This window comes from Clytia hemisphaerica, unplaced genomic scaffold (genome assembly GCF_902728285.1).
Source record: "Clytia hemisphaerica strain Z4C2 unplaced genomic scaffold, Clytia hemisphaerica genome assembly, whole genome shotgun sequence".
In the NCBI taxonomy this organism is placed as follows: Eukaryota; Metazoa; Cnidaria; class Hydrozoa; order Leptothecata; family Clytiidae; genus Clytia; species Clytia hemisphaerica.
This window is the reverse complement of record NW_027103247.1, coordinates 1,491,883-1,562,825: the sequence shown is the minus strand read 5'-3', so window position 1 is coordinate 1,562,825 and position 70,943 is coordinate 1,491,883. Positions and strand designations below refer to the sequence as shown.

Below are 70,943 nucleotides of genomic sequence, written 5' to 3'. Positions count from 1 at the left end.
CAATATCAACTTTGAACAACCTTGTCAAAATGTTGCCATTCCCAAAAGTGTTCAGCAACTTCAAAATCAAGACTCGTTACCAGACTCCGGATGTAGTTCGTGGCAATCACCTCAAACAAACATACTGTGTCAACAGATCACAACGTTTCAAGATGTTCATTCACCTCCGGATGATGTTTTCGCGGAACTACTTAATATTGCCAGTGGGGTAACTCCACATTTAACCGATATATCGAGTAGTGGTATCCAAACCACAAACTTCCTCTCACAAACTGCAACCAGTCCGAAAGAGGTCCACAGATTCTGCACAGAATGTAGTGCAGAATTAGCTGGTGAAAATCCAAAATTCTGTCAAAGATGTGGTACAGAGGTGCCAAGAAAATCAATAGCTTCCATATCAAGTGAGCAAAACTGTTCCAGTTCCCCTGTAAATGTTACCACAAGGAAAAGAACATTTGCTGAATCTGAAAGTAGTAGTTTCAAATCCTCATTTGAGCAACAAAATATCCAGTCATCATCATTCAACGCCTGCAATGAATGGACTGGAGATGTTTCGATGCCTCCAGATGCAACGCCACCCAATTCTGCTAATGGGTCTTTTACTGGAACCACATACCTTGGTTTTTTGGGCTTTCCTGACAATGCTTTCAGTGAAAATTCTTCGCCGACCAACCCTCAATGTCAAATAAACGATCATAGAGAAGGAAAGAATCTCAGACAGCTCCTTCAAGAACCACATTGCAGTCAACAACAATCTACAGCAATGCAACAGTCAGTCTTACCACAAATAGCAGAAATTCAAGACCTCAATTTTACTTTAGACAATGAAGAAATGAACAATAACAAAATTGACACTGGCTTGACCATCAATGTCAATACTCTTGAAGTAGCGAGTTCAAGTCAGCCAAAAAATCCATTCACTCCTGATTACGAAGTTGACGATTCCGGATATACGTGAGTCATTTTCAATTGTATTTTTGACAGAAAACATGAAATGAAATGCTTTCCCTGTTATTTGGAAATTGTGTGCCTTCGCCAGCTCTCAGCTAAAATGGCATTACATACAGAGGTAGACAAACATTGTCAATAGAATTAAACCCTAGACTTTTTAACTTTTCTTGTATTTTAGGCAATTCCATCGATTGGTGAAAGAAGAGAAATTGCAAGAAGCTTTGGATGTTCTTAGCAAAATCCCACTACTTCAGAAGTACAAATACGTGAATCACCGTAACCGCCGAGGATACGTATGTTCTAGCTTATTTTCACTCTTAAAAAAACGCCAGGGAGAATGGGTTTTGGGTGCAATTTCTTCCATTCAATTTCAGTAGCGTAGCCAAGAGGGGCGTAGAATTTGTGTAGGAGAGCAGATTTTTATGACACTCTAATTATCTATTCAAGTTATTAAAAGATCATTATAATGGCATAGAAATCTGCTCTCCTACACAAATTTTGCGCCCCTCTTGGCTACGCTACTGTAATTTCAAGGAAATATTTGTTTGACCAATTTTTCTACCACCGGGTCTGTGACATAGAGGTGTTTCAATGATCGTTCCTATTATACAGTGACGAAAACAACTGTCTATTTTATATATACACTTCTGAGTATAAGCATACACTGTTGATGGTCCTGAGAGCGTTTCTAGACAGTCGGTTTTAAAATTCTTGAAAATGTATGTACCACATCCAAAACAACTTGAATTTAGCGGTATTTCAATTTCTCTCGTCTTTTTTATGTGCTTTTCAAAGCAACGACAGATATCTAGCTTTCACGCAAAATTCTACGAAATTAAATATCTTTCTTGATTAACATGCCATACAGTAGTCCTTCCTTCTTTCTCTCTAAAAATAACAATCCTATGCAAATACAGTTTCTCTCTTTCTTTTGTGTCTTGTAATGAAGTTAATTAAAAAAGCAGTTATCTACGTTAATGATCTCGTCTATCAGCATTAGCATTGCTAGCAGCAATCTCGTTTCTAAATATAAGAAAATTTTAGATAAAAAATAGAAAATACCGTTAAGAATTATAGCATTTGAGATATGAAATGTGATGATTGAACTTGGTCTTGGTTCTTAAACCTTATATAAACTCTTATTAGATCCTTAGGAACAGACCACTTGCAACAAAATACTAAATTTGAGCACTAGATTGAATACTCACTGGTTCTAAAGTTTTTGTAAATCAAGAATTTTTTTAATAGCCACTCTATATATCATTTTTAGGTTGCTTTGCACACGGCTTTACAAGATTTCAACAAAGAATTTATAATGGCCCTCCTCCGCCATGGCGCAGATGTCTATATTACAGACCGGAATGGAAACAACATTATCCATCAAATCATCAAAAACCCTGACTTTGACGAAAGCCATGTCTTGGCATTGATACAAATCATTTTCAAGGAATTGGACGAGTTGAGAATTCAGGCCTTGATAAATGACGAGTCAACTTCTTTTAATGCTGACGGCTATTCGATAATCCATGAAGTCGTTCGAAAAAATTATTTAGAAGTCCTGAAGTATCTTCGTCAATCTGCAAAACTCAACCTTAACGCTATTGTGAGTTGCTAGTTACTAAATCTTTCAATTCAATTGTTTATACGTTCATCAACTCACTCCATCCACTCCACTCCACTCCACTCATGTTCTTTCTCTCTTTTTCAAGGATCGCAAGGAAAAGCAAACCGGCTTAGTAATGGCGTGTAAAGCACGCGACTGGGAGACAGCTTATCTACTGATAGAAATGGAAGCCTGTGTCAACATTCCAACTTCCTCGGAATGGTATCCAGTCCATGCAGCTCTGGAGGACCACAACGAGGAAATGTTGGATGTATTTATGAATAATGGAGTTGATATATATGGGTATAAAGAGTGCGGCAATGGAAGTGTATGTAAAACTTTAAGTATTAGTTACAAGTATGAATCTATTTTCCATTTATTTTATGCAATCCAAGCTTCTAAAACTTTTAGCAATGTATATACAGTAAGTTGAGTGAGCCGAATCGATGGATGCTTTAGAGGTCAATGGATTGAGAGCCCGGGGAGGTACTTAGGCAAATGGAGGGTACGGTATTGTGCTGCCCTTAAGGGTACCTTTTTTGGATTTCCAAAGTCCCGCTAAGGGTCGGAAAATCAGAAAATCAAATTTCAGTCCCACTAAGGGTCGGTAAAATAGGTAAAATTTTAACTTTTTACCCCCTGAAAGATCGAAATTTGGTCAAAATTGGTCAAATTTGTCCCGGTAAGACTGTCTCCAAAAGTCAGTGAACTAGACCAATTTCATTATATTTTTAGATAATGAAGAAGTGCGAAAAATATATGCGTAGCAGACGAAGAAGAAACCCAGGCGGAGATAGAGGGTCAAAGAAACGCCGAAGATGCAAATGCGGCGATACCAAAAGTTCTGTGATAGAGTGAGCCTGATAGACGACTTTACGAATATCCACGTCAAAACTATTGGCGCGTTGCCGTTGCCACAACATTTTATGAGATGCATTTGTTTTATGATGGATTTTGGGAATGACTAATGGGATGATGTTCTAAGTGTTATGGCAATAATGGCTCCTTACGTCGACCAGGTTTAAGGACAAATTTATATGTTGACAAAGGAGTAACAGTAGACGTTATTAAATATATACTCTCGGGTACCTAATAGCCGGGGGGTTTGGAATAAGCGGGTGGGTTGGAAAAAATCTCAAAACTTAATAAGCGGGGGGGTTGGAATAAAAATGTCCTGGGTTGAAAATTTTTGAAAAGGAGGCTAATACAGCAGAATTAGGACAAAAGAGGGAACTTTCAAAAATATTTTTCCAAAAATTAATAAGCGGGGGGGTTGGAATAAGAATGTCCTGGGTGGAAAATTTTCGAAAAAAATTATATAATATTCATATATAATAAAATTCATATATTTTTTACTATCAACCACTCTTCATAGACGACCTTTCGGTTATTAGGTCTTACAAAGCAAACAGCACACAATGTGAGCATATTTTATTTTTATAAGCTTCTACTTTATAATTTCTATAAGTTCTTACAAAGTGTAATGCACCTTTTTATCAGCCAATCAGGTAATCAGAGAGAAGAAAAACATTCGATTTTTGTGTTTCTTTTTTCGTGTATAAGATATAATCGATATTGTGCTGCGCACCACTTTTCGATGGTTTCAAAATGAAATGAGAAAAGCATTAATGCGGCCTTCAAACATTCATTCGCGATTATCAATGCGTTGGCGGGGCATTCGTAGCGACTTGTTTACATGTTTGTATATCAAGTGCGGCAATACAATTTGTAGTAATTCCGCGAAATTAAGTCTTTAATTTAATTGTTTATATAATGATGTATTTTTAATTATGTAACATATGCGTGTATTAATGTTTATAGATAAATATATAATTTTTTTTACAGAATTCTGTTTGCCCCTTTTGGGGATTTCGTCGAGAGTAGATAAAAATGCCCGGGCGGGGCGGGGCACTTAGAAAAAACTACGTACGAGTACGGGGAGACGTGCCGCTGATCAGGGTAACTTTTTTTAGGCTCTAAAGATATCTGACAGGGTTCCAAATTTACTAATTTCAAAGATGTGTATCTAATAGGGTCAACTTTTTGGTTATTTTGGATAATTTTCAGGGTGGAAATTAGAAAATCTTTCAATTTTTCAACTACTTTTAGTCATTTTTGCTAACCCAGGGTTGGGGGGACTCGATTTCTAAACAAGCAGTGAATTTGAATTGAAGGTACATTTTCAGTGCATTTTACCGAACGTTTCTGATCCTTGCGGTGTGGTTTGATTTCATACCTTATTTTGCTGAAGCTAAATTAAAATGAGCCTGAGATGTCGACACAATGTGCAAAACAAATCGAAACGGGTGCAAGTCAAAACTAATAAGATACATCAGATTTTTACTGTCGGACTGTCTGTAATTTAGCAATTTACATTGTTTCCAGCTAAAAGAAAACCCTTCTTTCAAAAGTACACCGTTACAGTACACCATTTTGGTATACTATATAATATGAGTGCCCCCCACAGATATCTGTAAAGCCCGAAGGGCTAGATTTGCAGCTTTGTTCAAAAAGTGAAGCTCATCTTTGGAAGGATTTCCTACCAGAGTCACGTGACTAAAATATGCAATTTCACCGGTTTGTGAAATAGCGTTTGCCACCTAATTTTTTTGATATCGCGCTCCGAAAACAATCAAAATGCTAGATCCTATCCATCGGCACGAAATTTAAAAAGTCAAATTTTAGCTTCACTTTTTTTTGCTGGAGAAAGCTTAAAGCTGCAAATCTAGCCCTTCGGGCTTAGATATCTGTAGTGCCCCCACCTTCCACCTTCTGACAGGTTCCTAAATCTACCAACATTCATATCTGACAGGGTCCACTTTTCAAACTCAAGTCAAGTAGTACGTCCCACCAGCTGTCAAGTCAAGGTCAGTGCACCGGGGTCCTGAGGTAGGGTCCCAGCGGTTTGCGTGAATGGGCTTTTTTACTTGATGAATGCGTGAAAATTTTTAAAAAACTGCTTGAATTCCGCGCATGAATTGGAAAATGTTGAGTGAACAGAAATTGCGTGAATTACGAAAAAAATTGCGTGATTGGTGCCTCCAAAAAGTTGGCTTGCAAAATCGGACACAATGCATTTATCTTGTACCAGATGTGCGATGTGGAAATATGCTACGCCACGCTTATTGCTCTGAAGGTCGGGTATATTGTTACGATGGCCCAAAAGACTCAAAATACGCACTTCTAGTTTCCACGCACTTCCAGTTCTTATAAAATTTGTGAACTAGAACTGTCCAAGGTCAATGGCCCAGAAGGCTCAAGTGACACTGCGCACTTCTGACTTTTTGTCACGGCGGGAAATTTCCAAGCGAGCGGCCCGCGCAATGAAAATTTGTTTGGTCTTTAAAATGAATGTCGAGTTGCGCAAAATGAGTTACAATTTTCGAGTTGTTCATATCAAGAGTTACAGGTTAAAATTTCCGAGTTAAGGGCTCCGACCATAGTCCAAAAATTGATTTTAGTATTTGAACATAAAAGTTATATTTCAGGTTCCTTAACACTTTTAACAAAGAATTGCCTTTATAATTTGCTTTTTAATCGAATCCCTTAAGAGTAATTAAAAATTTAATTGCAAAAATGACGTTATGAACTTTAAAAAGATGTTAATAATATGTTGCATCACCCTCTTTTACAAAAAGTGCTTAGTTTTATTGATTTAAAAACTATTTTAAATTTTGCGGAAAATTTTTCTAAAAAGATGTGTCAAAAGTTATGACTGTTTTTTTAAAGCAAAATCCAGAAGAAAAATTGATGAAAAACCACTATTTAGAACTCAAATCTCCTCAGGCATTTCCTTCTGTTAATGACTTTTCTAAAATGCTTCCCTTGTCGTATCATAACGATTTCCCAGTCGTTTTCTATGGGGCGCCGTTGCGGAAAAAAATAAAAAAAAATTTTTATGTAAAAAAAAAAAAAATTATCCAAAAAAAAAAAAAGATGTAAAAAAAAAAAAAGATGTAAAAAAAAAAATGTAAAAAAAAAAGATGTAAAAAAAAATGATGTAAAAAAAAAAATGTTGCAAAAAAAATCTACTTTGTTTTCGGAGAGCGAATATATCGACTATGAATATCACCTAACTATTTTACAGAACATAAACATAAAAGCTCGCCTAGTATCGTAAGCTAGCGAAGGAATGACATCCCTGAGAAGCTTTGACAGAGTACGTCTTGAATTTGGCCCAGTGGTATAGGGCGACCGGTTCACACACTAGCGATCCCTAGTTCGAATCGGGTAAGGGACACTATTGAAATCTTTATCCAGGTTTTGATATTTCATGTTTTTTTAGGTGTAGATTCAGAAAAAATAGGTCCGAAGTCCTGAAAAGTTGACAGAAGGGCGCTACGGGGACCGTAAAGGACCAAAGGACTCGTACGGGACCGTAAATGACCCCCTCCAATAGCACCGGACTGGGTGGGTCTCACGACTTGAAACTTTCTGGAGACGTCAAGCATATCGAAGGAGGAAAGCATCCCAAATTTCATCACTCCACCGTCACCGGTCACCGGGCCGCGAAAGGTACGCTGCAGGCAGGACGTCCCCGTAAGGACGATTTCCGGGCCGTACGGCGTTTTTAGCCGGTCAAACTTTCTGTGAGGCATCTCTACCGGATGGAAAACAAGCCTGCAAAATATCTAAGACGTAGCATCAAAATTGAAGACACAGCGCCTGATTAGATTTTGCCTTAAATCGGTCTGGACTTTTTTAACAATTAGTACAGCGCAAGACCTTCCCGTAAGGGTGATTGCCGGGCCGCACGGGTCTATAATAAATTTCGTAATTTTCCCCTTATATGGACGATCGACTCTTACTCGCTTTTTTAAAAACTGCTTATTCAGCAAAATCAGCAAGCCAAAAAGTGGGCCATATAGTAGGCCAAATGGCCCGGGCCAACTAGGCGGAGGCGAGCCAGCCACCAAGCTGAAAGCATAGTCGATATTGTATGTTTACTTTTTTTCCGTTTTTAAGCATGGTAGATTTTTTTCCAGCTGTTTTTTTATTATTCTTATAAAACTTTTATTTTTCTGACATTAAAGTTTTTTTTACATAAAAAAGTTTTTTTTTACATAAAAAAGTTTTTTTTTACATAAAAAAGTTTTTTTTACATCAAAAAGTTTTTTTTTTACATCAAAAAATTCTTTTTTTCAAAAAAATATTTTTTTTATTTTTTTCCGCAACGGCGCCCCATAGTTTTCTATTTTCAATAATTATTTTCGATGTGCTTTATTTCAAGGAAATAATTTTTGTCCACCGTGTGACAATGCTCGGCCATGTCAATTTTTTTTCATTTATTTCCCGTTGACTTTTTTTTTTTTTTTTTTTTTGCTAAAAAAAGTTTTTTTTACAAAATAAAAAAAATTTCAAGCGATGTTTTTTTTTCTTTTTTGCTTATTTCTAGCGTGACACAACGCCCGGCCACCATACACGTGACTGAAGTGCCTATTTAGAAGTGCGCAGTGTCTTGTGAGCCTTCTGGGCCATGACCCTAGACAGTTCTAGTTCACAAATTTTATAAGAACTGGAAGTGCGTGGTGAGCCTTAGGGATTGTTGGTCCGCTCATCCTTTAGAGCTTTAGGTGGGCGGCCGCCAAAACGCCATCGGAATATCAGATAAACACCGCGCGACCGCGGACGTTCTGACAAACCTAAAAGAAAAGTGCAGCTGATATGCTAGATCATAATGGTAGTCAAAGATGTGAGAGACACAAGGACAATTTTTTTCGTTTTTTTCGTGGTTGCCAAGATCATCTCAGCAGTTTTGGTTACAATTCAAAGATTTCTGATTCATAATTCATGACACGTTTAATCCAGTTTCATAGTGAAGGTTAATACATTTTTATTTTTTCCTTTGATGTGAAAAGTTTATGTTTAATTTAAATTTCATGGGATGGCATAGACTAGCTAGATTTCAATTTTTCAATTCAAACACTCTGATGAATATATAGACCAAAGTTTAGAACCTATAATGTAATAATATCGGAGAAATAGTATTCTGGTATCTGGTATTTTCTACCTTCTCTTTTGTCTTGCATTTGGATTTGCATTTTTGGATCAAAAGTTACCGTTAACTGCTCTCTAACTTGAGACTATCAGACAAAAAGTCAAAACACATGGAATGGTTGGGAGGTCGAACCACAGATATCTGTAAAGCCCAAAGGGCTAGATTTGTGGCTTATATCGAAAAGTGAAGCCTAGGTTTGGAAGGATTTCCTACCAAAGTCACGTGACTAAAATATGCAATTTCACCGGTTTGAGAGATGTGAAATAGCGTTTGCCGCCTACTTTTTTTGATCTCGCGCTCCGAAAACAATAAAAATGCTAGATCCTATCCATCGGCACGAAATTTAAAAAGTCAAATTTTTGCTTCACATTTTTTTGCTGGAGAAAGCTTATATGTTGCCTATCATCTAGCCCTTCGGCACAAGTGTTTCAACCGGTATTCCAACGAAGCCATATTTTGGTTTGCTCAAATCTAAACAACAAAATGGTCAATCTCACTAAAGCAAAACATTGCGACCACGGCATTGCCCTGGATAAAAATTCTGGTCACGTGTGACTATCCGTGATTTTAGACCAATGAAAACGCTTCATTTCCCCGGATTAAAGTTGTGTCTACACTAACGCGCGGGAATTTGTTAGAAAAAGAGAGAAAAAACCGGGGGTCAAATTAAATGTTTCTCCCTTCTTGCGGCAAACATAAAAGACTTTAAGAGGCCATTATTTAAGAAAGGGGTGTTATATCATATATAAATTATGTAAGTAAGTGATATTTTAAGTAACACGCTCATTAACAATTTTATCTTGAAGTTTGTTTTTAAAAACAGAACCCCCGTGCTATAAGATAATCTCATTTTCTTAACTTATTGACCCAATTGGAAGTCTTTGTAATACAGATCATTTGGCAGTGTAGTTGCAGCCTATACAAGAATTGGAATCTAAAGTCTGAAGTCGTAACTCCTTGTCAGGGACCCCGCAGAGAAGTTTTTAGTTGGCAGACTCTGACTTTAGGTTGGTTTGGAAATCGTTTTATTTTGAAATGTAATCTTCACTTTAGATGAATACTTTTATTTATTTATTTGGATTCATGAAAGGTTCAAGGTTTGTTTACTTTTTATTTCAAATTATTTCATTGATTTATTGAGCTGCAATAGCAGATTTTTGATAGTTATCATCATGGGCTTGGCCGCCATTTTGAATTTCGATTTTTTTTCTCCTGTACTCGGCAATTTAGAGGTTGTTCGTAATACGCGATTTGGCTTACGCGTAACACTTGTGTCGGGCTTTACAGATATCTGTTAGGGTGCGCACTCGTCGGGATTTTTTGCGCGGAACGAGGAAGAATTTACAAAAATGAACTTCAAGGCATTAGTACTTACCTTTAAATCATCCAAATGTGTTCATTCTTTTTTTAAAATCAATCAGGAATTATCAGGGAAACAAGTAAAAAAAACTGCATCAAGGTATCAATTTTAGTATTTTCTTTCCAAAGATATTCATGTTTTTCGACGTCAAGGTAAAAACGCGATTTAGCGCTGACCACGGCACCGGAAAATTCTCGACCCACATTGAAACAAATGGCTGTCGCTATTGAGCTGGTTCATCTTTTCAATCGCGGTTTTTTTAGTAAACCCAGGGTAAGATTAGGCTACAATCTATCACAACCTGCTTTATTTGAAAATCTACAGGCCGTCTGGAATTTCGAATAAAATTTTCCCCTCAACTTTTAGAAACCAAACTAATTTTATTTGAAAGTCCTTACCTTTGTGATAAAAATGAGGGTCATTTATTAAAATTGGTTACTGTAACTTGGTCTAATGTCGACATCCCTCTTCTAATTCCGACACCCTTTTTAACAGCTGAAATTGATAGAAAGGCTGAAACTGTTTTCCTTTGTCACAGGTCACAGAGAAATAATCCTTTTTCAATCAGTGATTCATGCTTTTATATTATTCCTGTCTCTAAAGAAGGGTGTCGGAATTAGACGAGGGGTGTCGATATTACACCAACTTACGGTAAGTATTACCAAAGTTATTCCATTTTCAATTCAAAACACAAAAAAATCACCTTTTCAAAGAATCGCCTCCTTACACCACGCCAGCAAGATATAATTTTCAGAGGCACCAAAATTGCGTGGGCGGGGTGTGGGGAGTTTTGCCGATGTGGTCTGAAAATCGGCCCGATGACTGTTAAACTTTAGCTTATTTATTGCTAATGAGCTGGAAATGATAGCCAAAAACAAATCTCACCACTACTGTAGAAAGCTGAAATCCTCAGCTTTCAGATGGTGTATGGTACTTAAATGAAAAAATCTGCAATCTTGTTGAAAAATTACAATTTCTTCTATTTTTCGAAATTCCAGACGGCCTGTAGATTGTTAAATAAAGCGCAATGTGATAGATTGTAGCCTAATCTTACCCTGGGTTTATAAAAATAACCGCGATTGAAAAGATGAACCAGCTCAATAGCAACAGCCATTTGTTTCCATGTGGGTCAAGAATTTTCTGGTGTCGTGTATCACATGCTGCTTTATTTGAAAATCTACAGGCCATCTGGAATTTTGAAAAATACACATTTTTTTATTTTAAGAAACTAGTTTTACCAAGCAGCCTTAAGAAATCGGCCTTTTGAGCCTTAAATGTATCTTAAAATGTATCTTACATGTTTCTAAACTTCGTCAAGCTTAAAGGACGCACGCCGATAATACAATAGTCTAATAGACCAAAACTCAAGATTACGGGATTTGGAGTGTGGGCCAATTTTACTTTCGTTTTCAGTGATTTCACTTTCGATTTCAAGCCAACATCTTAGCAACAAGGTGCTTACCCATAGTTACAGTGCAAAAAACCAAACATAGAAAGTTTTCCAAATCTCCTATTTCAATTTTTTAAACCAATAAAAAATAAAACTTTTCCATGTTTCACTTTTTTGCACCAATTCTTCAAAATGAAAATATTTAAGATTTAAAGTTCTTCTTTTATTCAATGATTTTTTTATGGCACTTTGTTGACAATCTAACTCTTGCATCAAATTCCCGCTTTCTCTGGCTTTCTTCCAGAAATTGAAAATGAGAAAAAACCTAAGCCTTAGGAGATTTTACAGCTACCCATTGTGCAAGGCACTGAGAGGCCACAGGTGCCAAAAATAAGGGCTGTGTGAAATGCAGCAATTTCATAGGTGGAATTTGATAAACAGCTGCAAAGGAGCGCTGGTATTTTCTCATTCTCAGCCTCAGTATGTTTCTTAGATGTTTCTTAATTTTTAGGAATTCTAAGCCTCACTTTTTTTAAAAGTGTGTTTCTTACGAAAAACGTGTAGAAGAAAATTATAATCGTCTGCTTTTATGTCTTAAAAAAGGTAAAATAGTAAGGTATTTTTCAAAATTTGACTTTGAGTGAGTTACTTTTCCAAGATTTGGTCTGTCATCTATGACTCAATTTTGAGACTGAAGTATACAAAGTGTACTCAAGGTATACAAAAGTAATAAAAATAAATTCCTAGTAAAAATTTCAAGGTAATTATTTTCCAATTTTTCCCATCATGTCTTCCAGATATTTGCATACTCCTTTCTCAAGAGGTTGCTGAATGTGAGACTTTATATCGCCTGCAACCCCGGCCACAAACTTGTAGAACCAATCAGCTCCACCTAATGATTTTAATATAAGTATAATGATCTCATCAAATGTTTTATATAACTATTTTTAGTTACTATTTATTAAACTAGGGAAAAAATTTTCCAAAAATTAAACCATTTGATCAGCTGAAAGTTGACTCGAAGTTTTGGGAGACCTTTATTTGGGGGATGTTTCTCTTATTTCTGCCTAAATACCACCAAATTGGAAAAAGGTAATATAAAATGATACTCTTTTGAAAAGTTAGGCTATGACTGCTGCAAAGAGATGAATTTTTGACTCAGTGAACTCTCCATGTTTCTTTCAAATCAATGGTGCAAAAAGTGACGTAACCAACATTGTCAAAATGAAGTTACCAAAAAGATCACTTTTTTTTCAGAAGCATAGAATAATTAATTTTGAATATACAATCATGGACAAAATATTTGAGACAAAGGGGATTTCCCCGCGGAATTTTAAACACCACAAATTATTTTTGGCGCCTTAAACTACAGTTGGAAAGTAGAGTTTTAACAAATATTTTACCATTGAATTTGATGTCAAGTTTATTGAGCTTCATCTTGCATACAGCACCAAACTCAAAGCTGTTAGCACCACCATTGATAGAAATTGTAGTTGTGTCTACAATAAAAAGTAAATAAAAATGTTTTTTCTGCTGGTATAATTCCATTGAAAAGCATCCCTGGGGCAAGAACCCTTCAGCTTTTTCATTGCATTAGTACTACTGAAAGTAATTCAATGTAATCATAATTATTATTTTTAATAATAATTTATTACTCTCAGATGTCAAATAAACAGGGGGGCCTAATCACCAGAGTGTTGGAAAAAACCTGTATACGTAAATAAGTCTTACAACCACAGTCAAAGGCTTTTCTTCTCAATATCTGTCTTACAGAAAATAAGAGGGAACATAAAAATAATCTAGATCTATAATCTATAATCTCAAAGCTTGAAATTATCTACTTTTTGGATTTTTTTCTCATTATTTAAAAAATAATTAAGAAAGGTTATTGTCCTTTGTATTACCTCTGAGGAGTAGATATCTATAGCTGACATCAGCTTTTGCCTTCAAGGTGATACCTTTAACTACAAGTGTCATTCCTCCATTTCCATCATCAACCTATGTAGAGAGAAGAAATTGATCAAGAAATGTTGATGTTAGTAGGGGGTCAAGCCTGGGGTTCACCTATGGCGTCACTATTTTGGTCATAAAAAGTTTTCTCTGGTCTAATCCGCGTCCTCCCTCTCAAAAATATTTTGTAATATACTGTTCTTTGGAATAGACTAAAAAAAATTACTAGGTCGTAAAAAAGATGTCACGGGACCCCAGGCTTGGTAACATGAATTATAATAAACCTTCATCAAATCACTCAGGTGGAAATTTATTTTCGGGTCAGCAGACCAGAGAAGGAAGATTTACATTAAGAAACACAACATTTGAATATTCGATTAACAAGAAAACAATTATTAAATAAAACATCATTTTGTAATCTCACCATTCTCCATCCTTGGTCATCTATGTCTTGAAGATCAATGTTGGTTACTGAATAGTAAACAGTACCTGCCCATCCACTGTACTGTCCATGGTAATCTGGTATCTTAATGCCAAGTTTTACACCTTGAAAAATTGAATGATAGATGACACCTTTTTGAATTTCAATAAAAACTTCAGCTTTATCCTATAAAAAGCCAAATCTTCATGTTAATTGTGATTTATTGAATTGCTCTTATGGTCACCATGTTAAACAAATTCCTGGTGTAATTTAATTTTAAGGATATACTTCTTACTTGACATGAACTTAAAACGGCCAGTAATCCAAAGAGATGTATTGTCCCATTGAGCGGGGGGGGGGTCAGTACTAAATGTAAGACATACAGAGTACTAGAGGATTTTCGAATTTTTGACATACCCCACCGATTTCGAAAATTTTATTTTAGTACACATGTACTAAAATTATTTTGAGCAATTTAACATAATACCACCCTTTTTTTGCCCTTTTAGGCTTTAAATTTACCAAATGGGTATTGTTACAAACCTTCGAATTTAGTGGATCAATCTACAAAATAAATATTTTATTACTAAACTGTGCTGAATGTACATAAATATTTTTAAAAAATATTTAAAAATTGGAATTTGAAAGATTTCTGAAGAGTTTTTGAAAATTCCTGAAAATTCCAAAATTGTTTAAAAAATGCTCCATTTTGGCTGATTTTAGAACAAATACTAAGTTTGAAATATTTCTTTAGGGACCCACTCTTTTGGTATTTTGTACACATGGTACTAAAATTTGTTTTTGATTTTTTGCAGTACACCACGTCACAAATGTCAGATGTTGAGATTTTAGTACCGACCCCCCCTGCTTGAGGTGTACGAGTTCTTAATACAGACATGAAAGTGATATAAATTGCTAGATACTTATAACGTTCTGTGTCACAGTAATATACGAACTGAGATAATATTTGTTGGAATATGATTTCTGCTACTAAGGCTTGAAAATAATTGGTTTTGTCAAAAGGGGACGTAATACACATAAGAGAAAAGGGTTCAGGGTGCATAAATGTATTCGTATTAAAAAACTGTTGTTCAGCAACTTTATAAATTTGACCAGGTTTTGGGTTTACACACATAATAGTTAAAAAGTTTGAGATATGATAAAATTTTGTTAAATTATGATTTCAAAACTGAAATTATGTTCCCGCAATTACACAGGGTGTCTACGGGACCTTGAAAACCTTGAAAACCTTGAAAATTAACAAGCCAACCTTGAAAACCTTGAAAACTATCAATTTTCTGTGAAAAACCTTGAAAACCTTGAAAAATCGTTAAAAACCTTGAAAAGCACTTTTTCCTATCATGACAAGGAAGAAGTATCATAACTCTTTTCTGAATAATGCACTGGCTAGAGTCTAGGTTCTTCTCTAATATCGCAAAGTAAGGTATCTCCATACTTCTACTACTAGCCTTTCAATGAACTAGATCTTTCTATTGATTGTCATTGGTTCTACCAGGTTATTCCAGTAACGCTTAAAGGTTCTGATTAGTTCTGATTTGTAATGCTCTTATTTTTTATTACTAGCTAGGCTTTTCCCCTTCATTACCGTATACTAATTTTATTTAGGTGGGCAAGGTGGGCAAAAAAAGTGGTGCAAGACAAAAATATGCTTCTTGCATAGAAATTTAGTGCTATATAGAAATTCTAAAACTTTGTTCGCTTATTTTGATGAGTCTTTTTACGACATTCCTGAAGACATTCTATCGTAGTTTCATAGTTTCGAATTTTGATGAAACCCAGACAAGGAGGGGGGTGTTAAAAGCTTGAATTTCCAAAAAGGGCTGCCATTTAGAGGGGGTCTTCCTACCTAAAGGTAGCTCTTTTTGGAAATGTTTGCCTGCAGCGCTACAAAGTTGCCTTTGGAATGATGGGTCTAAGTCATTGTATTAAAGGGGTTGGACTAAAACTTCTTTAGAATTCCTTAAGGGTTTTTTTCATTTTCAAATGTATTCCTAAGGGAGGTTACCAATTGAGGGGTTGGTCTTCCTATCTTAGGGGGAGGGGTTTCCTGCTTAAAGAGGGTCTAGAGCTGATGTGATGTCTATCAAATGTATCAAATGTATGACGAGGTTTCCAGCGCAACTAACAAAAGAGAAATATAATTTCTATGGCACTAATTGCTCTACAACCGGGGGGGGGGGCACTCAAGGGCCCTTAAGGGCCCTTTTTCCAAGCTTCCCAAAGTGCACTGTAAGGGTCAAAATGAACAAAGACGAGAAAAGGTCCACCCAAAAGGTACCATAAGGGTCGATTCTTGCCCAAATTTACTCAAATTTAGCTAATTCTTTTCTGCACTGTATGGGCTTGACTTTAAAAACCTTATTTCAGGCCACACACACATTCGTTTTTAAGTCTAGTTCCCTTCCCCTGGCTCAACCAATAGCATATTTTTTGCCTGACCACGTTTTTTGTTTAACTGGTTTTGTTAAAAGATGTATAAGTTATTTCTGATGTCTATTTGCCTTCGAATATTTGTTTTTCACGATGTCTACTAGTAGTATGTTACAAATCTTATCTGAGCCGTGCCGAATGGTTATCAAAAAACCTTGAAAAGTACCAAAACTTTTGCCAAAAAACCTTGAAAATCGTTTAAAAATGGCCAAAAAACCTTGAAAACCTTGAAAATCCTGAAAAATAATCCGTAGACACCCTGTTACACAAACAATGAAATATTCAATGACTAACAAATTTCAAGCGCCTTGACATTCTACATTCTACTTTTGTGAAGAAAATAAATCGCATTGCATCAGCCTGTAAAATTTTATCAGTCCTCACTTAAGTGTAGTAGATATTATTGGACCTACCCCGGTGGGGTGGAGGTCCTATAAATTAACCTGTGTTCGTTCGTCTGTTCGCCCGTCCGTTCGTCCGTTCTTCTGTTACCAACTTTTCTCAGGATAGAATCATAGGAATCTTTTGATTTTTGGTACAAAGGTGCAAAATAGTTGTGGCCAAAATGTGACGGAGCCCGATTTTCTAAAAAAAAAATTTTGGGCAAATTTCAGCCAAAAAACAGCTAAAAAAAGGGTTTTTAAGACTTTGTGAAAAATTGGATCATTAATTTTTTCTGATTTTTTGCATGAAAGTAGGCTAACATTATTAATAAAAGATGGCTGAAGCAGATTTTCACAAAAAAAATTTTTCGGCTCAAAAACGAATCTTTATCTACCGGGTGACCCACGAAAAAGTTCAGACGTTTCCCGATGTCTTGAGGCCGAACAAATGTCCCAAAGTGCTTGGAGTTTTGATATTTAGAAAGTAGATATCCTAACTTAAAATTTGAGCTATCACTTTTTTAATTTGACCAACTTGTTCTCTACTTATGAGCTTTTAAAGTCAAAATTCACTTTACGGAAAGTGTAAAAAACGCTTAAAAAAGGGGTATCAAATTTGGTATTTTTAGACGTTTTTGATATACAGTTTTTGGAAAAAATCTATGAAAGCGCCAATTTTTATAAAAACTAGTCTTTTTTTAAACAAAAATTACTTTCAAAGGTGTTTTTATTAATTATTAATGTCATAAAACTCAATAAGTCAAACTAAATAAGTCAATTTGTAAGTGATTTTCTGATTGATTGCATGAATTTAATACCTCTTTTTTACGTGTTTTTTACACTTTTCGAAAAGTGAATTTTGACTTTAAAAGCTCATAAGTAGAGAACAAGCTGGTCAAATTTAAAAAGTGATGGCTCAAATTTTAAGTTAGGATATCTACTTTCTAAATATCAAAACTCCAAGCACTTTGGGAAATTTGTCCGGCCTCAAGACGTCGGGAAACGTCCGAACTTTTTCGAGGGTCACCCAGTATAAGAATCGCTATTTATAAGCATAGATCAATATTCTTGTACTCATATTATTATTTTAATTAGCTTTTTTTTAAATGAAAATGTCACGGTTGGGCAATGGCTTGAGTTTTCTAGAAACACTTTTTATTTTTTTGGCTGAAAAACGAATCTTTATTTATAAGAATCACTATTTATAGGCATGTCAATGTTCTCAGGCAAATTATTATTTTTATTTTAACCTTATTTATTAAGCTGTGCAGTTTTCTGATAATGGATTGTTTTTATAAAGAAAAGCATTTAGTAGCTTTTTTACTTTTTTTTCAAAAGTCTTTTTCAATAGTGTTGATTGTTTCTCCCCATAGATATGCTTTCATTATATTATTTTTTCCAGTTATGTCTTATGTGTTTCATTGTTTCAATGCTCATTGTTTAGTTTTGATAACCAGGTAGGTCCATAAAAGTATCACTTGTTTTTATCTTGACATTTTCCTGTTTCAGAAAACTATGCAGATTTCTTTCTAAGAAGCAGTTCATTCTCAAGATATAAAAGTCCTCAAATTTACTTTTTATCGTCCTGTTTGGTCTCTTGGTTAGTCAATCAGTTGTTGCCAAGCTTTATGAGTGAAGGTTCTCGGTTCCTTTTAGTTTTTCTGTACATTATAACACCATGGTCAAAATACTTTGTCATTTGAAACAGCATGATAAATATTCATTAAACTTTTATTTTAGACATATATACAAGTACAAAAGAAAAAAAAAAATCAGCAAACATGTCTGCAGGTATGGTTGGAGTACCTGCCATTGTACCCCTTAAGATGCCTGGCTTTGGTGCAACTGGTTCACGAAAATGGTCAGTTGATACAAAAACATTGATAGAAATGCATTCTTCTACTAAAGGATGTATAGTGTTTTTTACTCTTGATGGAACTAAACCTGATCCGTTTAAGAAGATTGGTGACAAGACTACATATCAATATACAAAACCCATCACTTTGCCAAGAGGTAAACGAACATTGAAAGCTATTGCCATGCTTAAAGATGGTTCTAGAGAGAGTAATGTGAACACCAAAGTTTTTACAGTAACTGAAGCTCCTGTAGAAGAGGAAGAGGAGAAAAATGATAAATTTAACACAACTTGGCAATGTCAAGATGATTCCGAAGATGAAGAAAAGATAGATCAGAAGATGTTCAAGAAAGTCATGAGAACAAGTGAGGAAAGAGCACCACAAGAGAAAAAAGATCCTGTTCGTAAAATTTTGACTGGTGAAGTTGATGTAGATAAAAATGATACAAGATTTCAAGATATACGTGAAGAAGAGTATCTAATGTGTGTTTATTGTGGGGAGCCGCGTCCTGCTGATCCTTATGCTCGCTTTTGTAATGGATGTAAATCAATCCTCCCACCAGCACCTGGTCGTATCAGATCCTCCTATGGAAACTCTTTTGCAAATGCTATGATAAAATCATCCTCCAAACAAAAGATTGAATGTAAAAATTGTGGGACAACCAATTTGTCAAATGCTGAGGTTTGTTTGGTTTGTGATTCCCCCATGATGAACGGTGTCTCAAAATCGAAATTGAAAAACCAAAAAGCACCAGAGCCTGCAAATGATTTTATTATCTGCCCTTATTGCACAAGAGTAAATTGTGGAAATGCACGTTATTGTGATTGGTGTGGGGAAAGATCAAACTCCAAAAGTAGAACCGCTGTTTGTCAACGTTGCTCCACAGAGAATTTGGTTAGCTCACAGTATTGTTCTTCTTGTGGGAAAAATCTACCAGCTCCACAACGAGATAGTCTTGAGAAAATCCTTGAGAAAGGTGATTTGAAAATTAAAACAGGAAATAAAACCAGTAAAGGACAATTAGGATTACTGGAGAAATTGACTGAAGGTGAAGAGCAGAGTGGTTCATGGAAAAGTATTGAATTTGAGTCAGTCAATCGTAAGGAATCCAAAAATATTGGTATACAAGCTGGTGAATCCATTATCCCCTCAATGCAAAAAAGCTCTTTGAAAGATCATCCTAAAAACAGTCCTGGTAAGGGCTATTGGAGACAACAAACTGATTATGTGTCACAGCATTTGAAGATCTATACTCAAAATAATATTGATTTTCGTGAGCAGTTTAGTAATCAGACATTATCCAACTTGGTGAGTTGTTCTTTAGAGGATGATGAAGAGGAACGATTGAAGCACCTTACTTTATCTTTTTCAATCCCAGAATCCTCTAAAAAATCACAGAAAAAAGGTAAGAAACATCAGACCATTAACTCTGGTGAAACCTTGATTAATGCGTTGAAGAAATCTTCCATCTCAGGATCTCGGCCATCATCTGGTCGCAGTAGACCAGCATCTGGAAGATCCTTCACTAAACAGAGCACCAGAGATGACTTTGATTCACCTAGAAGTCAAAATGGCTCTCGACCTTCATCAGGACGAAAACCAAAAACTAAGAAAACTCTTGACAAAGAAAAGCTTGATGCTTTCTATGCAAAACTTTCTGAGGATACAAAAGAGCTTCTCAAACTTATCAAAAGTCCGAAAACCCCTAATCTGGAAACAGTGGAGTTGTTATTAGATTCAGAGGATATTGATGTGAATGTGCGAGATGAAAATGGAATCCCCTTATTAAAGCTAGCAATCATGAATAAGCATTTTGATATTTTGTTATCTCTCATTCTTTCTGATGTTGATATCAATGCTGTTTCTGGAGCAAAAAATGACACAGCACTCCATGAAGCTGTTTTAATGGGTGTAATGGGGAAAGATGCTGTTGAAATTCTCTTGGAAAACGATGCTGCTTTTGATATTCTTGACAAGAAAGGACAGTCAGCTCATGATTTAGCTGTCACTCTAAATGTTGATGCAGTCCTGGCTATCTTCAGTCAACATACGTCGAAAGGTTTACTGAATGATGTCATGAAACTTTAATTTTAAACATGACAGCTTATGGCTAGGGTCAAATGAAGACTCTTTTTGTACATTGAAGTTGTTCAGTAGGATTTCTCTATTTATTATTACTCTTGTCCCATTCTAGTCCCAATCTTTACTAAATGACGCCATGAAACTTAAATTTGATTTGATTGCAAACCTTATAGGATAAAGTTAAATTTTATTGCCATGGCTCAAGATGCAACCAATGTTTTTTTTGTTTTTATTCTTCAGAAGTAATTGACAATCATTTGCTTTTCTCTAGAGAGATAAAAGATTTAAAGAAAACTTTTAAAATACTTGTTTCAGTTGATTGGGTCAAACTCTTCACTTTTATTTAGATTTTTGAATTTTTTATGCCTGACTGTAATTATCTTTTTGTTTATGTATATTATTGATTTTGAAATATACTACATTTTTACCATGTAAAATAGTTTTTAAATGTTTTTATTTAAATTGTTAATATTAATTTCGAATTTTTTTTTAATTAAGTTATTTGATTGTATTCTATGCCTATTTATATTATCATAAAAACTATATACTATATTGATTGCACTGTTATTAAAAAATATCTTTTTCGCTCAGTTTTTTTCATTGTTTAAAAAAGAATCGATGAAACTGGAGTATACTGGGTGACCCACGAAAATTATAAGGGTTTGATTGCTGACTATGTCTCTTATAATGTGAATTTCTACAAAGTGGGAAAAATTTAAAATTTGCTGTATAATTTTTTGAATTTGGTTTACACATTTAAAAGTTCTAAGCTTTTGAAGTCAAAATTTATTTTTGAAAAATCCGAAAATGCGTCATTTACCGCGTTTCCACGCATAACAAATATTTCTATAAATACTTATAATAACGAAGACAGTTAGCGATCAAAACTATTCATTCTTTTTCTTGGGCCACCCGGTAGCAAGTATTAAAGGCAAAATTTAGCTATCAGTCTTCTACTTCAAGCTATCATTCAAGTAAAAACAGTTATTACTGTCATTCATATGTTTCGAGGTCATGATATGACACCCAGCTAAATAATAACACTTTGACCTTCATATACATGTTTATTTATTTTGAATGCAATAAATTTGACCTTATCTACATTTTCAGCGATTAACTTGATAATTTTAGGCACTGTTGTTCTCAGGTTGAAATGTATAAATTGAGATAAAACTAAACTGTATAGCGATTCAAATTCACTCAAATTTTTCTGTTTCCAGAAAAGAGCTATCTCTCAAATTTGGAACTGAAAACACTTATAATAAGTTATTGCTTTCTGAATGTTTTGCCCTTAGTTCTTTATCGAATAAATGTTCATATATTTTCATTTGCAGTAAATGGAAAATTATACAAAAATAAAAGATGGAAAAGATGAACAGGTAGGACCAGTACAGCAGGAACCTTTTGTTTTGATTGTCACCACTGACAACAAGTTTTATCAGGCTGTTCGAAATGTTGGAAAGATATTAAAAGAACATGGGAAAGCTATTGTAATTGGTGAGGGTTTGTATGCTCAAAAGGCTATTGCAGTTGCTGATAAAATCAAAGAAACATGGTATGTGAGTGAAACTATAGATATTTTTGATACTGATTATAAAGATATTTGGATACCCAAAACAGATGAGTTGGGGCTTGAAAATCTTGAGGTGACCAGATCAGTCCCTACTACCAAGATTACGCTTGTTCAGACAGAGAAACCTAAACAAAGACATTCAAATAATGGTCGACAGCAATCAAACAATGTTAAACAAACTGGTAGAAATGGGAAAGTACAGTCACAACAAAATTGTGATTCTACTCGGAACCAGAAACCACCAAGGCGTGATTATAGGAACTCAAGGAGAAGCAAAAGTGAATCTGAAGGTGAAACGCTAGGTTCTGGTCAAAGGTATCAAGATAAACCCAACCCTAGACAAAGTAATGGACATCATAACAGAACCCGAACAGAAGGTGATAACAAACAAAGGACTGATCGGAATTCATCGCATAGAAATAATCAAAATTCTTCTTTCGAAGGGGATGAAAGGACACACCAAAACCGTAATGGTCAGTATAAAAAGCATCAGAGGAAACCAAGAACTAGAAATGGAGATTCTCATCCTGAAGATAGTGTTCAAAATAATGGAAATGGAACGCGAAATCCCCTAGTTGATCACCAGAAGATACATCATTCAGAAGGCTCCAATCCCAGGACACAACGTGAAAATCCTTCAACGTCATCGAGGAAGAAAACCATTTCTGATTCGTCACATCAAGATAATGAACCCTAGGTTCAAGGTTGATTTGTGGATTTATTAGTTGTAGTGGCATCGCACTTCTGAGCTCTCTAAGATATCCCATTTCTGTTATGGTGGAAATACCTTGACTTTCACCTTTTGCTTAGGTATGCTTTTCTTATTGAAATAAAATATTTTGTTTCATAAACATTAAAATTAATTCGTAATTATATTTTTAGATGGTACATGAAGTTTCAGATATTTTGTTATCTTTTAATAATATTACAAGGTATATTATATAGGTTTTATCAAATTACAAAAAATAAATTTATGACAACTTTAAATTTGAAACACTATTTATCAAGTGTACAAGGTTATTCCATGCGTCAAAGTTCTACATTTTGTTGCTTTTAATGATCAATATACCTTAAGGGTAGAAATTTTAGCGGGAATTTAATTTGGTTGATGACCGAAAAAGTTTTTTCAAAGGGAATTTAATTTGGCGGATGGCGGGAATAATTAAATCCGTTCTCTTTCCGCCAGAATTTCTTCCCTTAATGTAAAACTTCTAAAAAGCTATATGATAATATTATATAGACCTATAGAACCGAATTTATGGTATTGGGTTTAGAAAATAAGTACAAGTTTTATCCTTTGTCTTTAGGTTATTCCGTTATTGGCTTCATTTTTCTTCGAAAAAAGATTTTATGAGCTTGTATTATTACCCATACTTTGCAAAGGCTTTTTGAGCTTCTTCATTTAAATTCTATTATTTTTACTATAAGTACGTATTTATATACAATGTTTTTTAAGTATTGGTGGAATTAGATAATTTACTAATTAATGTTCAAATTAAAAAAAATGGATTTTGTTGTCTCGAAAACACCCTTGTGCCACAGACCCCATCCTCATTTTAAAATTTGGCAAAAATTTCGTTCCCGATGGGAAAAATACCGTAGAATCTAGCCCCGCTGGGAAAATGACTTTGATTTCATCCCCATTCGAAAGTCGATGTGTTTTTTTTCTACATCTGTTATTTTTCTTTATCCGAGGGTGGTTTTTCTAATTTAATGCTCTACTTGAAATATTAAAGGTATGACAATCACATGTTTTAAAAACGGGGTTAGTTCTATCAACTCTTCACAATATATATATTTTTCTTCGTGGTATTGATGAATAAATAAAATCTTATGTTTTATTTAGTTATGTTAATGAATATAACCATACAAAAGATGTGATTTAAGCAAAGAAATTAATTTTGATTCATCTCCAAGATGCCGCGACCGGTCAAATCTGAACGTCCGGTGATAGCTGAGCCCGTAGTCGAGGTATGTTTAAAAATTTGTAATAGTCTTAAAAATTGATTTAAATCCCAGTCCTTTTTATACGAAAATCATTCATCAAGAAGGTTTAACTAGCCTATAATGGATAGGTATAATAGATTTGATTCGGTAAAAATTAAGGTTTGCAACGAATGCTGTAGAGGATGTTTGTTACTAGTGGGATCGTTTAGCATTATTTACGGGAAAAAGATAAGATCTAGCTGAAACTTTCTCCAGACCTTCTCTATAGGATGCTTATACCTCAGGAAAAATTCCCCTAAAATCCCACTGGTGGAACATCCATTTTTAGGGACATTTCTTTTTTCCTCAATTTCAAACTCATTTTCAGACATTATCAAGTATACCATTCGAAAGCTCTCGAAAAACTATATAGCAGACTTTTAAGCGGGTATAGCCGATTTCATTACCTAACTCAAGATAATACACGCAGAAGATGCTATTTATGGTCAATTTAGACCAAAATGTGGCGAAAAGTGGAACTTGTGCATGAAATATCTCGATATCTGGGATTTTAGGGGAATTTTTCCTGAGGTATAAGCATCCTATAGAGAAGGTCTGGAGAAAGTTTCAGCTAGATCTTATTTTTTTCCTACAAACAGCCTGTATTTTTGTAACACGACCACACTATACTTGAGGCTGAGGACATGACTTAATACTGTTAAAATGCACCTTTATTTCTTCTACCACTTCCTTTTTCAGCATATTCAAAGTACAGCGATAGTGGTCATTCACCCTGGCTCCTCCAATCTCATCATTGGCCGTGCTACAGATCACGCACCACGCTTCATGCCTCACGTGATCGCAAGAAAGATCACGAACGATCAATTTCATCCGCTGCGTGTGAACCCGTTAAGAAGACCTGGATGTAATGTAAATATGAGTTATACATTCCATACACTCATCATCCTTTTCCTTAAATTCTACCGGATGTACCACTTATTTTTCCCTAACGCCGCATCTTAGGAAGCAGAAAACACTTTCCAATGTTAATCTGACAATGTTCGGGTCTGTTCTATCCATTGAATTAAGATAGAGATCAGTGATCTCATTCCTATTTGCAATGCATAACTCGGTATATTGCTATATTAACCCTTTGAGCATCTTCCTATTTGTTCACTAGGGGTATAGCATATTGGGAGGGGGGGCTTGACCCCCCTTAAAATCTCAAGATTGACAAGTGTTATGACTTTTAAATTTGACCAAAATGTAAACTTTACCAAAGTCATATATTCACTGATTGACTCGTTGGATTTTACTGAAATTTGTTCCTGAAGGCTGATTTGTCAAATTAAAGAGACTAGTAACAGAAAAAATTCCTTCTCTTGATTATTTAGTACTTTGCAGACTGGTCTGTAAAATACACGTTGACCACCTGGAATTCAGGAACTACTGGAGCTAAAAAAAGCTATTGACTTGAAATTTTCAGCAGTGATAGATATTGCACACTTTGCAAAATTTCAAGTCGATTGGATAAATATTTCAAAAGTTATCAAAAAGATTCCTCTTTGCTCCCCTAAGATGCTCGAATGGTTAAAAGGCTATTAAACAAAGATGTTATATTATTTGAAAACCAAAAAATCTGTAAAAAACAACCCTTAACCCATAACAGCGTGAAAGACGGATTGGTTTTGCAAATAGCAAACTATTAAGAATGCCATGACAGTCGCGGATACAGACGTCATTCGACTTTAGTAAACGTGCAACCAATCTCTTCAAACCATTTTATTTTTCATCCATAGTATGAAGAAACTGATGAGAAGCGAAAGTTCGGGTTGAAGAGCACTAAAAGTTTGATACAGTCTGTTCGAATCAACGGTGGTTATCGGAAACCCAGGGTCTCTTCAAACGAGGTATCACTTAGAACTTTTGCTAATTACGTCACAGCACCCACCAAATGATTTGCTTACATTTGTTATTGATTTTTTTATTTAGTTTAAAGGTTTGAGAAAAAATCCTCGACACTTCGTGAAAAAATCAGGCTAGAAATGTAGCCTAGGTCCAAACTTTTGAATTGAACAGAATGCCTGGTCCCGATGTCTTGTCGAATAATTAAAAAACTAGATTTCAATTATTCGATATGACATCGAGATTAGATCTATTCGTTCTTTGTCGATTCTAGACATATCGTTCTATTTAATCAAAAAATATGGACCTAGGCTACATTTCTAACCTTATTTTTTCACGAAGTGTCGAGGATTTTATTAGTTTATCTCAAACCTTTGAAAAGTATTAAGAACGTCTATAACAGAATGTAAGTGACTCTTTTGGTGGGTGTTGGTAGAGCCGTGAATGAGTGATTGAGTGAGTGAGTGAAGGGGTCGTATTCTCTTTTCCATTTCCACTAGACGGGGGAAATCAAAGCTCCAAGCTTCAAAGTTTTCATTGTTAAGCTCAAGCTTTCTACTATCAAAATTTATAGTGGGAAAATATTATGTAAAATGTTGTTTGAGGTGATTATTTTATTTCATAGCGAGACCGGCAATCAACGATCTCAATACATATGAATCTGTTACCTCCTACTCACCGTCTAAATTCAGATTACCCAACCTTGGTAGATTTTTAAATCAAAACTGAACTATACGAAGTCTTATACGAAGTCTCTCGCATAAGTGTCATAACAGACAATCCCCTTTTCACAGGGCTATTCCGTTTTATATCCATATTTGGAGGTAGACGAACTTTTCAAGGGGGTAATGACAGAAGGATTGCCAGGGGGGTCTAAGGGAAGTTTTTTCTTTTTTTCTTTGGAGTTTGGAATCAGTTTTTTTCCAGGAGTTTAGATGACGAGGTATCGGATGGCAAAGCATTGGCTACCAATATCTCTTTTTTCCAGGGCTGAAATGAAAAGTTTGTTAATTTTTTAGGAAGGATATCTTCAATCATCCACTCTCACTTTCAAGTACAAAGAATAAAGAGGAGTAGTCTTTTTTCCAAGTTTTTTTTTGCAAATTTCGCGTGATATTTCCAGGGTTATCCGCCCATTTGCAATAACTTGGCTTTCTAAGGTTCTTCTATCTTTCTATATGGTAAATGAAACAGAAAATTGTTCTCAGTAGAAATGTTCTTTTGACAGGTTTCAGCGTACAATCAGAACGTTTACCCAACACCAAGTGAAAATGATGACTCAACAGAATCTCATTGGACGGACGTCTCGCACATGCCTGATTTCGTTATTGGAGAAGAAGTACGTACACATGATTTTTAGACATACACCGGAGGTCCTTTAGATTAACCGATGGTCGTTTGTTCGTTCGTTCGTCCGGAAATATACCGGAAAAAGCCGATTTTTCCGGCATTTTCTCAAGATTTCATCATTAGTTTTTACTGAGTTTTTCCCTACTCACCTTTCCTCTCATAGCAAAAATGCATAACGCATTAATTTTCATCATCGATTGTTGATGGGGGACAATCAATGATGGAGCTTAATACGTTATGCCATTTCGCTATTTTCTGCTGATTGTTTTCATTTTTCTCCTTATTGCTATCTAACTTTCATCATCAGTTAAGTCCATTTAGTATCTAGCTTGTTTTGACTTCTTCACTCTGAAAGTATACGTTTAAAATCTCTGAAGCCTTCGCATGTTCTTCACTTTTTGGATTTTAGGCCTTAGAATTTTCTTTTTAACATGTGCTTTTTTACCACTTTCTATCATGTGTTTTAGAGTCGAAGCCTTATGTTCTTATATAGTTTGTTCTTATAAAAAGTAACGTGTAGGACCATGAAGCATGGTTGGTACCAGGGGGAGAAAACTTTTAAAATTAAACATTCTAGACAACCTGAAACGGGCTATTTTCAAGGGTTTATATAAGTTGAATTTCATTCCAAAGTAATGTCTGGTGCAGATAATTCTGAGCAGATTTTTTCTACTGCATCTTCAACTTAAACTTTTCTATAACTTTTAACTTCGCTTATTTCAAACATGTATACAAATTTGACATAAATTTGCTGGATCAAAGGTTCAAGCCTGCCCTCCAAAATGGGTCCATTGGGTCCATTTTGAAGGTTTTTGGCAGTTTTTAGGTACCAATTCAAAGATCTTTTACATCGTTTTTCTTTAGGCGTTGAATCTACAAAGTAACGCGCCATTTCACTGTCGTTGGCCTATAAAACACGGCCAACTGAATCTACATGATGGTGTGGGCGGAACACCCTCCGCCCTTGCTGAAGACATTGTCACGTTATGGGGGAACGCCATAGAAACACTTCTGAATATCCCCATTGGTGATTTGAGTTTCTACAGAGCTGTTTTATTGGTTCCTGATAATTTCAATCGAAGTCATGTTAAACTTCTGGTTGATTTGATTTTGAACCGATTAAATTTCTCTTGTGTTATTGCTTGTCAGGTATGTTTTATATCTTTATTCTCTTTCAAAGTCTCTTTAATAATTCAATAATTTGTAAGTACTGTAGAGTCTCCGTAATTCGAACGCCAAGGGGGGGAAGGGAAATCGTTCGAGTTAAAGGTTTTGTTTTTACATAAGTATTCCTGTTTCATATCAGTACCATATTTCATATCAGGACAGTGTCTGCCTATTGTTATACTGTGCTGATATAAGCAAAAACAATTTTTCTTTTCCTCTTCCTGACCAATCTTGCTCTACATCCCTGTCAATTCAATGTGAAAAAGCTTGTAAATTAAAATTGATGAGTAGGCAAACGATTCACCTTTATTTGAAAACAAAACCTTTAAGTAGACATTTGAGTCGTAGAGGTCTTTAAGTTTGTGAATTTTCTCTCTTTTTTGCGAATAAGCTGGATAAAAAAGTACATTCAAGTTACTGTTTCGTTTATAGGGGGCATGTTAGTAAAAGTCAACATCACCAACTATCTACTCAATCGAGTTTCCATTAAATTAAAAACCAAGAAAAAAACAAATTCTTTCTTTTGAATGTTCAAGTTATAAAGACTTAAATTAACCTTACATTCATTCTCTCAAGGGACCAACAAAACCGTTCGAGTTAAAAGAGAGCATTCGTGTTAAGTTTCGAGTTGTAGAGGTTTTTATAAGAGTTTATTAGTAAATTTTCACGGTGCCAACGAAGTTGTTCGAATTAAGGAGACATTCGAATAAAAGAGGTTCGAGTTATGGAGACTCTACTGTATCATAATGAGTCATATAAGGTATAAAGTGCTGTCAGATTTTTTCGATGACTTTTACTGCAAACAGGTTGGACAAACTTCTTTCTACTTGGGTGTTATAGGAATCAGTATGCGGCGCTTTTGGGAGTGGTTTACCATCCGCTTGTGTTGTGGATTGTGGTGCACAGAAGACCAATATTTGTTGTGTGGAAGATGGTCTCTCATTGGCTACCACCAGGTCTTAAAATTATCCCATAATCTAGAATATTATTAGAATACTTCTCAGTCTCTTTCAAATGGTATATTATTTATCTTCAATACACTTTTCCCGTAATTCAAACTTCTCAGAAATGACCCGGGGGAAATGCGTGCTCCACCGTTGAGTAAAGGATTTTTCGGAGGTAAACAAACACGTTTTTGCCTGCGAGGGGTTAAGGTTACGGGTTTGTTTACCTCCCAAACGACCAAAACGACCAAACGGTGGAGAGCAAGAAAACATGCGCGCGCAACTGTTTTGCAAAATACGGGAAAGGTGTATTGAAAAATACCCGTAAAGCTATTTTAAGAAATATTTTCTTCGTCGATTTATTACGTAGACAAGACTTAAATATTTGATACAGTTACAACTCACAATCCCTGTACCACTAATTTCCAACCAAAACCACCTACCTTCCTCACCCACAGATAAACTTGTATCGTAGTAGGGCATAGCCTACTTTAATTCCTTTGTTAGGGAATCTGGAAGTGAAAGAAACCTTTGAGGTTAGTTTTTTGGATTATGTAAACTCACGCTTTTGCCTGGTGGACATAATTAGTCAATAATTAGTGTATTTCTTTTGTTCTTCCAAAGGTTAACTTTGAATTATGGAGGGAACGACATCACACGCTGCTTCTACAATCTGCTATTAAAGGTTAATGATGGTTCTGTCATCTTCTTAAGGTTGACCCATTGAGCTTAAAGTCCTGAAAGGGCAAGAGTTGAAACTCTTGGATGGGAAACGAGGCTACTCGCGTGGTTTTCACACAAACGTCGGATTCTGACAAATATACCGCGTGAAAACAAACCCCTAGATTCCCAGAGATTCCATCTTTCGTTCCAAAAGCGATGCAAATTTTAAAGCTTTATTTCTTTGCTTGAGAAAAGTCGATGATTTCTCTATAGCCCTTCAGGATTTAAACTCAATGGGGTGACATGTCCATACTCCAGTGATCATTTGTTCGATCATCTAACTTGAGAAGAAATAACACCCCCTTCTCACATACCCGGTAGGATTTCTTTCAACCTATGGAGATAAAAATAACAGACTGAAACTCGATGAGGATTGATATTCCCATATTTTTTATGGTTGGGGATTTCAATTTTTTTATTTTCAAGTCAGAAATTCAGTGGGGATGAGAAAAATAGTAAATATTTTGCAGTGAGGATTGGTTCATTTGATTATTTTCAGTGGGGATAAAAATTGAAGGAACATTTTCCACCGGGGACGATATTTTGGCCAATTTTTCCAGGGGGAAGGGTTTCCAGTGGTTCTGTGAGAAGGGGGTGTGTAATATAAATCATCTCGAGATTAATTTACCTCTAGAGGGGGGGGGGGGTTGTACTTTTACGGTGTGGCGGGATTGGCCCTTTTTTAGTACGGTATTACGGGATTTGACGAAAAAAAGACGGGAAAACGGTATTTTAAAATCAGACGGTGACGGTATTTGGCCTTATATTTTATCATTATGCTGGTATTTGAACCTGTACAACCGGTGTGACGGTGTTATTATTTTTTTCAATTTTCGGGATTCCGGGATTCAGCAAAAATTTTGACGGGAAAACGGTATTTCGAACCCCTACAAACCCCCCCTCTAGAGTTGACTCTTTCTAATTCGATCTTCAAAGGACTAAATATTTCTTCGAACTATAGAAAGATTCGAATGATAGAGGCGACTCGAATTAAAAATAGTTAAATGTATTACTAAAATCAGTGCTAGTTGTTACTTTAAGGGCAGAAACTTTCGCGTTTTTCGCGATTTTCATCCTTGTTCGCGAAAGTTTCTGCCAGGTAAGAAATTAAACCTGAAAAACGCGAAAGTATTTTTTCGCGAAAAATAAACTTTCCTACAGTTTTGCACTGTTTGCTAAGTGTTTTATGAGTTTTTGTTATCAAAGAAGGTAGATTTTATATGAATTCGCGAAAATTCTATGAAATTTCGGCTCAAACCATAATTCGCGAAAATTAAATTCGCTAAATTTCGCGACTTTTTGACTTCGCGAAATTTTCTGCCCTAATTAATTGTAATCAGAATAGCAAATGAGGATCTCTGTCTTGATTCTTCTTCTTTTCTTTTCAGTCAAACTTTCCCTACCAAACACTTGATTTCGACGATCCAATGGATATCCAGCTGTTACAAGAATTAAAAGAAACGTATTGTCATCTGAGTATGGTATGTTTATTAATTTATAGCAGTCACGTTATCAAGCCCAGTATAGATGACCTTTATAAACCCCCATATCCCCAATATAAAGCCAGGCATACGGTATTAGGATTTAGGCCCGGAATACTTTGAAAAAATGCTGGGCTTGCAAAAAACATTACAGTGTTAAAACGAATCATCAAAATAAAATAGCGCGCGTTACCTGCCTATTTGACATATTTCTATTGTTTGGCATATCTTTCACAGCAATACAAGCCTCAATTCTAATATTAAGGCTTTGTAAAATCGAGAGGAGACTGCGTCTGGTTAATTTTGAGTCCTACAGATACAAATATCGATAGGTTGCAAAATCATGGTCAGTATTTGCCTCTAAACATTTGACTCTATGACGATTCTGTGCATTGAAATTATTGGTATATGATACTAGAATTTTTCTTACTATAAACAAATTCACTATCATTCGAATTTCTCCTCAGTGAAGTTAAGTGAGGTGATCCTTGTAGAATGGAGTTCGACTGCCACGGAGGCACGAAAAGATCTAACTCAATAGCGCAAAGATCGCTTTGATTCCCAAGTTGATGTGATAGAAGTTTTACAGACATCTGTCGGTCTGTTATCTTAAAACCAAACAAACCGATGATATAGTAGTTGTAGAACTCACACCGCATCGACTTGGGTTAGCATTTTGCATTGACTATTTCACTATTTAGGTAAACGATCTGTAAAAGTAACAATGTTGACACTAACAGTTAAAACCATATAAAACATTTTATTATGCTTTCAACGTTGATTTTAGACGTTCTGTTTTCTTCTAGGACATTCCGTCAGGTCACGTGCATGAGTTTCAAGTGATGAGACCCGACCAGCCAACAATGATGTATAAAATACGTCTCGGTGATGAACCCATACTCGCCCCTTCTGTAAGTCGAGAACAGAAAAACATGATGAAAATAACATCCATAGCTTAATTGCGTAGTATAGACACCTGAGATTCACATAAATGTTGTTTCTCGATTTTCGGCCGAGGAAAATCCTTTATCGGAGTTTTTTTGAAAAAATGGTAACCTAAATGTACCACTTTCCAATGTGTGCAAACACATTTTCATATGGAAAATTTCGTTGTATTAAAAATTGACCATTAAGGGTTTAACTTTTCCAAAAATTCTGATCGAAGATGGCGGAAATAGTTTAGTCCAGGGTTTTCAGTGGGTTCATGGAATTGTGTCCCAAAAAATATTTTATTTTACGATTAAGTGCTGTTAAGGTGGCTCGAAAAACCTCTGAACAGGGTTAAATTGCCTTCTAATGTACCGTGTCTCGAATCAATAGCGAGTTTATGTATTAGAGATAAATCGAGGGGGACGGTATAAAGCAAAGTTGACATGTCTCCAAAATCACCGTCCACTTTGCTCGATAGTAATAATAATTGCCCCGCAGGGGCTTTTGTTGCTTCACGTAGCGGACCTGCTCGCCAGAAAAATATTCATATTCAGAATTCATGTTTCGTCCGATTCTGAGCGGGTCGCGCGCGGTAAAAAATGTTCGCGCGCGATATCTCTTTTGCTGCTACTTGTATTGATTTCCTAGCTATGCACGGACAGAGAAGGTAGCTTCATAGTGTCCTCCCCCCCCTTTATAAAGGGGGGGGATTCTGATTTTGGCCCTTTTTTTAAAGTATGGGGGAAAATGAAAAATTTGAAATTTGCTGGGGGAAAATAAAGAGGGGGGAAAACCATAAATTTAGGAGATTTTGACTGGGGGAACTTTACTGATCTCAAGGTGATCTTGTTGCAAAACCTGTTTAAGCAATAAAATCAGCAAATCTTTTGGGATAAACCAACTTTTCAATACAATTTCATTTTTCCAGCACTTTCAAGGCTATTTTTTCAAGCTTTCCAAAATTTCAAACTTGATTTAAGGCATTTTTATGTTAACCATATGGGGAACCGCAAAATCTTCAAATAGCTGGGGGAATTCAAAAAAGAGGGGGGAACCGAAAAATTTTGAAATATGGTGGGGGAAATAAAAGAGGGGGGAATGGAGAAAAATTTTGATTTTTAGTGGAGGGAACCAACCCAGGAGGACACTATGTTCCCGTCTGCACTGCCAGTCCACACATCTAGATGCTTTCACAAACAACAAACAGCACACAAGATTTTTGCTTGGTTAATATCTTTTTAACGTAGTTGCTCAACTGGATTTACTTGAGGGACATTGTTTGCTACTGAATGAATAACTATCAAACTACTGATATTAGATCAAACCTTATACAATTGTCAGAATGGACGATGGACATCTTCAATGACAGTGTGTTACACATACACAGAGTGTTATGCGCTGCTCTACCGAAACCCTGCTGATATTATAAAAAAGGCATAGACAAAAGGGAAATTGACCGTTAATTCATATTGTTTACCTATATAGTGATTTCATTTTGAAGGAAATTAAATTGAAATTTTTGGTGGAAAGACAAAACCCAGAGTACCCTATAATTATATGGATATTGCATGCGCCGAAAGTAATTTTTCAAAGAGTAAGCCTTGCGCCAAAACGTGCCAAAAACTGGTACCAACATCGAGTTTCTTACAAAAGGTTTAGTGAGTGAGACATGCCAATGAGAATATACTATGACTAACATGAACTGATTCATTCTCGTGGACATTTGAAGCACAGTGTTACAGCAAAAAAAAATGGTTGAGCATGGGAAGCAGCGAGCAGAAAAATGTAAACAGAAGCGGAACAAAAGCCGAAAACGATGGATTATGGAGTATTTGATGCTATTTTGTGAATAATTCTTTACGCCAATATTGAAGCTTAAGCAAACTTTGAAAATGCTGTTTATGTCACTGTGTCAGAACGGTACTTCCATATCATATGTAATGTACGCCGAAGATTTTCAGCCTCATATTATGAACAGACTCGAACACTCTCTCTACTAATACCACCACGGCACACTGTACCGTATTGATGTTGAACGCAGGAGTATACTTTGCTCAAATCAAAACTGAACAAACTTTTTGACTTTTTAGAACCAGACGTCCAATAAAATACAAACACAATGTTGTACCTACCTGTGAAGTGAAAAGTTTTTAACCATGTTGACGGTGGTTACTACAACAGGACACGGTATCTGAAATTCCCCTGGCAATTTTGAGAGCAACTATCAAATTCATATCTTTAGTAACCATGAAGAAATTTTATTCTAACTGAAAACTTTTTGCAGAAACACGTATAAAGGGCCCCCCCAGCGGTTTGCGTTAATGCGTGAATGGGCTGTTTTGGTTGCGTGAATGCGTGAAAATCGAAAAAAAAATTGCGTGAATGCGTGAATTGAAAAAACCTGCGTGAACGTGAAAATCCATATTTCTATTGCGTGAATGCGTGAATCTGCCCTGTTTTTTGCGTGAACGCGTGAATTTTTCCTTTTCACAAAGGTGCGCACCTATTCCAAATTCAAGGGATGCCAGGTGAAGGTGTACAAAAAAATCAGCAACTTTCAAATTCTCTATTTTATAAGACGATTCATGATTTAGATGCGCTTTCTAGCAATCTAGACACCTTAAATTTCCAGATTTTTTCGCTCGGGCCAAACATGTATGGCCCTCGAATCTTAAATAACTATAATTTGCCCCCTTGAAAGTGTTTGTTTAAGATAAAACCATGGTTATGCATGATTAGTGATCGAGGGCCAGGGCCAGGGCCAGCCAGGGCCAGAGTCACTGGGGGCAGGAGGCGGCCATGACTTCACCACGTTTTTGCAAATAAAAGGAAACTTATTTCAAAGAAATTTTTACCCATGATGTAGACTTTCGATAACCTGATTTCTTGGCAAAATTAGTCTGAAATGGAGTCGTATCAAACCCTGGTCGTATTTAAGCACATCAGAGGGTTAAAATAGAAATTTTCTCCTGTCGGCGCAAAACATGGTTGCACCTCCTTAGTCACTATGTTTTCGGCCCCTCCACGTTAGGAAATTAATTCGCGAGCCCTGATCAAAACCGAGATTAAAACCTTTCTTTTTAATTTTTTTTTTGTTCGCTTCGCTCGCAACAAATGTTCATTCTTTTACCTCATTTTACAAGCTATCAAGCGATCGTAGCTTGCCTCCAACGAATTTAGACTACATTCTTTTTCAATGGTGTTAAAGAGAGCATTTGTTAGCCAAACGAGAGTGACAGAAATGCAAAAATTTCCTCTCTGCGTAAACCATGGTTGCGCCGCCTTACCCCTGAGCTAAGCATCACGGTGTCATACTCGAGTTTGTTTGACCTATTTTTGATAATGTTTAAGCAATTTTTTGTACAAAAATTCGCCTGCGGCGCATATCTTTTCACTTACTATCGCGATACGTTAACTGCAGAAGCTTCACCTTCTCCAAACGATCGTGACAAGTTAGAAGAATCAAATATTTTGCGTGATGGCATGTGATTAAAGTTGAAAAATTACGTAACGCTTTCTATTTGGGGGCTTCTTATGACGCTACTAAACACGGTGTTTTATAGTCAGGTCTACAGGAAAAAATCACTACTGAGTTAAGTTTTTCTCAAGTGCATGACCAGATCTGGTCGAATAATATCTCGAGTACAGCCTTGTCATACTTTTTATGCAAATCGAACGTTTTACTCCATAATGGCGGAAATTACGTAAATTACGTAACTTAGCGAAATGTGCAAGACCTCTATTTTTGACATTTTCCCCGATTTTTTCCGAAAATCTCCCGGATTTCCCAAAAAATTGGGTTTGCGTGAATTTCGAGAAAAACTTGCGTGAATGCGTGAATTGCGAAAAATTTTTGCGTGAATGCGTGAAATTTGGGTCCGCTGGGGGGGGGGGGGCCTCTATAAAGATTGTTAAAGTTTTTCAGATAATTTTCAGTAACCTTTGATACAAATATATTATATCTACAGTATGCCACCAGTCCAAAGTTACTTACTTTTTAAATTTCAAATCAAATGACTGAAATTGTATTCAATTTCATTTTCGAATTCACCTTTTAATCTGCATTATGTACCGTGAGATTGGGTAACTTGCATCAGTGGAGGCTAACATGCATAGCCCTCAAATGAAAGACCTAGCTGGTCATTAAAATACAAAGTTTGTTGTCTATCGGGTGCTTCACAGACTATCACAAATTGGTTAAGTGCTTGGAACCATTTATTGAAAGAGGGTTCAAACTGAAATAGATACAAATGAGTTTATAAATAACTGGAAAATAAATAAAATTGAATAAGTATGAACGAAATCTAAGTCTATGTATAAGTTGAGTCTAAATTGAGTTGAAAAAATATATAAGTCTGAATTCATGAAAAATATCTAAGTCCAAAAGTTTGAAAGACTAAGTCCAAATATCTGAAAACATGTCCCTAACCTAGGCTAACCTAAAGTTCATTCAAGGCGAGGCACAATGCAAACAAAGAGACAAAAAGAGAGAAAACATGAAAAACAACGTACCAGAGTGGCCAGAAGTGACAGTTGGAAGCTGACCAAGATGGCTGAAAGCCAAATGACTATGTCCAAACGTAGACAAAGTCTGAGTGTGCAAATTGAATAGACAATTGAAAATTGAGTTCTTATTTAAATAAATTTGAAATTTTGATCCAACATCATGTCTTGACTCTTCAAGGACTTATGAGTGAATGAACTGAGTGAGAAGTGATCCTATATTTATATAAAAATATTGATGATGTCATCATAAATGTACTTGAAATGGTTTGGAAATAATATATGTACAAGAAATGGTTTGGATCTAGCAAAATGGTAGCAAAAATGTAAACAAAAATTAGTCTGCAAAAATGCTAAATGAAAATGGTAGACAAAGTAACAAGAAATTTAAAAGTAAAATTATTTTTGGTGTTTTTTAGCTCAAGTTTTATAAATTTTCATCTGGTTATTCAACACTCCCCCAGGGAGGTTTTAAATTTCTTGAAATAAAATCAACAAAACACATTCCAATCAACAAATCATGTACAAAACATAACGACCAATTAATGTATCGAGCGAACATATCGACCATAATGCATAAACATAATCAACCATTACGTATCGTGAACAAATTGTATCAATATGGAAAGCGTGTCGCGGGCATTCGAGTGACTAGTATTGTGCTAGCTGGTTTGAGGGTTGTTGTCGTGTGTCTCCTCTGCGAAATCCATTTCGTCAATTGATTGTATCAGAACAAGGTTTCTGACTGAGCGGAAAGTTTCACGACTTGAAGATTCATTGGCATTGGTGTACTTGACGCGTACTTTTCGAACAATGCCATCTTTGGAAGGTTCGATTTCAGTGATAATACCATACTGATATGTTGTTGAGATTGGAGAGTCAGTTTTGGTGAAGAGTACGATATCTCCAACTTGAAGGTTCTTGTCTCCTTTAAACCATTTTGGATGTTCCATTAATTTTGGTACATGATTGAGTAGCCAATTCTCAAACCATGCATTGAATATTTTTGTGTTTGCTTTTAACAGCTTTTGTGGGTTGTCACAAGTAACCATTTCACCTGTTGGACTTCTGTGATTGCTCCTTCCAAGAAGAAGCCTGTTTGGAGTGATAAGATCAAGATTTTCCACATCTGATTTGCTTCCAATGTTGATTGGCAAGTCGTTGATGCTATTGGCAATGATTGAGGCTAATGTTTCCCATTGAAGGATGGATAATCTTTCTTTGTGGGCACTTCGCTCAATGGATTTGTTGATCTCTCGAATCTTTCTTTCAGCTTTGCCATTCATGTTGTGTCCGCCAACCGGGCAGACAGTGAAGTCAACGGATACACGCCTGTGAAGTTGGTGTTGAATGTCGTTAAAATCAAGGCGCATCTGGTCACATCCTTTGATCATTTGGCTGCCGCTGTCGCAAAATAGTCGCTTTGGGAAGCCATGGTTGTTGGAGAATCTGACAAATGACAAAATGAATGCTTCAGTTGAGTAGTCATCCATGGTTTTGATAGAAGTGGCTGATGTCGTGCAGCAGCAGAATACAGCTAGCCAAATCTTTACAGTCGTGCGTTTGTGTAATGGCGAGTAAGCAAGGTAAGGACCTGAAAGATCAACTTGCGTGCCATAAAATGGTGGTGCAATGGTGATGCTGCATTGAGGGATTGGACCCATTGCTGCTTCAACGGTCTTTTTGGTGAGATAGCGACATCTTGTGCATTGCTTTCTGATGTTCTTAACAAGTTGACGTCCATCGATGATGTATGCGGATTTGAGAATGTAACGCAAAGTTGATTCAACACCAGAATGTTTACAAACAGGATGGTTCCAGTGCACATCAAGTGCAAGGCTTTGAGCAACTGGGCTGTCCTTGTCCAATACTGGTACGCAAAAGGTTGTACTTGCCAAATCTCGCATTGCTGACGTGAATCTTCCAGTAATGGTGACTTCGTCGTCTGGAAAAATTCGACCAGTATAGATGAGAAGATCTCCTTTGCGCGATGTGAACTTCTCATACCTTTTGGGTTCAATAAACTGAACAATTTCTCGAGTTCCCATCCTGAAGAAATATTGTCTTGATGCTTCAAGGTCTGCATCAGTCAATGGCTTTGATATTTCAGCTTTCTTAAGAATGATGTTGCAGAATCGAACACAGTATGCAAAGATTCTGATGACTTTGCTGAATGAATGACGCATTGGGTCGATGTGGTAACCAGTGAAAGCGTATCTGTCTTTGACATCTGGCATTTGTTTGATAAAGTGGGCATCAAATTCTTTCTTGGCTTCCAATGTGTCTGCTTCATTAAGTTTGATTTCTTCAGATGAAAGCATTGGAAAAGATGATTGAGGTAGTGTCATCCAAGAAAATCCGTTGATCCATGTTGAGTTTTGATCAACATCATTGATGGTGGCACCCTTCCTTGTACCAATGTCCGCTGCCATGTCTTCAGATTGAACATAGTACCATTCTTCCTTGGGTGTGAATCTAAGTGTTTCAATAACTCTATTTCTGGTCCAGAGCTTCAATGGTTTTTCGTTGTTTGATAACCAGTGAAGGCAGATTTGACTGTCAGTAAATTTGATGGAACTCTTGTGGTAGTTCTTGAATGATCTTCTGACTATTTCCCCAGTGTAAGCAGTTGTCAGAGCTGCATACAGTTCGGCTCTCGGCAGGCTCATATCTTTGGGAACAACACGTGTGCGAGCAAAGACAAGTTGACATGAGAATGAGCCGTCTCGTCTTTTGAATCTTGCGTAGACACAGGAACAGATCATTGATTTGCTGGCGTCCCCAAAGTTGAGTGTGTTGATGTCAAGGTTCAATGCGTCCTCAGGAACTATTGCACGTTTGAATTTGATGGTCAAAACAAAAATGGTAGACTAGAGCTGCGAGAGGAGCTGCGTAGTTGTATTTTAATGACCAGCCAGGTCTTTCATTTGAGGGCTATGCATGTTAGCCTCCACTGATACAAGTTACCCAATCTCACGGTATTCTTTATGAAAGGGAAGCACTTTCAGTTTCACAGTACACATTCTTATGTTTGGGTTTTCAAAAGGGATTTTTATCTGGTGATTGAAGAAAATCAACTTATCATAATAATTCATTCTAGTTCTTAATATGTTGCGAAACCTGTAATGGTTTTAATTTGAGTCACTTTGCATCAGAAAGGGTAGATTAAACATGTTTTTTTTTGGATTGACACTTTCGTTATGTATGGATCTTACTGAGAAAATTTTAACCGCATCGGCTCGTGCTTCTTAACTTTAAACAGCTCTAGTAACATTGAGCACTTTTTATGAAGACTCATTTCACCAATTTATAGTCTGATTATGATTCCCTTGCTCTCTTCATGACTAAGTTCCTCTGGGATAATATCTGCTATCGGCGGGGCATTCATAGCGACAGCTACTTGCTAGTAATAATAATAATAATAACGATATATTTCACAGTATCTCCAAAGTTTTACAATTGGCTCTTCACCTGGAAATTGAGTATGATAAATATATATGTAGCGTATAAAAAATATGATGTTCATTAAAAATACTGAGACCGGTTGTAACTAGAGACTAGAAGGCTAAAAGTTGGTAAAGCCAAGTACGTTCGATCAAATACCGTTGTAGAGTAATATGAGCTTGGCAAAAGTAGACTGAGTGAACGTAGTGCTAGTGGCGTGTGCAAGACCGGTGTAAAACCAAAGTTTGAATTTAGATTAAGCTATAAAATACTACAAAATTGATACAACTATTGATAACAACTAATAGAACTAATTCCTCCATGGACAGTAAAATAAAGTACGACCAGACCAGGACGCTAGGTAGGCTGTTAGATCTAGGAAATTAGTAGAGTAAATACGATTGACGAGGGATGTAAGAGTGACACAAGAGTATGACTTGGAATTGCAGAATGTCCAGGAGTAGTAAATATATAAAATATCATTAGAATAACTCAAAACTAATTAAAATCAAATAATTAAACAAATAGGGGATAGTTGCTCTAAAGAATAATGACCGGAGTATAACTACTGCTACTGGCTACGGAATAGGGATAAGTTAAAACAATACGATGGAAAATGACTAAGAGATACAAGGCGTTAAAGGATATGGAGTTAGATGTGGCAACATCCCAGCTAAAAAAGATAAGCAATATAAAAAAAATACTAAATAATGAAATATTTATTAAAAGTGAGAAAGTATGTTGTTATATATATAGTTGACGATCGGTCAACGGTAAAAACACCAAAATACCGTCGTCTGTTTAGGTGAGCAAAGGCGACATAGAGCCGTACATTGACTATCGACTTTGTTTTGTATCATTTCACTTACTGTCACCCTCGATATCCTCCGATACATAAACTCGGTAATGTTTTGATTCAGTGACCTAGATGGTCTAAAACCTAATTATTTTATTTTTATAGGCCATGTTTGTTCCAGACCTTTTCGGTATTGTGAATGAGAGGCTGATCGAAACATTCCCAGAAGTTCAGGATCATGACTCAGAAGATCTCACGGATGACCGATATCTTTTGGAGGTAAACTTTTCTTCATTTTCCTGACTCTCAGAGCAAAAAACACAAATGCGCCAATGAAAGCTTAGTAACTGAACTGTATTATATGGGTTTCCAAATAGATTATTGCTTCGATTTCGTGCAAGTTACACCAAAAAATATCAAGTAAATAAATACTGATTGGTTAAAGAATCCGCTTATTAAAATATTATTCAATTAGAGAGTTTTTTTCACTTGATATTTTTCGTTCCGCTTACACGGAATCACACAGAGAGAAGATTCGCAACGTTCATATAGTAGATGAAACTTCTTACGTGCGCCTGCCTGGATGTCAGACTTAGAGAAAGTAGAGTATTAAACAAAGACCTGCTCAGTTGAATGTTCTTATTTCGGCCTTGTAAAAATCATCACAAATCCATGGTCTTTATTCTGGGGCAGGTAACTCTTTTATGCACCATTGCAATGTCTTCTGACATTACGTCACGGACCCAACAGCCGATTTGTTGTAAGTGACGTAAAATTTGTCAATACGTCACTTTCAACCAATCAGCTGTTGGGTCCGTGGAAGACATTGTAATGGTGCATATCATGAACAGAATGACTTCATTTCTTTTTGGAACGAAACGGAACCGTAACGTGTGAACTTGGCCTTAGTCTTTCGACTCTCAAAAAATATACACGTCGCTTTTTCTTACATAGAAACGCGACGTTGAGCCGAAGAAAACAAAAGAGACATCGGAAAACAAAGAGAACAAAGAAACAGTAGAACAAACAGAACAACAACAACAATCTTCTCAAGAATACATTGCATTGACGACCTCGGTTCTACCTCCCACCAATCAACAACTACATTCCAAACTTGAAGACATTCGATTGGATGGTATGCCAATCGATGAAGCCATTGCATATAGCATTGAACAGTGCAGTAAGTACACCCAAACTAAGGATTACTTAAAGGGATAATCGGATGGTTTGAGATATTTGGCATGTGGAATCCAGCAAAACCTCAAAATATTTTTGCCTAAATGTTTCCCAAAGTCGAGATAGTTAAGTTACAAGTTTTTGACTTTTAGTAAAAAACAATATAATTTCAACGTAAGAACCGTGTAAGAACCCATTTTCAGAAATTTTAGATTTTGATATCTCGACTTTAGAATATAGTTGGACAAAAATATTTTACTCAAAACCAACAGAGGGTTCTTCAGCCCAAGAAATCTTAGACCATCTGATTATCCCTTTAAGAGTTGTCCATTTTAACTTCTTTACTAGGGTTCCAGTGTTGACTTGATCAAGTTAAGACTTGGGTTTCTTTCAAGGTGAGAGAAAGTGGAGTTTTTTTCGACCATCCATCTGGGAAGAATGAGAGAGTCTCTCAAAGTTTATTTACATTTCTATTCACATTCAATCCCAGCTGCTGGGAATAACGGACGTTGAATTATACAGTAAATAATTAGTGAGTGTTCAACATAAAAAAAAGTCTTTTGAAGTGACCGTTTCCATATTCAAACGAACTCTCAGTACATAGTCAAGGATCATCAAATAATCCCAACAGTTCTATTTCTATTGCATTACGTCACCAACAACCAATCAATCGTGGCCAGTTCATCAAACTTATGAATCTGATTGGATACCTTAAGGGAATTAATTTTCGCGGGACTTATTTTCGCGAGACTTATTTTCGCGAGGATTTAATTTCGCGAATTGGAGAATTTTTTCAGATTTTTACATTTTCATTAGTTTGATTACGAGATTTTGTGTGTACAGTAGAGTCTCCATAACTCGAACGGCTACGATAAATGAAAGTTTATTCGAATTATAGAGACATTCGAGTAATGGAGACTCATTTAATAGAATTTCTTAGCTGAAAGAATTTTTAGCGTAAAAAACTTAATTTAGCGAGAGATGAGAGTTTGAGAATTTTCGCGAAAAAGGCGAAATTTGCGAAAATTTATTACCTTACTTTTCAGGTAATTCTGAGACCAAACGTAAGATGTACAGCACAATACTTTTGATCGGTGGTGGGTTGAATTTCAAAGGTGCTGATAACTTTCTTCTGAAAAGAGTTCAAGCTCGGTTACCGGCACATTTCAACTATTTGAAAGAACAAATGGAAGTTATTAATAGACCGAAGGTATATCAAATAAATTGTTAATTTCAACCAAGTGCTAATTACTGACTCAATAATCTAACCTATACTTGATTATCGGATGTAAGAGATATATTATCGGTGAGGTTCTCGTTACCCCCAACCAAGAAGACCAAGAATGGCCGAGTTTTAGTTGAATGTACCAATTTCATATATATAACCTTAGGCCAAAAGGTATGTACTAGACAGCAATTGCCTCGAGTTCTGGTAGGTGTCCCCATGCTGAATGATAACATGACTCTAGATCGTTTTAGTTCAAATTACAGTTGACGCTCTCCAATACGATTTTCAAGGGGGATTGGATTTTCAACGAATAAGGGAGCGTATAATTTAGTAAAGTGTTATTTATGAGAATTTCTCGTCGACGGTGGCTTTCAATATTATCGAACAATCGAGCATAACAAAAAAGTAAAACGTCGAATTAGAGAGCATCGACTGTACACTAAATCGGCATGGTAGTTCGAATTATAAAAAGTTCATTGGTCTTAATTTTTGATGAATTCTTCTTTTTTTCTTCAGGAAAATGACCCACGAACGGCTGGTTGGAAAGGAGGTGGCGTGCTAAGCATTCTGGATAGTTCCCAAGAATTGTGGATCTCTCGCAAAGAATGGAATCAGTACGGTGTAAGGATTTTAAGAGAAAGATGCGCTTTTCAATGGAGTACTAATATGGATAAACAGTGATCATGCTTGATTACCATTCCACTGAAATTCTGTCGAATACTATTTTGGATCAATTGGAGTGATGTAAAGATTTTAAAGGAATGGCGCCCTTTTCAATGAGATTCTGATCGGAAAAAGGATCTAGAGAACTTCATGGAAATCGAAACAGGAAATTTCTAAGCCCATTCGAGGCACTTTAAAATGACGATACGATAGATATTTCGTTTCAATGAAATGACTTATCAAGAAATTGAACTCGAGGAAAAGTTACACTACGTAATGTGATATGTTTAACAATCTAAATCATAAATGGCTTTGATAAAGTAAAGGTGTTGTGGATGGAAAAATGAGCCTTATGGAGACAGAATTGAATAAAACTACTTAAATAAAGGTTTTCATACTACGAATTTCGAGTGGACAAAAATCTTTTAAATATACAACAAGTTCCTAAAGTAAATATAAAATTTCGTATAATATCATAGTATAATATCACGGTAAAACTAAAAGCAGTACACATTCAATTTATCTAAATATGTACTGTATCCCTCAGATACCACTACTTGCAGTAAAGAACGCGCTGACTCGTCAATACTTTCATTGCACATTTCATAAACTCTGGACGATATCAGAATCTTTCTACACGAGTATTCCTTTGCGAGAACTTCTATTATCGCTGAAATTGTTCTCAATGTTCTGATGTTACCTAGGCCATCATAATCGAGGTAAACATTTCTGGCGTTTTTGACGATTTCCCCTCTCAGATATCTGTTGGTGCCATATGGTAGACCTTCGCTGGTCAATATTGGTGCATTTCTTGCTTCCACATCTAAAATCAATGTTGCCTTACTCCTTTCATAAAAAACACGCTCCCGTACGTTAGAAGCACGCTCCCGTACGTTAGAAGAATCATAAATAGGGAAAATTTTAACGTCATATTCTTTCCCAAGAGCTAGCTGTGCAAAGCTAAGATTGTCAATTGCAATGTAATTTGGATGGAAACCTTCCTGAATAGTTATGTTGTTATTAATTCCCAAGTCTTTGATTAGATTACCGATATTTTTGTAGTCTTTGTAAGAGCTTAGTAGAAGAATATCAACTGATGTGATTGTTGGGACATTTAGTTCATGAATGTTCGATTCCTTGTAGAATGCTAAAAACTCTGAGCAAACTGGATTGAATGTAGAGATAACAAGTTTTTCTCCTTTGATCATTTGATCTGGAACTTCCAATGTGTTTTTCATGACAAACCGGTTGAACCATAAAATATTGAAAGGTCTGGACATCTTTGAAAGATAGCTGGAATGTGATTCGTTAATTTTTGTTAGAGAGTCGTAAAATTTGAGGAATAGATTATTATCTTTCATTCGTAAAAGTCGATGGATTCCTAAAATTGTTGGTTTACAGCTTGACAATTCACGATTCGATAGATAATATGATGAGATACCTTTGGTTATACAAATATAGAGGGAACAAAGAAACTCCTGAAGCACCAAGTGTCTAAACTGGTAGTTCGGTTCAATATCATTAGTGCCTTCGTACTTGGTAATAAATCCTGTCTCCTCGAGGTGGTAAGAATAATTTAAAGATTTGATATCATCTTCGGTGAACACTACTTTATTGTCCATGTACGTTTTAACTGAAAGTACCACGATAGAATGTAAAACTTGCATGATATCCTGATCTAAGACAACATCCATTAATTTGGTAAAGTTTTTGGATTTTTCACCAAAATGTTTTTTGAGTAATATCAAGCAGGAGTAGAAACACAACTCTGTATATGTGTTGATGGGTGCAGTTATTTTGTCTTCCTTGTAAATATTACAAATGACCCACAAGAAGACTGGTACTCGACTCAGCGAACGAAGATTGTACGAGCTCTCTATTAATTTCTGTACAGCGACACCTTTCTGTTCGTAATGCTCACCGAAAAATTTCTTGATGTAATTGTTAACATTTTCCTCGCTAAAGCCACAAACTTCAATCGTTTTATGGTAACATTTAAATTGCCTTTTAACCAGTTCACAAGCTTTGGGTCGACCGCAGACTATAGACTTATGGTTTGGAAGCCAAATAGCTTTCGGGTCTATAAGATCGAGTATGAGCTGGTTTTTGCAGGATGGATTCCCCATCAAATAGATGTCTTTCAGTTCGTCAACACCATCGATCACCACAAGCACTCTGTCAGAAATCTCCATCAGATCATCGAATGTGATATCACGAAATATATCCTTGTATTTCACATTCAGTTTGAAAAGTTCCTCCAAATTTGAAAATTTACTTGACAGGTTGTTGAGTTCACGGCATGTAAATTTGAACAGAAAATCCACCTTAATGTCTGTTTTGAGTTCTTCTTTAGCCCACTTAAAGGTGAACATATCAATTAAGCTTGACTTTCCAATACCCGCGGATGAATGCTAGCTCGTCATCTTCAGAGAAGATTTGATCAACTGCATTGTGGGTTGTTGACTTGGGAAGATATTGTTGCTCCATCAGTGCTTCTCGATCCGAGTTGTTCCACTTTCTATCGACTTCTGATGATGGGAGTACCATAAGGTCAATGAAAATGTCTTCCCTAAATACGTTTATCTCCGTCATCTCCGTTGAGGAGAGAGGTTGCTCTACAAGACATTTTATGAGGTCTTTTCTATACTTCTTCCGGAGTTTGTTTGACGCTGTTTGAAGAGCTGAAATCAAAGAAGAATAAAGAACCTTGATTGAAATGGATTCAAGCTCATGAAAATACAAATTTGAAATAATTGCCGATGAATGACATATCTCAGTTTTAATGATGCCCCTTGTCACCAACAGCCTATTAAAATGAGGATTATGCTTTTAGCTTTGAATTTTGTAATACAAATGATTTTGATGACTTGCTTTTCCTTACAGGGATGCCCGGTTTTGTTTTGAGCGGTCTAGGAGTCGTCTCGTTAGAATCGTCTTACGCTTTAGTTTAGTTTATACAGCGTAAACCACTGGGGAACAAGGCCAACGCACTCTCACTTCATCCACGATGTATTGTGGAATCGATGCCGACAGGTTTCTCGAGTTTTAGTCTACCAAATGCCCCTCACATAGGATGGGTAAACCCTGGCAAAGGCACACCTACTTTCCAAGTGAATCACACCACCGAACCGTTAAGGAGGTCGGTTCCTTAACGGTGGTCAAGATAGATAACCACTACTGCGCCTGTAATACGTATACACCCTTTCGATACACTCAAACTTGAGATATAAAAAAATTGACTAACCATTTGTAATCAAGGTAGTTTTCTGAATGTGCTCCACCACGTTGTATCTTCTCATCATTTCCAATTCTTTCTTGAGATCTTTCCATGGTACACTCTCCAAAAGTTCTTGTATCGTCATTCCTTCTTCATATTCTATGCCAAGATTCTTCAGGAGTCTCCTGTGTTCTTGATCGGTTAATAGTTGTTCGATTTTCTGGAGAACCTCTTCCAGGCAGTGTGATCCTTAGAAATGAATGATTTGATAAGAATTTATCAATTATATTCAAGTACATACACATACCGTATTACTTCGAATAGACTTTCCCTTCTTTTATACACCCTCTTCCCTCAAATAAACACCCCTCGAATGAACGCCCCTCCTAGAAACCAAAAAACTTAAAAAACTACCGGAGCGTTTATTTGAAGCAATCGGTATTGAATAAAATTAAGAAAGTCACTAGGGAGATGATTTGTGCCAGAGTCTTGCCGTCCAATTCTTCTAAAAACAAACGCATTAGAAAAAAATATTGAAGTTACCTGAAGAAAGGAACTTCTTTTCTTTCAAGTCCTCTACTTCATCTCTTATTATTTCTAATTGCTCCAATAAAGATGAGACTTGGTCCAAGGTAAGATTCAGTTGGTCGGTCAATTTTTTGATTTCTTTTGTATTGGAGTCAGATGTTTGTTCTGTGATTTTTTGTTGCTGCTTTAGAAATATTTGTTCTTGTTCAGCGCACTGTTGCTGGTACATAAGGTCTGCGATGTCGTGTGTGTTTTTTGATTGTTGTTTTTCTAAATCAGCTATATCTTGAGTCAAAGTCTGTTGTTGTTGATCGAGAGCCTTGTGTTGTTTGGTAAGAGAGTCTTGAACATTTTTGAAGTAGTGAAAGAGTGGTTTTAAAAATGTTTTGTGTTGTGGATCCAGAGAAATGTTGAGCAGTTTGTTCGTATCATATTGGAATCCAAGTTTGTGAATAATGGTTGCTCCTTCCGCCCATTTCTGCTGGAAAATCGCCAAAGTGATATTCTTAGGTTCTGTATGGTGCACAAAATTTCTCCATTCTCTGGCACGGATAACGAAAGCTGCAAGACTTTGATCGTGAGGTGGTGGTTTATTGTCATCCCATCCATTAAGAGGTCCTGGCAATTTAGTGCAATTCCTGATAAGGATACAAATCAAGGTGATATCAAACTGACTGGAATCTGTTGCATTACTATTTGGAGGTAATAATTTATCCACTTGATCTTGCTGTAAAATTTTCTTGTTTTTTAATTTAGTGATTTTCTTTTGGTATTTTGTTGACAGCTGATAGGGGAGATTTAAATTAGTTGCATGAAATTTATAACTGGAAAGTTCGTGTAAAAATACGGCTCAAAAATCAAATATATGAATGAAGTTCTTCCTCCAAATGATTGATGGTATCGACCGCGAGCGGTGTATTCAGAGACGTTTTGTATGGTGAAAAATCTCGCATATTTGCGCGCGGTAATCCGTTCTCGTTCTCTAAAGTCACGGAAAGCTGACGAAATCAACAATCTCGTTTCTCTATCTTTGAAGTCTCTGAATAACACTCGCTCGGAAAAAGTAATTATCTTCCTTAGATTTCTGTATGTGCAAAGTATTACGGAGATAAAACAGTTTTAAAGGAAAAAGTACAATATACTCCATAGTTTTTCGACGCGACTGTTACAACAGCATGAAAACAGTGTCCCCATGTGAATTTGTTCCTTTTCAAAAGAAGATCAAGAATTAAAGACAAGACTAGGGAACCAATTAGCACTTAAAAGTAATTATTTTTTAATTATATTTGTATAACTTTAGAAATACAGCTTAAATTTGGGAATACATGTAGCTTTTCATGTGTTTATTAATTTGGATTGCAGTGAATACAAAATCAAAACTTTAGCTCAAATATTTTGGGTATTCACTAAAGTTAAAGAGTATGGAACACAAAACCTAGCATGAAAGCTGAAAAAGAGTATGAAAACTCAAAACTAGCATGAAAGCTAATATGAAAGCTCGAAAACGTAGCATGAAAGCTAAAGAGACTATGAAAGCTCGAAAACTTAGCATGAAAGCTAAAGAGAGTATGGCCACTCAATCATCTAATGTGAACAGTTCAATTGAAAACCACCTGAAAAAGCAAAGTATTCCCAGATTTACAAATGTTGTAATTCGTGAGTTACATCTTCCTAATTCGGTACGTTCTACCCCAGGGACATACAGTTGTGCGATTGATTCGTTCATTGATCTTTTTTTACCATAGTATATTTGGTCTCTTAGACAGAACTTACGTTAACAGTCCACTTTTGATCTCTCTTCTTGATGTGTGTGTGACAAATATACAGAATTAAAAACTCTTCACAAAGATCGCATCTATAAAGAATCAGAACTTAAGTATCTAGTGTCTAATGAAGTTCGCAATCCAATTTGGAGCCACATTATTGATCACTGTCCTAGTTTCAGAGCAAGAGATTGTCATGCCGAGTTTTCACAAATTTTTCAAGAATCTGTCTTTGATTTTAGAAATGACTTAGAGAGGATAATGTTTTGTAGCACTTATAACTTCAATCAAATTTGCATAAATTGTGGCCAACATTGTGTAGACTCGGTCTCAACATTTTTGCAATATTTTTTCTTGGAATGAAACTATAAATGATGCAGTGATCAATGAATGGCCAGACTTATTATTTTCATCGAATTTGTTAGTTCAAGAAATTGTGTGTGTCAAAATTGTCAAACCAAAATACCTGCAAGTAATTTAGACATTGTTCCATCGTCAGTTTTGTTTATTGAGTTTGCTGAAAATCTCATGAACTTGGTGAAAATCCATAGCTCTCTCAAAATCAGAAACATTTCTTATAGTCTCAGGTCTTCAGTTCGTAATCATGGGGCCCACTTTACAATTGCTTCGTTTGATTCGAATAGGAATAAATGGTTTTATATTGATGACCTCTTAGAGAGCATAGAAGTTTATCATTGTTTTGAGGATATTCAGTATCAATACCAGGAAGGATGGTTTTTTTGTTGTTATGTTCAGGAGGATGTAATTAACAGTGTTGATGAAAATATAGATTTGGTAATAGAAAATACAGAAGTGCCTATTGCATATGAATCATCCGTCTCTTTTCAAAATAAGGTACATGATCATGATTATTGTAAAGGGGTCAAGTGTATTTCCTCAGAAGTGGAATTTGATCACAACTATTGTCTCAAAAAAAGACACTGAAAAAAAAGTTGAATTTAAGGGTAAGCAAAGACAGCAAACAAACAATAAAAATCAGATTCAAAAAGACTCTGTATCAAATGTTAAACTTCAGGGTTCTCAGACTTGCATAAAACATTCAATTGGAAAAATAAAAGAAAATTTAACAAACAAAAAAATTGAAAGTCAAAAGAAAGTTGAAAAGAAAATATCCATGAAATCGTCAGGTGCTGTAAGCTCTCATCTCGAACAGACAGAACATCTTACTATTCTAGACTTCTACAATGAAATGTATAAAATGCAAATAAAGCAATGCGAAGTTTGTGCAGAGGCTTGGTTTAATGTTTCTAAACAAGAGTGCACTCGATGTAAACGAGATAAACAATGGCCTAAAAAATTCAGTCGTGAGAATAACATGATCCCGTCACCAGTACCTCATGAGCTGAAAGATCTTTCGCAGGTTGAGGAAATGTTGATTGCTAGAGCATTACCTATTATGAATGTTTATTGTAAACCTAGAGGTAGACAGAGAGCATATAAAGGTCATGTTATTACATTTCCTTCAGATGTTCAGACAGTTGCAAATGTTTTGCCAAATTTGCCCTCTGATATACCAATAATTAAGATATCTAAAAAGGGATCTTGTGTTGACTCTAGAGATTTCAAGGTCAGGAAACAAAAAGTTGTAGATGCTCTTGAATGGCTTGTGAAGAATAACCCTGTTTATTCTGATGTTACTATTGATCAAAATCGAATAGAGGATCTCCCTCTAAATGGACAACTTTATTCCTCTATTAGTCAAGAGTCCACTGAGGATAGCTCTTCTGAATCAGAAAGTGAGCATAGTGAAGATGAAATTACAACAGACCTTGGTCCTGAAAATGAAGAAGACATAAGGCCTGATGAAATGAGTTCATTTGTACCTTCTTCTTTGAACACACAAATGCATAAAAACAAAATTTCTCATTTTATCAACAATATCCCTGAACTGGATATTATTGGTATTGAACCAATCAATGAATTCAATACTCCATTTTTAGCTACTATGGCTTTTCCAACTCTATTTCCTGATGGCAAAGGTGATCCAACTAACCTTGCCTTGGAAAGAACTATAGCGTCTAATGAACTTGAAAACTTTTCATTAAAGATTCGTCATTTACTCAAATTCTGTGATGTCAATGATGACAATTACTTCTATCGTTTTGCTGCACATCCTAGATTTGCCTACTGGGCTTTCAACATATTGTATCGTAGAAGAATTTTGAGCAGGGGAAATTTGTACATTAAAAGGAATCCAGGGGAAATGAATTTTACTTTGGATGAATTCAATGAAATGTTAAACTCTAACTGTGCTAATGAATTGATGAAAAAGGTATTTTATTACACCAAAGATGTAAGTGGATCACGTTCTTTTTGGAACAAAGTACGAAACAATCTGACAGCAACAGTTAAACAAGTTGGGGTATTTACAATTTTTTTTCACATTTTCTATGGCAGAGTTTCACTGGCCAGATCTTTTGAGTAAATTTAAAGTAGATGTCAATGATGTGAATGGAATAAGAAAATTTATTACAGAGAATCCTCATGTAGTAGACTATTACTTCACTGAGCGTACAAACAAATTTGTCAAGCATTGGCTTTATAATTTGCTAAAAGCTACATGGCACTGGTACAGGTTTGAATATGCTTCTAGAGGTTCCATTCATTGTCATGGTGTTGCTAAACTAGAAGACGATCCAGGTTTGGTTGAATTAACAAATATTGCTCTGAAAGGTTACCTTGCATCGCAAAAATTAAAATCTGAGAATGTTGCTTTTCAGGAAAAAGAGTTGAATGAAATTATTGCTGAAGGTAGCCAGGCTGAGAAACAAGTGTGTGATTATGTTGATAAGCTTCTTTGTACTTGCAATCCTATGGAGGGAGAAAACTGGGTCAAACCCCAGGTACATCCCTGTAAAGTGGATTATAGAAACTTAAATCCAGAGGAAATGAGTACAGATTATGCCAATCTTGTTAACTCTGTCGAAAAACATCTTTGTAGTTCGGCATATTGTCTTCGGCAAAAAAATGATGACACAACATGTCGATTTCACTTTCCTTTTGAAGTAAACGAGAAAACACATTTGGAATTTGAAAAGGTGAAATCTAGAGATGGTGTTGAAAGGTTCAGAGCAAAAGTTGTAACTTCAAGAAATGACCCAAGAGTCAACAGGCACCAACGTGTTTTATTACAAGGATGGAGAGCCAATGTTGATATCAGTGTAGTAGTTGATTACCACTCATGTGTTGAATATTTGACAAAGTATGCTTCTAAGCCAGAGAAGCTCAGTGATATTACACAGGATGCGTTCACTCATGTGGCTTCAAAAGTAAACTCTGATAATTTTTTCCCCAAGCTCTGCAATAAAGAAATTAATGATGAGATCGGTAGGTTTACGTGATATGAGTGTTCAAGAGGTTTGCCATCAAATATTAGGATTGAAGTATTACAGTAGTTCTTATGAAGTTTATTGCATGTCCTTAGATGGTTCTCGACAGGTTGAATTGGTTGATGGTGAAGTTAGTACAAAAAAAATCTCACTTGGATATTTATGCATTTAGAGAGGACTACTCTTCTGATCCAAGGATTTCTGAGATGAATTTTATCCAATTTCATGCCAATTATGTTTTGGTCAATGAAGAGTTGCATAAAAGGAAAAAAGAAGTTGTAATCCGAACATTTCCTTCTTACTCATCTTCTCCAAATAGTATTCACTATAGTAAGTACTGCAAGTATAGTTTACTAAAATATAAAGTATGGAGACATACTCCAAATTCAGCTTGGGGTGAAATAGATGCAACTGATGAAGGTTTTATTATGTGTTGGGCTACATTTCTACGATCAGATGCTGCTGTTAGTGTTCCTAATCATTTAAGGGAATTAGAAACAATTGAAAATGCTATGATGAGTAGAGAAACAGGTACCGATTCTCAGGACTCTGATTCCGAAGATGATTCTGAAGTAATCAATGATGAGATAAGCAACTACAGAGAGGAATGGATGTTTCTAGCAGATCATTTCTCAAATCCCCAACAAGAAGATAATTCGAGTGGTAGTGAAAATAGAACATATTGGCTGGATCAGTGTTCCCAGTATAATTCAATATCTAGATTAGAAATGCCTGCTTGGATAAATAGCAAAAAAGCTACCTTAAGAATAGAAGGTCAACTGAATGACGAGGACACTGAATTACAGAATGTCTTAAAACTAAATGATCAACAGCGTAAAGCATTTGAGATGGTAAGGTGTCACATTAATAGTAACTCACAACTGTTGATGATAATTTTTGGAAAGGCAGGTTGTGGAAAAAGTTTTTTGATTCACAGACTTAGACATTTATTAGGAGATGCACTCATCATTTCATCATTATTTGGACTTGCAGCTTATAGTGTAGGAGGTAAAACTTTACATCACTTGTTGAGATTGCCTATCAAAGGCAAGTTTAACTCCGAACTTGAGGGCTCGTCATTGATACAACTTCAAGAAAGGCTAAAAGGTATTAGGTACATTATAATTGATGAATATTCTGTAATTAATCGAACAGACTTAGCTTGGGTGAATCGGAGATGCAAACAAGCCACTGGAAAGTTTGATGTGCCATTTGGAGGTATAAATATGATCTTGTCTGGAGACTTGGGACAACTTCCTCCTGTGAAAGGACATCCTATTTATTACAACAATCCTAGAAATGAACTTGAAGCTGAGGGATTTTTCGTTTATCAATTATTCAATACAGTTATTGAGCTTACTGTGAATCAGCGCTCAGATGGAAGCAGTTCTCTTCAAAAAAGATTTCGCAGCCTCTTGAGTAATGTTCGTGATGGTAATGTGAGCATAGATGATTGGAAATTGTTACTGACACGTTCTGGACCTAGTATTAAAACTAACTTTTCAAATGCCTTGAAGTTGTCCTATGGAAATAAAGATGTTGCAGAAAACAATTTCAAGGCCCTTGAAAAACTGAACCAACCGATAGCTAGAATTTCTGCTTTACACAATGACAAAAAAGCTGCAAAATGCTCTTTAGATGATATGGGTGGCTTGGCACCTACTCTCCTTTTATCAGTTGGAGCTAGAGTAATGTTAATGAGAAATTTGTGGACTGAATCTGGTCTCTGTAATGGAGCCATGGGTACTGTTTGCAGCATTGTTTTTAAGGATAATGAAACTCCACCATCTTTTCCAATAGCAGTGATTGTACAATTTGACCAATATTCAGGTCCAAGTTTTTCAGAATTACAACAGAATTTGGTACCCATACCACCTATTGCAAATACATCTGACAGCCTAGGTAGTAATTATGAAAGAATTCAGTTTCCCTTGCGATTGGCATGGTCAATAACTATACACAAGTCGCAAGGCCTTACTCTAGAACAAATGTCAATTGATCTTGGAAAATCTGAACGAGCATCTGGACAATCTTATGTTGCTCTCTCAAGAGCAAAGACTTTAGATAGTATTTATATTGAGCCAATGCCATATGAAAGATTGAAATCCTTAGCAAAAAGTAAAAGTTTGAAAAAGCGTTTGGATGAAGAAAGCAGATTACGTCAACTTGGTATGACAAAGTAATCAAATTAAAGTTTTTATTTACCAGCCGTCTCCTCTAAATAGTTTGTATATAGATTTGCAGTTTTTGTGATTCTTTCATTGTTTTTTAAAAAAAGTAAAGGGGAAATGTGGATATTTTCCTGAAAATTTGTTTATTTATCATTTTAGTTTCTTTTAATAACAAAAATTATCCTGTATCTTTATTACAGTGGCAAAAGGTGACAGAAAGAGGAAGCAAACTGCTGCTGATGCTAAGATGGATGACTTTGATGCATTAGCTAGCACTCAAAGTAATAACACCACCAAAAGTTCAAGTTCTTCTCCCAACGCCAGTGAAAGTTTGAATAACAATGAGACACCGGTGACTCCTAAAAAGCAGGCTGTTGAAGGGATGGTCAATACACCATCACGTTTGTTTGGGTCTCCATCACTCTTGCCGTCCCCAAGATTTTCACCTTCCATTCCACCCAATGCCAGAGGTAAGAAAAAGTAAAATTCAAGAACATTTTTCTTTAATTTTTTCTCAAACATTTCAGAAATGCATTATTTAATTCTTACCAGCTTTTACTAAAATAGTAAACCCATTAAATACAGTGGGACTGGTTTAAGTAAATGGTTTATGTATAAAGTCATTGCCTGGTCATGAAAAGTTTTGCGTTAATGTTATTTCTTGTGCTTATGTCAAGCCTTCTCTTTCAACACAGGGTATTGCAAATTGATTGTTACTATTCTTCTTTAGACATCCTTGGATTTGTTGGCGTAGTTGCAACGATCAGCCAAAATCAAGCTCGTACCAGAAATTTCTTCACGGTGCATCTCAAAACTGGCAAAACTGATTTTTGCAAAATAATAATCAGCAACCATAAAGACATCAAATCAATAAGGCAAAAATTTCTTGACGCCTTTCATAACAAAACTGCCATCCGTGCCGGCAAATTAGTACCAGGGAAAGAGGTATATTTTTTTAACAGCTACTCTTCAATCTCGGACATTGATGACAATGAACTCAGCTTTGGTTTAAATGATGCTGATGCTGTTCATCTTTCTGATATCGATGAGAATGGAACGGTTCTTTCAGCGGTTGGAAAAATCAAATATTCAGGTCCCACTGAGATGAAAGAATATGATAAGTTCGGCAAAACCAAAACAAGTCTTATGCGCCCTTGCCTTTTCTCTGATGGCGTGAAAACTGTCAGTTTGTCCCTGTGGGGAGACTTTGTTCATCTGGTTAGAGAAAACACACTCATTCAATTGACTTCACTTTCCTCAAAAGTGATTAACGAGGAGATTTGTCTTGGTACCACTTACTCATCTTCAATTTGTTACCTGACAGCAGATTTGGACGTTGAATTCCCAGAACAGGTTCTCAGCGAAGTTGACTTGTCTACCAAGCTAATAACAACGCCTGTTATAGCTAGCGTTAAAGTGGACAACTATTGGTCATGTAAATCATGCCAAAAAAGGTTAGCACCATCCACACAAGGTATGACTTCCTGTTCTTCATGCAGTAAGGATTTCAAGATTAGTTACCTTAAATTGCATCGAAATCTATTTAAAGTTGTCGTATTCGTTGAATTTGATGCTCCGGAAATGACAGTGAAATTATCAAACAACATCCTTATCGATATGTTCGGTTCAGAAACTCTGAATAATATCGACACAGAAGATGGTATGAACGACCTCAAGCTCAAGTTGCTTAATTCTGATTTCAGTTATGAAGTTGATGTTAAAAAGAAAATAGTTATGGAAATTGTGAAAGCTGAAGAAAGTTAAGACTTCTTTTTTTCGCACAAACTTTTGAGAGGTTAAATCTCTTAAAAGAATCCTTAGACCATGATTTTATTATGCTTCTATTAAAAAACGTAGTAAAGACATATTTTCATCATTAAAGATTTATCAATGTACATTTTATCTTATAGTGTAGGTGGGTTGTCAGATTTCAATCTTCGTTTGAGTATAATGGGTAGAGCTAAGTTTTCATTGACATTGATTCTATGGGACCTATGACTCTTTGAGCCTCAAACTGTTCTTATTTGGTTCTTATTCTTTGGGGTATTTTGGGTCCTTTTTGCCTTATTTTTATTTTTTACCTCATCTTACCTCGTTTGGACCCTTATTTGATAAAAAATTAGACATCCCAGCCTTCAACTTGTTCTTATTTTTTGGGCATTTTAAGCCTCATTGTTTTTATAAAAAAAGAGTATTAGCTTTTTTATTTTCCCATTTTGTTAATAATAAAAGAGGCGTAGAAAACAGATTTTTACCAAAAAAGATTTTTTTGTTAAGATTATTTAAAAAAGAGACGTAGAGACGTAGAAACAGATTTTTATGAAAAAAGATTTATCATTTTTCCCATTTTGTTAAGATTATTTAAAAAAGAGACGTAGAGAAACAGATTTTTATCAAAAAAAGGTTTATCATTTTTACCACTTGTTAATAATTTTAGAAAAGGTTTGTAGTTTTTATTTAGTTTAGTTTTTTATAAGCAGGTCATTTATGATATAACATTTGTATCAAAATGATTCCTTTTTTTTACAATAAATGGATTTGCTTTAGCCATTTAGAAGTTTTATTGTTTACGTATTTTAGCAATATTCCATACATGTACACATTTATCACCATTATACCCTTGCAAAGATTTATCAAAAGTTATTTACCTTTTAGTCTATCTTCATCGTTATTCGCAATTTTCCTTAAATTTCTTCCCAAATTCATTTAGTTGCTTGAAACTGCCCTTTTGTATCTCTAAAGTAAGCAACGTCAAACTTTTGTTTTGGTTTTCATATAGACTATAGACAGAACTTAAAACACACATGTCACGGGAAAAATGAAAATTGAAAACTGGTCCAAAAGCCTAAAATTTGTACTAAATTTCCTAATTTCTAGTCTATTTTCGTCCTAATTTGTCCTATTTTACTAACTAAATGGCAAAAAAAATTGGCTTGGAGGCCTGAACGGTTTCCCTAGCCTGTAGGCCACTTGGAGCTTTTTGATAGACTGGATGACGCTGGTAGCCAATTTTTTTGTTAATTTTACTTTGCCAGCATAAGTTTTTTGTGCCTACTCAGCTTTTTTAAGATAAATCGATAAACTTTAAGGATTTTTTAAGAATGTTGTTCAGCTTCAAATTTTGTCTGAAATATGGTTCTGTTGAGAAAGTTTCAAATTCTTGTTTTCCATTTTGGTTTTTATGTTTGAAGAAATTTAATCCCTGCAAAACTTAATCTACAAATGGTATTGCAGGAGGAAAAATCTTATTTTTGAAATGAATTTTATGGCAAATTTAGTTAAATTCACTTTTTTTATTTTTCAAGTCTTAGAAACAAAAGAATTTTTTAGGGCTCAAATTCGTGACATTTTCAGATCGCGAATCACTTCGATTTATATAATTCTTATAAAAAAACTGTACTTTGTATATCATTAAAAATTATATTTTGATTAAAAAAAAAACTTGGAAAAACGTCTGGTTTCAAAACTAACTGTAGTCAAACCAAACTTTCTATAAGATTTAAGGATTTTTCTATGTACTGTTCATATTAAACGGTAAATGGTGTACAAATTCATAAATTTCATAAGATTTGACCGCGGTCGCCTCAGTGTGTTACACTGTGACCTAGTAGTAAAAAAAGGTGACGTGGACTTTCACATTTTTTTTTTATTTTTTATGCCATCTTATTGAGTATCTGTGCCCATAGCAGTCCCATTACGTAAATTAAATGTAAAGTCTGATTTTAACCTCTTATAAGTCTACACACTTTTTTGTTTGCAAGAACAAATTTATAAGAACACCAGCCTCAGATTTAGGCCCTCAGAACAATAGCTCTATTGTTTGGAACAAAAGAAATTTCAGTCTCTGCCAAAATTTACTGACAATAGAAGTTTAAGAATAATCTCAGGCTCAGCCAAAATTTACTGGTTTTTATAAAAGAAGCGTGTATTTTATTAATCTTTTGAAGAAGGCCCCCTGATATACTTTTTTCGACCATGAACATTTTTTATGGGATATTATGAAAATACGAAAACATGTTTCACTTACTGTACGATTCAAACGTCCGTTATTCCCAGCAAATGGACAAAATTAATAAAATTTAAAAGAATACATACCTTTCAAGTTTTGTTATAATCATTTCGATCCAAAGTGAAATTAACAACACTCAAAACAGTTCATTCCTCCTTAAAGCTTGATTTTTAATGCAATGTAAAGTAAGCACAATAAGTTTGTTAGACTTTCGAAAGATGCACTTAATGTTACTTTCATTTTTCCCTTTGACCACAAATAAAATGCAATACGGAGGAGTGTGTCTATATTGCAATCGAAAACCAAAAATGACATCAAATGACACTCCACGTAGAGGCTTTTTTCTTCAAACATGCATAGTTAAAATAAACATGTCTTGTCTTGCTTCTTCGTCTTTTAATGACAAAACGTACCTCTTTTTAGGAGAATTCATAATTCACATTCAAAATGGCAGCCTTGTTTCCATAGTTACGTCTCATCAAAGCAGGAAGTAGAAAGATCAAGCTTCTTGGAACTTGAAGTTTTTTGATCGAATGAGGTATGTGCCTATCAATAAAAAAACTATTCCTCGGATTCAAGGATTTGAATTTTTTTATCAAGGTCATTTGGATGAAGAAGCTAAATTCAGTTCGCTTTAAGTGGGCACTCTCTTTTTTTAGCTATGTAACATGGAAGTGTAAATAGATAAATCTCCTCGACCCTTTAAGTCCCAGAGACCCGCAGAATGGGTTCCTCCTGGGCCCAACTTCACTGGGCTATATCTCCGGAACTAATAGATTTCCTGAACTCTTATAGCTACCATTAGAAAGAACATGAAATTTTAAAGAAATAGGTTAGTTTTAGGACGCCCTTACCTGACGCAAAACGTCGGGGCGAAACTTTTGGAAAGCTCTGGGACTGAAAAGGTTAATGGTGGTTTCAATTTCGGTTTGAGGATAGAAAATCATTTGCTTTTAAAAAGTAAGGGCTTCGATTTCTCTTAATCGTCTTTTCTTTCAGTCTCGATTTAAGGAGAAATGATCGAATGGCGAAGTCGTCATCGCCTCCAAACCAGGGGTTTGCGGTACGAGTCCACGCTCCTCCCGGCCTGTGGAGCCGTTGATCCCAACAATTCAAAGACTGTCTAAAAGTCCTAGATTACTGGGATATCTTCATAAAACATCGACAGAATAATTTACAGCGGGGATGGTGCTGAAACTGTCTTTCTTCTCAGTAAGTAAAATATATCAGAATTAAGGATTTATTTAGATGATACCAATAAACAACCGAAGCAACTTTATAATATTATTATTATTGCATCTAATTATCTATTTCTTCTACCTTTTTTTTTCTAACCACCTTACCTACCTAATTCAACCATGCAACCTAGCTTGTTAAGGACTACATACACTACACTACACTACTATAGTACCAGTTCTTCACTTCGTATATTGACGTCTGCAAACAATATTATCGAATATTGCTCGTCAATAGATATTGTGTAGTCTAAGTAGCCCTTTAGTGTCATCAACCTATTTATAGGATTCTAATTATTATGTTCTTCTGTAGGCTGGTTTCTCTGGCTATTAGAAGACGGCATTGTTATATTGTTATATTGAAGTAAGAGATTTAATACTCTACACGCTTTTTATAAGAACAATTTTATAAGAACACGAGGCTGAAAATTGGTCAAAACCTAGGAACAACTTTGAACTCTCAGATTTCATAAATTACTAAGAAAGTACTCTTTTTAACAGATTTTAAACCAATTTTAAGTAAAAAGAAACTAAGCTTACAATGAAGATAGTAAGAACAATTAAGCCTGAAAATCTCAAAAAAATGACCAGCCCAATTTATTGGTTACTATAAAAAAGCGTGAGGTATCATGCTAGGAATATAAGTGAGTAAAATAATGTTGTTTTTATTGCTTCATTATCCAGACTCGGTATGATATCTATTGATTTCAGAACAGCAAGTAATTAAATACTTTTGATGCCATAATCAAGTTGTTTTGTTGTCCTTAATCTTCGGCTGTATAGCTTAGAATCATTTATATGGGATCGAGTGTAAGCTTTCTGAATATCTTTCAAGAGATAGGAAACCTTTGATGAGTTGAGGAATAGACGTCTCGCTCCGAAACGAAAAGAAGTTATTTATTGGTTAAATTAAATTTCCACGTAACTTTTTTAACCAATAAAATGGCTTTTTTTCGTTTTTGAGAGAAATGGAACCGTAACTTACGAACATCTTCTTATTAAATGATTTTCGAGCTTTACGACTGGCTAGGGTTTGTGGATAACGAAGATTTTGTTGTGACAACAAGCTGTGACATTGGTTAAAGTGATAGAACAAGTTCTTTTTTGCTATTAGTAATGGTTAAACATTTCTAGAGACAGTATGTGTAACATTGCGTATAACAAAAAAGTGCAGTAAGTGAGTAAGACCAGACGTGATTAATCGAACCAATCGAAGGGTATTTTCAATCGAACTTTGTCGAACTTAATCGAACTTGGTTTTCTGATTAATGTTCGGCTAAGTTCGGTTGTCGAAACTAAGTTCGGTTGTCGAACTTTAATCGAATACTCACAAATTCTTCAGAATATAAAGAATTTAATCGAACTTTTGTCGTTCGATTAAGTTCGATAAAGTTCGATTGGTTTGGTAATCGAACTGTTCGATTAAATACGTCTGCGTAAGACGGGGTGCTAGAACCCGAGGCTTCTTTTTTGAAGGCGTTCGATACCAGTTTAGTTTGATTTTAAGTCCATGTTACTTAGCTGATGGTCCTTGGTCCTTTCATAAATAGAAGGTTTCATTTCTTAATGATTGATCTGGATGACTATTAGCGTCAATTCATTTTTCAAAAGATGTACAAGAAATTTGTTGATCTTTGAAAGACCAAGGTTTTTAATTAGTTTTGTTTATAGTGTCATAATTTGTTTATTTTGTTTCGTAACTTGACTCAACTTAAGACTTCTCTTTTCCGTTTTGTTTAGTCAGCGTTTACATGATTCTTTATGAGAAAAAACTATATAACATAAGGCTTTGATGACCAAAATATTAAGAATCAATTAAGAACATTTGAAGGTTTTGCGGACTCTAAACACCAAACTTCTTAGGAACATGAACTTAAGCAAAAATACTTACAGATGGTGAAGATGAGAACATGTTAAGAACAGTATTGGCTTAAAAAGATAAGAACATCCGAAGGCTTCAAAAATTCTGGATGTTCTTATAAAAAACGTTTATCAATCTACCAAATCCTTCAATCGACGAGTTTTTCAACAGGAACTTAAGTCAACTGTGAAGAAAATGAACGGAGTCACAGAGCTTGGTTTAACCTTCTTAAAAACTGAAACTTTTTTAAATTATAAAAACATATTTTTTCATAAGACTTCAAAACTCTCAATCTCCGGCCATAAACTTTGTACTATCCCTAAGCTTATCTAGAATATCTCTTTTCTCGATCTAAGATAATGATTCTGACAATTCTAATTTTCGCTAACGTCTTAAGTCTCATTTTTGATGAATTACAAACGACTTTTTCCGTCAGTCACCGTTCATGTTTTCCTATAAGAAGTTTGTTTCTCTGGAAAACAAAGTATCTCGTAATGAGTTAGTGTTCTGACTACATCACACCATCAAACATGTTGTGTTGTTTTATTTTCTTTTTTAGTCATTCAGATTTCAAGTTGTAAGCTATAAGTCCCTCAGTCGGATTTGGGTTTATATGGAGTCTAGATAAGTTGTAGGATTTGAGAACTAAAGATATGACATTTGAAGTCGATTAAGATATATACTTATAGTCTCAAGTCCGGCATAGTTTGTTGATTTTCATCGTATTTCGGATTGTATTTTAGTGGATTTTTTGTGAAAAAGTCATATTGCATATTTTGCGAGGAGAAAAACCATTCTAAATGCGCCAACGATTATTTAAAAAAAAATTTTAATGAGATATTTTGCAAAATTAAACGTCGCGTCTAATTAATTTTTCTCGCGAAATCTATTTGATTTTGAATTATATAATTATTTTGAAAACTTCTACCTATTTCATCTTCATTATTTCAGAAATCTTGGAATAATCCAAAATTATAGAATACTAACGTCGTGATGGCTGGCAAAGAAGAAGGACTCCAATCGGAACTTGAAAAACTTTGTGAATGTGTTATCTGTTGTGATCGTGTGACCAACCCAAGAACTTTACCATGTGACCACTCGTTTTGTAAAGATTGTCTAGAAGAGCTTGTAATGTTCAAGCAACGAAACATTCCATTTATTGCATGCCCGAATCGCTGCGGTGAACAATGTCTTCCTGCGGGCTCGAATGTTCATAAAATGAAAGCGAGTTTATATCTGAAACAGCTGTTGGATTTATTAGATAAAACTATTCCCGTTGACTCGTAAGTCATATCTTTTACCGCTGATTTATTTGAATGAGAGTTTTTCTCTCTTCTTATTAGTCCCCGACGAACTTTTCCTCGACGGACGTTTCCCTGACAGTCATTTCAGGGAAACGTCCGTCGGGGAAAAGTCTGTCGGGTAAACGTTCGGACACCGTCCCGACCATCCCTATTGTTCGAGTAGATTTCTTTTATGATTTTATTGAAACATAAACGTAGGGTACACTAGGAACACTACTAAACATTAATATAGCCCCTCCCTCCGCTAGGAACTTAAGTTACATTGCCAGAGGTAATAGACTATGTAGAAAGGAAAAAGTAAATGAGATGTGATTTGGAGAGAGCTATGGTTGTCAAATAGCAGAATAAAATAACGCACTATAGTACTGAACCTTCCAGATTCATGGATATGTTCAACGACAGAAAGGAAAGATTCTTTAACTTTTTGAAAATTTTAGTTTTTTTTGCATGACTTTTTTTTTGATTAATCTCTTCATCTAAAATATCTTGTATGTCTACTGGAATATGGCATGTCTACGGGGGTCTACTTTACATATTCTGATGAAGACATAGTTCTAGTAGAGTTTTTCAAAGTCTTGAATCGTTATTTTAAATAGAGAAGCTTATCTTCAACGCAGTCTTTTTTCGGTTACAGCTTGACCTTACGAGATGACCTTTAAATAAGTTATGTCTTCTTTGTACTATGGTATCACAGGGTTCAAGACCTTTGTCTAAAAGTTATATCATCTGTCAATGAATGTCTAAAAGTATTATTTATTCTATTTTTTTAGGTCATTTGGTTCAGAATCTTCTTGTGGTATTGACAACTGTACTCGACCATTACGTATATATTGCAAAGTGTGTCAACAGTTTTATTGCCAACCCTGTTTCAAGAATAACGTCTCCTGTAAGGATAAACACGAAATTAAAACTGTTTGTTTTTCTAAACGACGTAACACTATTGAACCGTATTGCACGAAGCACGAGTGTTCTGCAATTTACCAATGTCAAACCTGTTCTGCAAATTATCTATGTAAATATTGTAAACAGTACAGCCATGCAGACCATAGGGTAACGGAAATTTCTTTTGAGAACGTTTACAAACCTTTCAAATCGCATAAAAACACTTTGAATCGATATAACGAGTTATTCGAGGATTTGAATAGCGTCATATCGTGTATTTGGCAAAATGTCGAAGTTACGGAATCGAATTTTTCTCGATTTCTGGAGCGTCGGAAAATGGAGATAACTCTACAATTTTTTGATCAGCTCTTAGCTGCTGAAGCTTCAATAAAGAAACAATACCAATCAAAAGTACAACATTTTATTGAAGACATTTTTGACAGAAAACAAAAATTTGAAGATTTAATTGCACGCAATAATCGATACCGTAAAATACTTGATGAGCTGGAACATCGAACGATTGCGGAGTTGTTATTCAATACGAGGCTGAATGAGATTGAGGCTGTTGTTAAGGAGAACCAAGCTACCTACAAAGCATGTTCCCAAATCGATGAATTCAAAGTTTACGTTTCACCCAACAAAGAATTACTTCTGGAGAGACCATTTGGACATGTCAATTTTAGCAAAGATATTTTAAAGGTAAACATTTTGTACCTAAAATTCTTCTTATGCTGCTTTAATTTCTAGGGTAAAACCGAGGAGCAGGTATTTAGGCTTAATATTCTATTTCTACTAATTTGATGACCCTTAATTTGCTTAAAATTCAGCCATTCCAGATTTTTTGAGCCTAACTTTTCTTATAAAATTGTTTTTAAAAGTAGGAGTGTACGTGAGTTTAAAGAGTTAGCCCGGGGGGGGGGTACTTAGGCAAAGAGAGGGTACGGTATTTGCCGCGCTTAAGGGTACCTTTTTTGAATTTCCAAAGTCCTGCTAAGGGTAGGAAAAATCCGAAAATCAAATTTGAACTTTTTATTCCCGGAAAGATCGAAATTTGGTCGAAATTGGTCAAATTTGTCCCAATAAGGGTCTTAAAATTCACAATATTTTCCTTTGTTTTCTCCTTTTTAGTCCCAGTAAGGGTCCGAGGGTCGAAAATCGGGCGGCACCCCCCCCCGTCATTTTGCAACCCTAGTACCCCCCCGGAGAGTTAGTCAGGCAACGTCATAACTTCCTTCGTTTCGAGCGTAAAAGTCCTACCCTAAAAGCATGGAGCTGTCTATTGTGTAGATTAATTTCAGGGCAAATTTTGTTGAAAGTGTAATAGCATACCGCAGTGATTCTAAATTATTACTCGTTGTCCGAGTTTTAATCCCATCATCCTTTGCATTAATTGCTTTTGCAAGTCAATTACACTCATGGACAATACAAATATAATAGCTTGCACGCATTACGAATCAAGATGAAAAGAATTGTGCGATTGAATTTCGGTTAAATGTTGAAAGTAATAATTATGACGTTTGCATAGCGGTGTGCTATTATCTATGTCATCGTTCAAAAAACACTGACTTTAAAAAACTTTTTATGACAGGACGAAGAAGTGGTGAAGAAATTACAAGTGTTGCATCCATTGAGTGATTGGAAGAAGGAGAAAGAAGAAGTTCACAAAGAGAAGAATATCCATGCAATGAAAGAAAAATTGAAATTATTGTTTGCTGCTGATTGTAAGTGGAAACATTGTAATGTTAGGCTAGTTGTCAATTGCGTCACCACGCAAACTAGTACACTCTATGTACGCTCAGTTCATAGATAACTGAAGCAGCTTGCCATGGACCCCGTGAAAATTGTGGAGCTTCTGAAGGTTCTAGATTAGCGAGTTAACTACTATTGTAGACTAACACATCTCTGGCCCGGAGATTCCGAACTTAGCTGACAGACTAAATTTTTGTGTGAAGCCTCTAAACATTACTACTTTGCAGCTCCTTTTAAATAAGTTAAAAGGTTCTATAATAATTCTTCTTGACAGTTTCAACAGCTTCTCCAACGCTTCGAAGCAAAGAAAAACGCAAATCATTTCCAAATGAATCAACCACCTTGAAGGAGAGCCCTGCTTCTTTAAACTCCACTAAACATCCTTTATCAGACAATCAGGGTCACTCTTCTCCACAGAGATCTAAAACACCTAAAAACAAAATCAAGATTCCATCACCCACTAATACTATTTCCGACGAACAACCTGTTCCGCATTCACCTCCGGACCTTCCGGAACGATCGCCTATCCGTATACCAGACCACCCACCTTTAGTTTCTCATCAATCTCACCAATCAACAAGCAAATATGATTCAGAAGATAAGGTATTATTTTGAGTAAATACAAGTGCGAGCTTACCATTTTCCTTTGAATTTTTCTTGCTGAGATCACGTAAGAAGAGGAATAATCTTTGAGCGAAAACTTCAAAGAGTCTTCTTGGTTTTGCCGAATTTTTCAGTCCATGATTTACTTTAGTAGGTTATAATAAAAATATATAAAATATATAATAAAAATGTTTGCTTAAAGGTTTTATTTTTACATAAGTGTTCCCGTTTCATATTAGACACATATTTCATATCAGGACAGTGTCTCCCTATTGTTACATTTTGCTGATATAAGCAAAAAGAGGTTTTTTCTTATCCTCTTTCTTACCAATCTTGCTCCACATCCGTGGCAATCCAATGTGAAAAAGCTTGTAAATTAAAATTGACGAGTAAGCAGCAAACGATATCACTCCTATTTAAGAACAAAGCCTTCAAATTTAGTTTCATAAATTTAAAGGTCGCTCACAAAAGTTTTCTTGAAGCGAAATTTTCTGAAACTTTTTACTATTACACTTTTTGCGTAATTTAATCCTTATTTGTTCGCCATTGTAGCATGCGCTACCCACGACATCATCGCAACAGACGAGCGACGATCATTTATCAATTGTCGAAGAAGAAGAGAACGTTATTGCTTCTGAAGAAAATTCGACACTTGGTGGAAATGATGGCAGCGAAAACGATGTAAGGAAAAAAGGAAACATTTCCTACACAAATACAGTTATTCTGAGTAGCGTTCATTCTTCTGGTACAGTGGTATATTTCGCCCATAGGCCTTTTCATGAAATATCTTGAGCGTAGCGACTGCCTTGTTTTGAATCCATTACCAAGGTGGTCAAATCCTTTGAATCTTGAAGCGTTGCTTTTAGAAATCCAGTCCAATATCTCTAATTCGAACCTGTACTATTCGAATTTCTCTGTAATTCAAATTAAAGCATTGGTCCGCCCACCTGGAAAGTCGTATAAAAACACTCTATAATTCGATTCTTTTTCTAAAAATTATTGATCTCTGTCCTTCCTTGTGAAAGTGGGTCGGTCACACGTAGCCTAAAAATCTAAGCTAGTTTGATTCAGTCACTATGAGATAAATCTGATGTTAAGTTGTGACTGAATAACTGAAAACTTAAAATCCGTAAATATTAAGAATCTTTAAAGCGCGGAAAACGCTATATTGTCATTAGCCGTGTGTGCTCAGCTTACCTTGTAAATACGGGCTTAGTTAACTAGGCTAGGTCACATGGTCACAACAGATGACACAAAGTCCTTCTTCTTTGCGAGCTATAGTAGAGTTAGAACTTTTATACTTTCGAATCACCCCAACAATAATTAAGAAAGCGTTAAAAAAGCAAACTCAGTCAATTAGCTTAAAGAAATCTTTTAAGCCTTATTTAACATGTTTTTAATGTGATTTTAATGGATGTAGTTTGATAAATTGGTTTGAATTTCAATTTAATTTTTTGAGCTCATTTATTATTCCCAAGCAAAAAAAAACAACAGTTTACGAATCTAGGATGAAGATCATCAATTACTCAGTTTGAGCAAAACGCTGGAAACATTCCCAAAATATGCAAAGGCCATCTTCTCGCAAGACCTAAATCTTGAATTATTACTCACTTCAAAGACTATCAATTGTTATCAAGTGTTAAAGACTATCAAGTGTTTTTATAAAACCTAGTACAGTGGAAATAAAAATAATGCGTAATGGTCAGGAGCTAGCTTTTCAAAGAATAATTCTTTAAATACCGAATTGCCATCAGTTTCTTTTAATAAACTATTACTCAAACATCCTGTTCACTTTAGAGCTCTTCGTGGACTTGTACCATACAAAAACAACCGGTAGCCGAAGAAATACAATTATCATCAACAATTACGTCATCCAGTGGTACAGCAACAAGAACGATCGTGGAAGAGGAGAATGACGTCATCATTCCGCATTTCACTGGACAGCATGACTCATTACCGTTGCGCAAAAACCAACTGAAACAAAAGAGAAGGTTAAATCCTAATTCTCCGGCCACTGGAACGAGTGCCGGTGCGTTGACGCCTAAAAGTAATAATGACAATTAATTTTTGTATTATATTCTTTTAAAACTTTATCCAAACACTAAGAGTAAAGAAGTATGAAAGCTGGGACCCAATCAACGATGAATTATAAATTTTTATCGAAAAATATTTCTTCCATTTTTATTACAATTTAAAATCAACGTGATTTTTTGCATCGATTTGTAAACAATTGATCTTCGAGACAGGAGTCAAACTTTTGATGAAATAAGTTTACACAAACCTCATAAGTTTAAATTTTGACTTAACTTCGGATGTTCTTAATATTTTTCGATATATTTTCAATCTACTTGAATTGTTTTTATGATTTTCTTGTTATATTATAGGGAATATTTGATTATATCTGTAGGGACCAGTTTATACAATGACCGATCTTTTGGGCTCACCGAAAGGCGCTTCTGATTACTAACTTTTGCTTGCCCTCTGCTTTTTTCCACGATTTTCTTTATTTCAGCAAAAAATTGTTCAAGCCATATTTTCATTAATATGGGGCGCCAAAATTAGGAAAATTATAGTTATTTTGATGTATTGACACAAAGCTTTGTTATACACCGATAAGTGAAACAACTAGCTTTAAAAGGAATATATTGACTGTATTTAAGTTATTTGAATATATTATATGTAGAAGAAACTGTTTGTAAAATAGTAAGAAAAATTGAAATAATCAAGAAAACGGACTTATTCTCACTCCACCAATTTCAATGTTACCTTATGTTTCCTCGTCTTTGTGTCATTGAAAGAAAATGATGAAATTGATGATGCGTTTGCCGACGACACGGTACAACAAACAATTTGTAAAAGCAGCGTGCATTATAGCCTATTATAGACGTCACCCGCGTTTTTTCTACGCAATTAACGTCTATTCCACTTTGCGACTTTGTCGAATGTTTGGAGTCCAGATTTTTGGGCTCCAAACATTCGATTTTTTGACGTCACTTTAATTCTTCGAAGCTATTGCAGTAGCAAAAAAATCGACTTTGCGTCTGGACACTTGAAAGGCTTCGTTTTTCAGAAAATCATCAGAAACGGAATGAAAAACCCCGGTTTTTGGTGAGGTGCTCGTTTACGTGCATTACAGCATTGAATGTGACGCCTTTAGTGCACCATTGTCCCGCTACCTGTAGTGAGGTCATAGTCTAAAGACATTGGTCCTTGCGATTGAGAGGTTGTTTATTCACGCTTTTTTAACTTTAAGAATGCGACTTCAATCTATCTAAGGATCATCTTTTTCATCACTTAGGGCGCTGTGGTGCTGTCAACAAAACAACAATATATTAATTAAAATAGCAACATAAAAATAGAAAACTTTTGCGACACTAACTTACACTAATCGCAAAAATGATCCTAGAGATTACTCCACCGAGCCAAACAAAAAGCTCACTATTTTACATAACACAATTATAATTTATTCGAGGTTCGATTCCCACTTGTATCGTTTACTTGGCAAATGAATGAAGATTTGTCCGGGGCCAACCCATGTCATACTCATAGGTGAATTGGGTAGTCAGTCCAAGGTACTAATGAGGCGCTCATTACCCTGGGCACCAAAGGCCAAGTTTTCATCAGATATTTATTCGAGTAGCTGTGTGACACTCACGGTAGTTTTAGAGCCTCCTGTCTGCATTACGGGGACGCGTCACCGACCCGGGTCACCGATTATTGACAAGGGAGCTTTATCTGTTACCCAGCGATGATGTCATCATTATGTCATTTTGTTAACCGGTTACTTTTTCGAAGCGGGCTACATGGCTTTTTGCGCAATGCAATTGGTTCTTTTCGCATGACGACGGGCCTACATTTTCCAGAGTTGCCCGTCGTTAGGAAAATTCATTGTGACGTCACTTTTTCAAAGGAAAATGAACAATGCGTTGACATCATTTCTCTCATTTTTTATTTCTGACGTCAGAAATTATAGCAATTTTTTATCTCTTTTCGCTTGTTTTTTCTGCTTTATTTCGC

General features: G+C 35.6%; 7 protein-coding genes across 7 annotated transcripts in view; 5 read left to right on the top strand and 2 right to left on the bottom strand.

The window, feature by feature from the left end:
* Window positions 1-3,907, top strand: part of LOC136821965 (uncharacterized) — a 6,142-nt gene extending 2,235 nt beyond the window's left edge. Inside the window, exons 2-6 of the mRNA XM_067078217.1 lie at window positions 1-954; window positions 1,130-1,244; window positions 2,222-2,554; window positions 2,661-2,882; window positions 3,290-3,907. The exon at window positions 1-954 is cut by the window's left edge and continues 125 nt beyond it. Coding sequence (XP_066934318.1) covers window positions 1-954; window positions 1,130-1,244; window positions 2,222-2,554; window positions 2,661-2,882; window positions 3,290-3,412 — 1,747 coding nt within the window. The 3' untranslated portion in view covers window positions 3,413-3,907. The remainder of the gene's footprint in view (window positions 955-1,129; window positions 1,245-2,221; window positions 2,555-2,660; window positions 2,883-3,289) is intronic.
* Window positions 3,908-11,947: 8,040 nt separating this feature from the next.
* On the bottom strand, window positions 11,948-13,975 carry LOC136813751 (uncharacterized). The gene is made up of 5 exons (XM_067070273.1): window positions 13,969-13,975; window positions 13,677-13,798; window positions 13,207-13,300; window positions 12,706-12,801; window positions 11,948-12,194 (listed from the first exon to the last, which is right to left on the bottom strand). Exons 1-5 carry the CDS (start codon window positions 13,973-13,975, stop codon window positions 12,067-12,069), a joined length of 447 nt encoding a protein of 148 aa, XP_066926374.1. The 3' UTR covers window positions 11,948-12,066.
* Window positions 13,976-18,239: 4,264 nt separating this feature from the next.
* On the top strand, window positions 18,240-20,512 carry LOC136823323 (double zinc ribbon and ankyrin repeat-containing protein 1-like). The gene has a single exon (XM_067079528.1). The coding sequence runs from the start codon at window positions 18,289-18,291 to the stop codon at window positions 20,449-20,451; it is 2,163 nt and encodes a 720-aa protein (XP_066935629.1). The 5' UTR covers window positions 18,240-18,288; the 3' UTR covers window positions 20,452-20,512.
* Window positions 20,513-23,865: 3,353 nt separating this feature from the next.
* LOC136823573 (actin-related protein 8-like) lies at window positions 23,866-44,840 on the top strand. The gene is made up of 13 exons (XM_067079786.1): window positions 23,866-23,989; window positions 24,704-24,874; window positions 25,744-25,854; window positions 27,078-27,188; window positions 28,064-28,348; window positions 29,207-29,322; window positions 29,935-29,995; window positions 31,422-31,514; window positions 32,321-32,425; window positions 41,353-41,466; window positions 42,142-42,367; window positions 43,410-43,573; window positions 44,108-44,840. Exons 1-13 carry the CDS (start codon window positions 23,936-23,938, stop codon window positions 44,270-44,272), a joined length of 1,776 nt encoding a protein of 591 aa, XP_066935887.1. The 5' UTR covers window positions 23,866-23,935; the 3' UTR covers window positions 44,273-44,840.
* A 1,016-nt stretch (window positions 44,841-45,856) lies between these two features.
* Window positions 45,857-49,146, bottom strand: LOC136813650 (E3 ubiquitin-protein ligase DZIP3-like). The gene is made up of 4 exons (XM_067070181.1): window positions 49,135-49,146; window positions 48,015-48,783; window positions 47,499-47,720; window positions 45,857-46,935 (listed from the first exon to the last, which is right to left on the bottom strand). Exons 1-4 carry the CDS (start codon window positions 49,144-49,146, stop codon window positions 46,628-46,630), a joined length of 1,311 nt encoding a protein of 436 aa, XP_066926282.1. The 3' UTR covers window positions 45,857-46,627.
* Window positions 49,147-49,173: 27 nt separating this feature from the next.
* On the top strand, window positions 49,174-57,142 carry LOC136823844 (uncharacterized). Its single transcript, XM_067080037.1, has 3 exons — window positions 49,174-49,264; window positions 55,484-55,753; window positions 56,014-57,142. Coding segments are annotated over exons 1-3 (1,305 nt in total). The 5' UTR covers window positions 49,174-49,263; the 3' UTR covers window positions 57,048-57,142.
* A 7,326-nt stretch (window positions 57,143-64,468) lies between these two features.
* Window positions 64,469-69,078, top strand: LOC136821859 (uncharacterized). The gene is made up of 5 exons (XM_067078138.1): window positions 64,469-65,273; window positions 66,163-66,295; window positions 66,598-66,926; window positions 67,479-67,607; window positions 68,724-69,078. The coding sequence occupies exons 1-5, from the start codon at window positions 64,911-64,913 to the stop codon at window positions 68,988-68,990; spliced, it is 1,221 nt and encodes a 406-aa protein (XP_066934239.1). The 5' UTR covers window positions 64,469-64,910; the 3' UTR covers window positions 68,991-69,078.
* Window positions 69,079-70,943: the final 1,865 nt, after the last annotated feature.

Bases quoted from the DNA above. Each gene is read 5' to 3' on its own strand.
- LOC136823573 (XM_067079786.1), top strand. From the start codon at position 23,936: ATGCCGCGACCGGTCAAATCTGAACGTCCGGTGATAGCTGAGCCCGTA. The intron at 31,515-32,320 runs GTATGTTTATTA...GTTTTCTTCTAG, and splicing joins CGTATTGTCATCTGAGTATG to GACATTCCGTCAGGTCACGT. The intron at 32,426-41,352 runs GTAAGTCGAGAA...TTATTTTTATAG, and splicing joins AACCCATACTCGCCCCTTCT to GCCATGTTTGTTCCAGACCT.
- LOC136823323 (XM_067079528.1), top strand. From the start codon at position 18,289: ATGTCTGCAGGTATGGTTGGAGTACCTGCCATTGTACCCCTTAAGATG.
- LOC136823844 (XM_067080037.1), top strand. The intron at 55,754-56,013 runs GTAAGAAAAAGT...ATTCTTCTTTAG, and splicing joins CATTCCACCCAATGCCAGAG to ACATCCTTGGATTTGTTGGC.
- LOC136821859 (XM_067078138.1), top strand. From the start codon at position 64,911: ATGGAGATAACTCTACAATTTTTTGATCAGCTCTTAGCTGCTGAAGCT. The intron at 65,274-66,162 runs GTAAACATTTTG...TTTTTATGACAG, and splicing joins TTAGCAAAGATATTTTAAAG to GACGAAGAAGTGGTGAAGAA. The intron at 67,608-68,723 runs GTAAGGAAAAAA...TGTTCACTTTAG, and splicing joins ATGATGGCAGCGAAAACGAT to AGCTCTTCGTGGACTTGTAC.
- LOC136813650 (XM_067070181.1), bottom strand. The intron at 47,721-48,014 runs GTAACTTCAATA...TTCATTTCTAAG, and splicing joins AAAGAAGTTCCTTTCTTCAG to GATCACACTGCCTGGAAGAG. The intron at 46,936-47,498 runs GTTAGTCAATTT...CTTTGATTTCAG, and splicing joins AACTACCTTGATTACAAATG to CTCTTCAAACAGCGTCAAAC.
- LOC136813751 (XM_067070273.1), bottom strand. The intron at 12,802-13,206 runs GTAATACAAAGG...TTTTTATTGTAG, and splicing joins TAGATATCTACTCCTCAGAG to ACACAACTACAATTTCTATC. The intron at 12,195-12,705 runs GTAAAATATTTG...TAAAATCATTAG, and splicing joins ACTTGACATCAAATTCAATG to GTGGAGCTGATTGGTTCTAC.